The following is a 72,089-nucleotide window of genomic DNA, read 5'->3' on the forward strand; positions in this document are numbered from 1 at the left end:
TCGTTAGTTACGTTGAATAGGCAAATAAAATATTCCAAAATATTCTCTCTTTCACTCTAAATAATTCTCTTTATTCAGCCTATAAGAATGTTATTCAGTACGTACAAAAAACACGTATTTAATACATTCAGTCTCTTTTACTCTCTGAAGTTCGGAAGTCAAATTATAGTACCGGCATTTTGTCATAAATAGTTTATCTCATTGAAATTTGGTTGTCATTGTAATGCGAGAATTATAGTCGAGTGCATCGGATAGCGCGCGAACATCTTCCATATTGGGAATTATATCGCATGTGATTGTGGATAACAAAAATTCAGATTTTCTCCCGTGAATGGAGTGGATGTGTGTGTTTTTTTTTTTATTTCAAAGCATAACAACAACAAATATTACAAACAAAATTCAAATTTCTAGCCTCCAACAATCACTAAGCATTCGGGACAAGTGATTAACTTTGTGTGTGTGTGTTGTTTTTGTATTGATCACAGTGTTAATACCTTCTCTCCCCTTTGCTATCGATCGATTTAATCATTTGTTTTGGTGACGGTCTCTCATTAAAGCAAGTTTATTACAATACCAATTAACGAACGATCGTTTTGCTAGTCAAAAGTTGTTTAAAACGTTCTAAAAATTAAACAAAACCTCTGACTATTGTTTTAATTTTAATTTGTTTTTATGTAGATTGAAAAAAATAAATATTGTACATACGTATATAAGGATTGGTATAAGCGCCATTCAGTAAATAGTTGCAGGGAGCGATTAATAGGCTACAAGGCAAATGTTGTTGTCGCCGTTAAACAAATAATTCTCCATTCATTGATTAATTTAGACAGCTGCCCGTTCATTTATCAGGTAAGCTATATCACACACTGTATAGAAGTTACACTCAAAAAAATTTGTTTTAAGGCCGGTATTTATTTAAGTGTACAACAAAAAACGGTTTGTGTATAGAGTTTAGAGAAACGTAATGCACGCAAATTTTAAACCAGATAATCGCTTTTAAAAATTGTTAATATTTGTTGCATATATTAACTTAATAAATTGTTGACTATTTACAGACCTCTTAAAACTTTTACACACACAATGATTGTAATAAATTGCTGCTATAAGTTGTCAACATCTCTCCAAAATATGCTTTTGACAACCCTGTTTTGAACAAGAATTTTCATTAGAGGTACATACCAGCTTACGAAATTTAATGCTACCGAAAATATCGTTAGCATAAATACACCCTCAAAAAAATCGCTTCTCTAATATATGTTCCAAACATATTTTGCAGGAAGCACATATATTATTGGATACTGCCGAAACATTAATATATTTGTTTTATGTGAACATATTATATGTTTGGAAGCATTTTGAGCCCAAAAATATTATATGCTTGGAAGAATTGTCCCCAAAAAAGATTGTGCTCATTCCCTCACATAATTTTCACTTCCACGAAATTTTTTAGTTCTTGGCACTTTTTTCTGTAATACAAATAATGTTCAATTTTATAAATTTGTTAAATTTTACCTTTCGCCTGGACGGAGAATTGAACCGCGTACCATGCAGTTTGTAAGCGAACACACTATGCACTGGGCTGCGCAGCTATTATAGTCACCAGTAGACAATTATCGTTATAAGTTACATTTATATAGCCCACGAGCACATGCAAACATAACATTATTGAACAGAAACATACATTTGTTTGCAACGTGGAGCAGTGGTTAGCATGTCTGCTTTGAATGCAAATGGTCGTGGGTTCAATCCCTGATCCGACCGAACACCATTTTTTTTTTTTGTTTGTTTTTTAATTTACACATTTGTATTTATACTATATTAAATTTTTATAATGAGACTTCGAAATGTGGGTTATTAAAGATTTACAGTCAGAAACAGTACTTGATATAAACGAAATGGACTGAACTTTTGTATAGAATATTATTTTTTATTGCAAAAATAACAATTTTGTAACAAAAAAAAACTCTAAAAAAAGAAGAACGTGGAGTCGAGTATAAACAAACATAAATAGTTTTTTAATATACACATAAATTTATTTAGGCGTGAACAGTTTCTTACTAGCATTTAACACCATTTTAAATGCATTTAAAACTTATCGTGTTTTGTACTTATTTTCATTTTTACCTTTAAGGCCCGTATTAAGTTGGCATTATCGCTCTAAAATTACCTTGTTTTGCCTTTTACTTTTCTTTAATATTTCATTTTTAAGAAAATAAACTTGTTTTAGCTGCAAAACCCCGAACTTAATGCCCGCTTCCGAATGTCTAAATTAAATAATATTTAGACTTAAACATATCAAATTTTTGGCTTTATCATAAAACAGTTTTCCGAAACCAGCTGCTTGTATAGCTTCACAATTGCTCTCTTTTGATTCTCTCGCTGTGTTATGTTGATATCTTTCGTCAACCCTCCCGGTTTCCATCTCTATTTTGTCTCTATACTCTCTCTCTCTGTCGCTCCCTGAATAAAATATACTCGAAATTTGTAAGTTTATATATGTTTACATTCACACATATTATTTTTATGAAACATTCATGCCCCAACCATAATATATTCTAACATATTAACATATGTGTCCCAAACATTTAGTGTTAGTTTAGGAACATTACATGTTTGCACTTAAATATATTGTGTTTAAAAATTGTGCCCAAAACACATTTTGTTTATATCGGAACATATGAAAAACATGTTTTTCTAACCGTGTAGCAATGCATTTCTTTTGAGATCGAAATTTTTTGCATGAGGTGCATACAGGCCTTTAATCCAAAGATTTTGACATTCCCTTAAAGATTTTGGTAATGATTCCGAGCCAAAGCTGCGGCTTCCATAAAATAAAAATGGCCTTTTGGGAGTTTTACAACTTTAAATCTGGGCTGGATAAAATGATAATTACAATAAAAAATATGTTTACCTGGATCCAACGATTTTAACCTTCACTTAATGATGTTGGTATTGATTCCGAGCCAAATATGCGGCTTCTTTAAAATAAAATTTTTTTAGGTATCTATCTAGCTTTAAATATTTGTTTTATAACTCATATATCGATTGTTCATTCTGTTTTTTTTTTTAATTTCAAATAAAAACTTAAATCTACACCCAAAGAAAAAAAGTTTCGAAAACGTGTACCAAAAACGTTTTTCTTCGAAAATGTCAAACTTTTATCACCAACAAATTTTTTTTGTTACAAAATTTTTATTTCTGCATTAAAAAATTTTTTTTATCCAAAACCACAGTCATTTCGTTTATATCAAGCACTGTTCTTTTCTGACTTTTAGTCTTTAATAAGACACATTTTGAAGTTTCATAGTAAAAATTTAATATAGTAGTATATCGAACATCTTTGCGGAATATTCCGAACATTTGTGGAATATATGTAAAAAAAAACATTTTGGTGTTTGGCCGAAGCAGGGATTGAACCCATGAACATTTGAATACATGCTAACCGTTGATCCACGGTGGCCAATTAAATATATGTTTCTGTGAAATAAAGTTACTTTACATTAGGTCGTTGGCGCCCATGCTTTATAAATATAACTGCTTGACTGTTAGTGTTGCTTGTGCGTTTATGACTATAGCGATAATTGTCTGTTGATGGCAATAATAGCTACGTAGCCCAGTGGATAGTGTGATGGCTTACAAACTATATGGTCCGCGGTTCCATTCTCCGTCCAGACGAAAGGTGAAATTTAAAAACCATTATAAAATCGAAGAATTTCTTCTACATTGTTTGCTTTACTCAAAAATGTGTTATGAACTAAAAAGCCTCGTGGAAATAAGTCAGTAAGGGAATTTGCAATTAGCCAGAAAAGAAATTTTTTTGAGTTAGTCTTTATGAAATTGTTTTTTGTATACTGTAAAAGAATAAACATTTAACACAAAAAAAAACTTTTCATAGCGAAAATCATATGGGAAACGAAATTTTTTGTCTAAAAATTTGTTTGGGAGGGAGGATAGTTATCAGTTATAAAATAAATTTGAATTTATATGAACAGTTGCACAGCTTACAATCTTACAATCAAGTTCATTAAAAATTTTTGAGCTAAATTTTTGGAATATTATTATGTTATAGCAGCTTGACATTGGTTGATTGTGGTTATAAGGTTCAACATTTTTGGCAAAAACTACGACAATAATTAATAAAATTAATTTTTCTGATCTAAAAAAATATTTTTGATTAATTGGCGCTCTATTTGAGTCGAGATGAGTCGATATACCCGGCACCTTCGTCGACTGGCAAAAAAAAATAGTCGGCGGCGACTGAAATCAGCGGTACGACTCGGCGGCTTCATTCTCTGAAAAGAACAGTGCTTGCTACGAACGAAATTGACTGTAATTTTGGAAAACAAATACTTTTTTTAATGCAAATATAAACATTTTGTTACAAAAAAAAATTGTTTGGTGTTAATAGTTTGAAATTTTTGAAGAAACTCACTCTAACAAAAGAACAACGTTTCTGCACACAAAAAATTTTTTTTTCTGATTCAATCACGAAATTAATTGATCCAATTAATTTTTTAATTGAAATGTCTTCAATCACAGAATTGATAGTATCAATTAAAAAATTAATTGACAGTCAATTAAAAAATTAATTGATCCAATTAAATATTTAATTGATACTATTAATTTGTGCACACAAAAAAAAATTTTCTGATTCAATCACCAAATTAATTGATCCAATTAATTTTTTAATTGAAATGTCTTCAATCACGAAAATGATAGTATCAATGACAGTTTTAATTGGGCATAGAAAAAATTCTTGATTAAAGAATTAATTGATTTTTTCAGCAAATTTCAATTAATTTTTTAATTGATTCAATTAAAAATTTAATTGATGTTGATTGCAAAACTCAATTAATTTATTAATTAAAAAAGGTAACTATTTTTAATTACTTTCTGAATTGACTTAGAGTTTTTATTTGGATTAACAAATCATTTGAAATACATTTGTTTGAAATACATTTTTAATTAAAAATTAAAAAAAAATCAGCACTTTTTTTAACTGAATAAGTCTTCCGAATTTGATTAAAAAGTTAATTGTATCAATTAATTTTTTAATTAAAAATTTTAAAATTTTCAATCACTGGCTTAATTAACTTAATGTTTCTATCATGATTAAAAAGTTAATTGTATCAATTAATTTATTAATTGAAAACATTTTCAACTTCAATTAACTTTTTAATTGGAAAAATTTTTGTGATATTTTTTTCTGTGTGTGATTGATTTTTGTTTCAATTAAAAAATTTGTTGAATCAATTAAAATTTTAATTGAATATTTTTTAAAACTCAATTAAGATTTTAATTGGAAAAATTTTCGTGAAATTTTTTTCTGTGTGATACACGCTTTCCAAACATTTTTCTTTGTGTGTATAGGGGGGAACACATTATTAACAATGTCGGATTAAAAGTAAATCGACTATTTCTCAAAAAAAGTCGAAGTTGATTTTTCATATTTTCCAAAATCGACTACTCGTATTTGACACTTAAAGAAAAATCGACTCTGGATTATTGAAGCAAATATGTCTATGGTAACTATGAAAGTTGGAAGTCGAAAATTTGACTATTCCGAATCTACTTTTATAAGGAAAGAGTCTAATAGACGATTTTTTGATTTTAGACTATTAACATGTCAATTCAGGTGATAGGTTTTTATGGGGCGGTCTATAGCCAATTTGTACCAAATTCCATGAAACTATATCAATTATTGATTAGAATAAAAATAAGTTATAATAAAGAGGTATTTTATTGGCCCCATAGTACTTTATGCAAATTTTGAAGTTCATAGCTTTATCTGCAATTCTTTAACTCTTTCATGAGTGAATTTGCAACCAACGTGAGATATCCATAATTTATTGGAATTTCCTGGGATGATTTTTTTGGCAATGCAAATTTCATAGAGCAAATTTAACATCTATAGCAAAGAAAGCCCCACTTAAGCGATTGGTGGGAATTTTGTCAAGATCTCAATTTGTTTTTTTTTTATAAGATAATTTCGAACCAAATTAATTTTAAGACAACTGATGAAATTGTATGAATCATTTTGTTGATACAGCAAAAAATTTTGTTTACCACGGCAGACACATCTAAACGAAACAATCACAATTAAGAATTTAAATAAGATGACAATTGTCATCAATGGCATTGAAATACCAGTCGATGGTGAGACTGTTTTCAGTTGCGTAAATATGTACAATGTTTTTTTGTTAATCCATTCATTTGGATACAATTGTTTGTATTTACATTTATCGAATTGTTTGAAATAAAATATTAATTGGTCTATATTTATATAGAGATCACAATGGGTAATTAATAGATTTATGTTTCGATATATATGACATTTTCCCGACAAATTGTTGGGACATTTTCACAACCATCATATACAATTTTTATTGCAATCATGTTCTTTAGGAGAAACACCAATAGTCGGGAGAATTGCCTTTTGCCATGAGATTGGTCACATCATCTAATGCAAGAATATAGGAAATTATGAATAATTATTTAGGCACCCCTAAAATATTTACTTCATTTGGAAGTTTTTCATCTGAAGTCAAGCTAAAATTAAGTCCAGAGGATAATCATAAATCATTCAAACACCCACAATCTCAACTACGCACAAAATTTTCTAATCAATAGGTCAGACTCAAATGCAACATTGTTGTATTCAATTTTTATCACTTTGTTTTTTTTACGATTATTATTTTCTTTATTTTTCCAGGCGCCTCGTAATAAAAAGCCGTTCAAAACCTGAAGTTATTGAAATATTTCAAGTTCCATTGGAAAAAAATTATACAAATCGGTGTTACTTCAATTAGCTTAGGAATGATTTGGTCTTATCAGGCAGAGGTGTTGATCACTGTGTTGACGGCTTACAATGCAATTACAATTGCCATGGAGAGTAATATAAAGCCCAATATAGTCATAATTATGGCTGATGATATGGTAAGTTCAATGGCAATAAAATAAAATAAATAAAAAAGTATATACAGCAGTAAGTTCGGCCAGTTCGAATCTTATGTACCATACACCATGGATTGCGTACATAGTTCTATACCCTCAAAAAAAATCGCTTCTCTAATATATGTTCCAAACATATTTTGCAGGAAGCGCACATATTATTGGATATTGCCGAAACATTATTATGTTTGTTTTATGTGAGCATATTATATGTTTGGAAGAATTTTGAACCCAAAAATATTATATGTTTGGAAGAATTTTGAACCCAAAAATATTATATGCTTGGAAGAATTTTCTCCCCTCACATAATTTTAGTTCTTGGCACCTTTTTCTGTACTACAAATAATATTGAAGAAATTATTCAATTTTATATTTTTATACCCTTCACCATAGGATGGGGGGTATATTAACTTTGTCATTCCGTTTGTAACACATCGAAATATTGCTCTAAGACTTCATAAAGTATATATATTCTGGGTCGTGGTGAAATTCTGAGTCGATCTAAGCATGTCCATCCGTCCGTCCGTCTGTTGAAATCACGCTAACTTCCGAACGAAACAAGCTATCGACTTGAAACTTGGCACACATAGTTGTTATTTATGTAGGTCGGATGGCATTGCAAATGGGCCATATTGGTCCACTTTAACGTATAGCCCCCATATAAACGGACCCCCAAATTTGGCTTGCGGAGCCTCTAAGAGAAGCAAATTTCATCCGCTCCGGCTGAAATTTGGTACATGGTGTTAGTATGTGGTCTCTAATAACCATGCAAAAAGTGGTCCACATCGGTCCATAATTATATATAGCCCCCATATAAACGGATCAGCAGATTTGACCTCCGGAGCCTCTTGGAAAACCAAAATTCATCTGATTCAGTTCAAATTTGGCACGTGGTGTTAAAAAAAATGGCCTCCAACACCCATGCAAAAATTGGTCGAAATCTGTCCATAATTATATATAGCCCCATATAACCTATCCCCACATTTGACCTCCGGAGCCCCTTGGAAGAGCAAAATTTATCCGATTCGGTTGAAATTTGGTACGTGATGTTAGTATATGGTATCCAACAACCATGCCAAAAGTGGTCCATATCAGTCCATAATCATATATAGCCCCCATATAAACCGATCCCGAGATTTGGTTGAAATTTGGTACATTGTGCTAGTATATAGCCGTTAATAACCATGCCTAACTAGGTCCATATCGGTCTATAGTTATATATATCCCTCAGATAAATCGATCCTCAATCACACAAAAATTGGTCCATATCAAGTTCATAATTGTATAAATATAGCCCCCATATAAGCGATCCCCATATTTCAATTCTGACTCTCTACGTAAAAAGTCCATATCGATTCGTAATTGCTTGTAGACTTACCTATACATACCTTTTTTGTCTAGTATATACCACGTATGGACTAACTCACAATTTAGAAAACAAAGTTAAGAACTTTTAAAATACCACAACCCAAGTAATTCGATTGTTTATGACAGTCTTTCATAGTAGTTTCTACGCAATCCATGGTGGAGGGTACATAAGCTTCGGCCTGGGCGAACTTACGGCCGTATATACTTGTTTAAATTTTACCTTTCGCCTGGACGGAGAATCGAACCGCGAACCATGCAATTTGCATATTTTTGGGAATATGTTTTCGTGGATGGTTTGGGTGCTTTAACATATTATCGAAGTTTTGAGTTCAATACTAAAGCTTTCAACAATTTTTCTTCTCATACCACAGCGCTTTGTATTTGTACCGCCTGAAAATATGCAATGAGATTTTTTTACTCCGCTGGTTACTCCGCTTCACTGTAAGTTTGAAGGATTGATTTTCGATCAAACGGTGATTAAAATTATTGTTAGTTTAGTGAAAAATGGCGCTGCTTCGTATAAACAAATTATAAATTTTTAGTTTGTAATAATTTGTAGTTTAAAATCGTATTTTTTATAAAAAAAGTGTACCTTTTATTGAAAATTACACTCTTTTAAAAATCATCAATGGTAACGTGCCAGTGATAGTTTAACACTGCTCTAGATTCTCGATTTGGACCATACATTGTGAACCGCAGAAAATGGTGACCATTAACTTACAGACGAAAACTCCCTTGGCTTGCGCTTAAACAGCGTTGGTTGATGTTGTTTGACGGTTGCACTTATAGTCCTCATGTAATAAACGATAGTAAATTGCTCGTGCAGATGGAGAGACCATCTACTTACCTCGTAAAACCCAGAACTGGACACCTTTAATAAGCACGGTGTTATAGTCGAGTGGCCAGTTGATGTAACAATCAACTCGAAGGCCTATTCTATAAAAATGTCAGAGAATGGTGTGTTTCACCAATATTCCGAAATTCGGAATCGCAAATCGCAAAATTTTCATTTGACCATATTTTCTTAACCCTGAAACGTATAAACTTAAATCTCTGTAATATTATTTTCTCTAACCCTTAAATGCACAAGGTAAAAAGGAGGTCCTTTGTCATTATAAGAGAGAAGTTCACCACTTTGGTATCACAATGGACTGAATAGTCTAAGTGGGCCTGATACATCGGGCTGCCACCAAACCTAACCTAAACAAAATTTTTATTTACAAATAAACAATTTGATCTTAATAGAAATTAGATAAAAGACATATTTTTACATTACACAGCCTTTTAACCAACTTTACTTTCGTCTCTGGTAAATAATATTTAACTTTTTGATTTTTTTTGTCAAAATTTGATTTTCAATTTTGACTGCAGATTACTCAAAAGTACTACAAACTTTGCGGAAAAGCATATTTTTAGAAATAGCGCTGTGTTTTTTTTTAATGCATCAAACTTGATTTCATACAATTCGGTCAAAACTTTAAGACGTAAGAATTTTTTTCTTGTTGAATCTTAAAAGATACAGTGGGACTTTAAGGGCTAAGGAGAAGTTGAAATTAAAATTGTATTGAAGTCCGATAGTATCTCTATTTTTTCATTGCAACAAAAATAAATTCTAGTAATTTTTGATTCCGAATATCGGGGTTTATTTTTTTCAGGCGAATTTAGTAAAACAGTTACAGATTATCTATAGTATGTTGTCGAAAACTGACTACTGCAAACTGATTGGGTCTAGATCTACACCCAGATAAGCAATTTGATCAACTCCTTGAGCAAAGTGTTATTTTTCAATGGTGAACATGTAGCAATTTTATATTTGGCGAAAAAACAAAATTTTTACTACAAAAATGTTGTTTTTTCAATGGGAGTAAGTTGGTCTATTTTTTTTCCTTTGCAGGGTTTTGATGATGTCAGTTTTCGTGGTTCCAATGAATTTCTAACACCCAATATCGATGCCTTGGCATATAGTGGAGTAATCTTGAATAATCTGTATACCCCATCTATGTGTACACCGTCGAGGGCAGCTTTACTTACTGGAAAATATCCTCTCAATACGGGTATGCAACATTATGTTCTGGTTAATGATCAACCCTGGAGTTTACCAGTAAATGAGACTACAATGGCTGAAATATTCCATGATCATGGCTACTTTACATCCTTGATAGGAAAATGGCATTTGGGTATGTCGAGAAAGGCTTATACACCTACGTTTCGAGGATTTGATCAACATTATGGATATTTGGGATCTTATGTGGATTACTATGATCAGACAATGGATCAAGGAGTAAGTGTGAGAGAAAAATGGATTCAATTCAATTTTATGACGCTATTTTTCCCATAGAATGTAAACTATTCAAGGGGCCATGATTTCCGTGATAATTTGAAACCGGTATGCGATCGAAATGGAACCTATGTCACAGATCTATTGACTGAGGCCGCTGTGAAGCGTATACAGCTACATGATTACCAGCAGAGGCCTCTGTTCATGATACTCAGTCATTTGGCCCCCCATTCAGGCAATGACGATTATCCCTTGCAGGCTCCAGAAGAGGAAATTGCTAAATTTTCCTATATTGAAGATCCAAGGAGAAGAAAATATGCTGCCATGGTTTCCAAATTAGATGAAAGCGTAGGTCTAGTGGTGGAGGCTTTAAGTCGGGCAGGTGTTTTGAATAATACTATATTGCTATTTTTATCGGACAATGGAGGACCCACTACAGGAATGCATTCTAGCACAGCCTCAAATTATCCTCTAAGAGGGGTAAGAAAGAATTTTCGTTTTCATGACCAAAACAAAAATTTATTTTTAATATGAACTTCCTTTTCAGCAAAAAAATTCCCCTTGGGAAGGTGGTATCCGTTCCTCAGCTGCTATATGGTCTACACAATTGGAAAAACTGGGCACAATTTGGAAACAAAAAATCTACATTGCTGATCTATTACCCACTTTGGCAGCTGCAGCCAAAATACATCTTGATCTGGAGGCCCTAAAAATTGATGGCCTTAATCTTTGGCCTTCCCTCAGATATGGTTATGAATCAGTGGAAAGAGAAATTATGCACAATATCGATGATATATTCAAGTATGAGGTCTATGCCAAAGGAAAATGGAAGTTCATTAATGGCACTACAGCCGAAGGCAAATATGATGGTTGGCTAGCATCGCGCCCAGCAAATGATTCGACCCAAATCGACCCCAGATTTGATCACTATGAAGATTTAGTCAAACATTCCAGTGTATGGAAATATTTACACATTATAACTGGTGATAAGCCCATTCAATTGTTGGAACACCGTCAACATTCGGTGGTAAAATGCCTATACGAAAATGCTACAGAAGGTGTAGCCTGCAATCCTTTGGAGGCTCCATGCCTATTCGATTTGGACACTGATCCCTGCGAACAGAATAATCTCTATGAGAAATATAAAAATTCCACTATATTTGCTAATATCCTTGAACGAATTGAATACTTCCGACTTCATGCCCATCCCATAAATAATAAACCTGCCGATTATCGTTGTAATCCGGCAAATTTCAATAATGAATGGACCTGGTGGGAAGATGTTCTTGAGGGAAATGGAGTAACCAAAGTTAAATTTACCTTTAATTTTCCACAATTGTTAATACTATCAAGTATTGTTATAGTCCTTACGAAAATTATGGGTTAACATAAAAACCTTTTACCAAAAATTAGTAATATTAATGAATGTATATTTAACATTTGTAAATAATAAATATTTTAATATTTCAACGAAAAATCAATCAATGAAATTTATAGTTGATGGGATGACCCGAACAATTTTCTTTATATATTTTAAGGAGTCTCGGTTGCCACTCGAGCCAAGAAAATCGACCAAAATTTAAAAAAAAAAAACTATCAAACAAAAAAATCTTTTTTTTTTTAATTTTATTTCTAATGAAAATGTTCTCAAAATTTTATTTCTATAGAATATTTTATCAAAATTTTATATCTATAGAAAATATTGTCAAAATTTTATTTGTATAGAAAAATTTGTCATAATTTTATTCCTATAGAAAGTTTTGTCAAAATGTTATTTGTATAGAAAATTTTGTCAAAATTTATTTCTATAGCAAATTTTGTCAAAATTTTATTTCTGTAGGAAATTTTGTCAAAATTGTAATTCTATAGGAAATTTTATCAAAATTTTAATTCTATAGAAAATTTTGACAAAATTTTATTTTTATCGAAAATATTGTCAAAATTTTATTTCTATAGAAAATTTTTTTTTTCAAAATTTTACTTTTAAAGAAAATTTGTCAAAATTTTATTTCTATAGAAAATGTTGTCAAAATTTTATTTTTATAGAAAATATTGTCAAAAGTTTATTTTTATAGAAAATATTGTCAAAAGTTTATTTTTATAGAAAATATTGTCAAAATTTTATTACTATAGAAAATTTTGTCAAAATTTTATTTCTATAGAAAATTTTGTAAAAATTTTATTTCTATAGAAAAATTTGTCAATATTTTACTTCTAAATAAAATTTTGTCAAAAATTTATTTTTATAGAAAAATTTGTAAAAAAAATATTTTTATTGAAAATTTTAATTCTATAGATAATTTTGTCAAAATTTTATTTCTATAGAAAATTTTAACAAAATTTTATTTCTGTAAAACAGTTTGTCAAAATTTTATTTCTATAGAAAATTTTATCAAAACTTTATTACTATGAAAAATTTTGTCAAAATTTTATTTTTATCGAAAATATTGTCAAAATTTTATTTCTATAGAAAATGTTATGTCAAAATTTTACTTTTAAAGAAAATTTTGTCAAAATTTTACTTTTAAAGAAAATTTTGTCAAAATTTTATTTCTATAGAAAATGTTGTCAAAATTTTATTTCTATAGAAAATTTTGCCAAAATTTTAATTCTATAGATAATTTTGTAAAAATTTTATTTCTATAGAAAATTTTGTTAAATTTTATTGCTATAGAAAATTTTAACAAGATTTTATTTCTGTAGAACAGTTTGTCAAAATTTTATTTCTATAGAAAATTTTGTCAAAAAATTATTTTTATAGAAAAATTTGTAAAAAAAATATTTTTATTGAAAAATTTGTAAAAATTTTAATTCTATAGATAATTTTGTCAAAATTTTATTTCTATAGAAAATTTTGTCAAAATTTTATTGCTATAGAAAATTTTAACAAAATTTTATTTCTGTAGAACAGTTTGTAAAAATTTTATTTCTATAGAAAATTTTATCAAAACTTTATTTCTATAGAAAATTTTATCAAAACTTTATTACTATAAAAAATTTGTCAAAATTTTATTTCCATAGAAAATCTTTTCAAAATGTTATTTTTATAAAAAATTTTGTCAAAATTTTATTTCCATAAAAAATCTTTTCAAAATTTTATTTGTATAAAAAATTTTGTCAAAATTTTATTGCTATAGAAAATTTTATCAAGATTTTATTTCTGTAGAACAGTTTGTCAAAATTTTATTTCTATAGAAAATTTTATCAAAACTTTATTTCTATAAAAAATTTGTTAAAATTTTATTTCCATAGAAAATCTTTTCAAAATGTTATTTTTATAAAAATTTTTGTCAAAATTTTATTTCCATAAAAAATCTTTTCATAATTTTATTTCTATAAAAAATTTTCAAAATTTTATTTCTATAGAAAATTTTACCAAAATTTTATTTCTGTAGAACAGTTTGTCAAAATTTTATTTCTATAGAACATTTTATCAAAATTTTATGTCTATAGAAAATTTTATCAAAATTTTATTTCAATAGAAAATTTTGTAAAAAATTTTATTTCTATAGAAAATTTGTGAGTACCTCTTAGTTGGAGAGGAATATTTTGGAAAATCTACCAAAACGTCAGGAATTCTACCAATCACTAAATAGTAAAAAATCTACCATTTGTGGTAAAATTCTACCAACTGTGGCAATCGTAAGTGAGAATGTCGTGGACTCAGAAATAGAGGTGTGCACGTGACACGAAATTGTCGTGACTCACGAAAATTTTCGTGATCCACGCGTGAGTGGTGAGTCACGCTCATGGCAATGGCGTGAGTGTGCGTGAACGTGATTAACAAACCAAAATGTCGTGCGTGAGCGTGAGTCACGAAAATATTATCTTCGTGAGTGTGCGTGAGTAAAGATTTACGCTCACGAAAATAATCCTGCTCACCAACATAAAACGCTTAAGAGTTAAATTCATTTACAATTTTAGTGACACCTGGGATGTTAAGAGTGTAATAACGCTCTCGATTTTAATAATGCTCATGTTTTCAGACGCGTCGCTAAGGTAAATTACTCAAAAAATTGTTCGTGAGTCACGATATTTTTCGTGAGTCACGGTATTTTTCGTGAGTCACGACATTTTCGTGCGTGAGTGTGCGTGAATACAAATTTTCTTTTCGTGAGTGTGCGTGAGCGTGAGTCCTACCAAACAATATCGTGCGTGAGTGTGCGTGAGTAAGATTTTTCCGTCGTGAGTGTGCGTGAGCGTGAGTAAAATATTACTCACGTGCACACCTCTACTCAGAAATTAAATCACTACCCCAATACCTGCAACACTGATCTGAACGGTATCAATTATTACACATTCATCAAGGTTGGTGGAAGAGAATGTTATGGGATGAGAATCGGGTGGACTCACAAATTAAATTACAATTGCAAGAGGATATTACTGTTCTGCAGACGAAAGTCCTATTCTTAATATCTTTTAATTGCATTTTCACCAGTACAGCCGCCGCTTTTCGTAAGCTTCATTCTGTGCGTTTTAATTTGTTTCCAATCCCATTCTATTGGTTTATATCAATCTAACATCAATTTATTGTATCAAGACTAAATATTACAGATTTAAAGCATACTGTTAGGCTCCCACAAAATGTACATTGTGTTTTATACAGTACGATTACGTACTGTATAAACGTTGAAAGCTCAAGTCAAATTGTATACAGTACGAGGACTGTATAAGCCTCTATAAATCAACTCTAATTGTATTACAAGCATGACTGTAAACAAAGATGTAACATCAAATATCCTATGATAGGTGGTACAGAGTAATGCGCCGTGCAGAATATAAGTTTACCCGGACGACAGTGGTCATGTCGAACATATCCCATATATTGGCCACACTATAAATTAAGTCCGAAGGCATAATCGATACTGCTGCATGTTTATGGGATCGATAATGCGCCTTGCAGACTACAAGTTTATCCAGACGACAGTGGTCGTGTCGAACATATCCCATATATTGGCCACATTATAAGTTAAGTCCGAAGGCATAATCGATACTGCTTCATGTTTATGGGATCGATAACACAATTACCGATTATTTAGTCATCAACGAATTGTCGTATCGATTGGACACATTGTAAGATTCTTTACAAACACAGACATTCCGTCCAGAGAATGAAGCCGCCGAGTCGCGCCGCCGATTTTAGCCGTCGCCGACCCGTTTTTAGCAGTCGACGCCGCCGCCGAATATGTCGACTCATCTCGACTCAAATTTAGCCGCCAATTAATCTAAAATATTGATTTATATCAGAAAAATTTAATAATATTTGTTATAGTTTTTGCCTAAATTTTGAACTTTCCACTTTTGATGATTAGTATCAAGTTGCTATAATAGTTTTACAAAATTTTAGCTCAAAAAATTCGAATGAAATGTAAATTTGATTGTAAGATTGGTTGTACAACTAATCTCATTACAATTCGGAATGCGCTTTACAGACTATCAGTTATTCCGGACGACAGTGCTCGTGTCGAACATATCCCATATATTGTGCACATTATAAGTTAAGTCCGAAGGAGTAATCGATACTGCTGCATGTTTATGGGATCGATAACACATTTACCGATTATTTAGTCATCGCCGACAAGTCGTATCGATCCGACACACTGTAAGATTCTTTACAAACACCGACATTCCGTCCGGAATAACTGATAGTCTGTAAAGCGCAGAAAACTTCAAATTGATAATTTTGCGCCGCCGAAGAGACAATTTTTTATCGGCTTAGCCGTCAAGCCGCCGCCGCCGGAGGCAAAAATGTAGTGTTAGCCGCCGCCAACAAAAATGGGTCGGCTTCATTCTCTGATTCCGTCCGAAAAAAACTTATAATCTGTAAGACGCATAATGCATAACGCATACTCCATTCATCCATCATCATTACTTAAAGTTGCTTGTTGCAACCATACTTTTAGGCTTGAAAATTCATTTTGTTGTTTATACAGTACTTTCACCATATCCGGTGTAATCTATTGCCGCATAATTTTTTGGATATGTATGTTACTAGAGGTGTGCGCGTGACACGAAATTTTCTGACACGCGTGAATCACGTGAGTCGTGAACAAAATCCAAAGCAACTCTCGTGAATGTGCGTGAATGGGACTAAAATGAATATGTCGTGCGTGAGTAATAAAATCGGTTCATGAGTGTGCGTGAATAAAATTTCTGAAAAATCACGGGCACGAAAAAATCAATATTTAATTCATACTCGTATGTAAATTGAAATTAATTTAGCTCTCGAACTATATTCTATTTTTGAATTTTGTTACATTTGCTGATTTCCGTTTGGAAAATGTCGTGAGTCTCGTGAATTTGTTGTGAATCACGTGAATTGTTGTGAATCGTGTGTGAGTGTGAGTCTTTAAAAGTAGTTCGTGCGTGAGTACTGGTTTTCATGTCGTGAATGTGCATGAGTGGGATTTGCTAAACATTTTGCTTCGTGAATGCGCGTTAGTGTGAGTGAAATTTCAGTTACGCGCAAACCTCTAATATGTACTAAGCTTTATTACAGCCATTTCTTTCTAAATAAAACCATATTTCGGAATTGAAACCCTCTATGTTATAGAAATAAAATTTTGACAAACTTTTCTATAGAAATAAAATATTGACAAAATTTTCTTAAGAAATAAAATTTTGACAAAATTTTCTGTAGAAATAAAATTTTGACAAAATTGTTTATAGAAATAAAATTTTGACAAAATTTTCGATAGAAATAAAATTTTGAAAAATTTTCCGATAGAAATAAAATTTTGAAAATTTTTTTTTAGAAATAAAATTTTGACGAAAATTTGACAAACATTCTTTTCCTCTGTTGGTTAAGCTACACTTGTAGTTTACTCAATGTATGGTTTTAAGCTGCAATAAAAAACAACAACAATGCTTAAAGAACAAAACCAACAATAACAAAACAAAACAAAATTTTTTTTAGAAATAAAAATTTGACAAATTTTTCAATAGATATAAAAATTTGACAAATTTTTCAATAGAAATAAATTTTTGATTTTCTATAGAAATAAAATGTTGACAACATTTTCTATAGAAATAAAATTTTTCTACACAAATAAAATTTTGACAAAATTTTCTATAGACATAAAATTTTGACAAAATTTTCGATAGAAATAAAATTTTAACAAAATTTTTTTATAGAAATAAAATTTTGACACATTTTTCAATAGAAATAAAATTTTGACAAAATTTTCTGTAGAAATAAAATTTTGACAAAATTTTCTATAGAAATAAAATTTTGACATTTTCTATAGAAATAAAATATTGACAAAATTTTTTATGGAAACAAAATTTTCTTAAGAAATAAAATTTTGACAAAATTTTCTATAGAAATAAAATATTGACAAAATTTTCTATGGAAACAAAATTTTCTTAGGAAATAAAATTTTGACAAAATTTTCTGTAGAAATAAAATTTTGACAAAATTTTCTATAGAAATAAAATTTTGACAAAATTTTCGATAGAAATAAAATTTTGAAAAGTTTTTTTAAATAAATAAAATTTTGACAAAAATTTTTTTAGAAATAAAAATTTGACAAATTTTTCAATAGAAATAAAATTTTGACAAAATTTTCTATAGAAATACATTGTGACAAGTTTTTCTACAGAATTAAAATTTTGACAAAATTTTCTATAATGAACAATTTTGACAACATTTTCTTTAGAAAAAAAAATTGACAAAATTTTCTATAGAAATAAAATTTTGACAAAAGTTTCTATAGAAATAAAATTTTGATAAAGTTTTCTATAGAAATAAAATTTTGACACAATATTCTACAGAAATAAAATTTTGTTAAAATTTTCTATAGCAATAAAATGTTGACAAAATTTTCTATAGAAATAAAATTTTTTACAAAATTTTCTATTGAAATAAAATTTTGACAAAATTTTCTATAGAAATAAAATTTTGACAAAATTTTCTATAGAAATAAAATTTTGACAAAATTTTCTATAGAAATAAAATTATGACAACATTTTCTATAGAAATAAAATTTTGACAAATTTTTCAATAGAAATAAAATTTTGACAAAATTTTCTTTAGAAATAACATTGTGTCAAATTTTTCTATAGAAATAAAATTTTGACAAAATTTTCTATAGAAATAAAATTTTGACAAAATCTACTATAGAAATAAAATTTTGACAAAATTTTCGATAGAAATAAAATTTTGACAAAATTTTCGATAGAAATAAAATTTTGACAAAATTTAAATAAATAAAAGGAAACTTTTGTAATTTTCTTTTTTGTTTTATTATTTTGTAGGCATTCAAACTACAAACAAGTGTTCATTATAGAATACAATTAAATTTAATAAATTCTATTTTGTACATTAACTAGGAATACTTCTACGTATGAATTGGTTTTAAAATCGTTTTCTTTAAAACTCTGGACAGACCCATAATACTTATATGAAACAAAAACTTAACCACAATCAAAAATGGTAATTTTCTCCCCCATTACCATGTTATACTTCTCACAGCAGCTGGTAAGGAGCATATAGCATTATGTACAGGTATCGAAAGGAAACCAGCTAAAGCAATACCATATGAATCCGATTGTACAACCATAGCCATGGCAAATTGTCGACGTCCTGGAGGAATCTCCTTTGACATTCTATAGAAGGTATTGACATAAGCACCACCACCCAGTAAACCTTCCCATAGAACAATGGCAAAGGTTATCCATATACTGGGTGTATAGAAATAGATGACTTCGGTCAGGAAGTAAGCAACATTGATAAACTGGAAGACAGACATTAACCAAATCTTATCGAGTTGGAAGATATTAACCGATGATCGGGATATAAAAACACCAATTTGATAGTCCACATTGAGCCATCTGTATTGCGAAGCTTGGTCCAATACAGAATTCTCGAAGAACACCAATTCAAACTGAAAAAAGAATAAAATGAATGATGAGAGATTATAAACTAAAATTAATTATTATTCCAATTAAATTCTAATACTTTTTAAAATATTCTCCATAAAAATTCATTTTTTTTAATCAAATAAAATTATTAGGTTGTCTAATTTTTGATTACTTTTTGTTTTGGTTAAAAACTTAATTGAATCAATTTCCATTTTAAAATAAATATTTTTCAAATTCAATAAATGCTTTAATTGAAACAAATTGGTGATATTTTTATTATTTGTTGGTAAAAAATCTATGGAAAATTCTTACGAATATTTTTCTCCAATTTGATATCGCAAACTTACCAAACCTTGATTGATGAAATACTCAAAGAAATAGACCAAAGCCAAAGGGACCATGTATTTCACCAATTGCTTAATGTAAGAGAACTTCTCTTTGAAACCTTCCAGGGGTTTATCATCAACAATGAGTTCTTCAGTTGAATCGACATGGGTAACAGGTAAAACCGTTACAGGTCTTCTCAATAAAATCCAAAATGATAAGGCCTCAATAAAGGGAAATATTAACATGATAAGCATTGTATCTCTGGGACTGACACCTAAAGATCTCAGAGTAGCATAAGATAAGGAACCAATGACACCGGCACCACCAGTACCAGAAGACCATGTAGAAACCACATTTCTAGAAATAAATAAATAAGAAACAACAAATCCATAAAAAAATTAAACATTTTTCTAAAAAGTGTTTCACTCGTACTTATTGAAGTTTGATGAATAGGCCAAAAATGTGGTCTCACCAATGCCCGAACTAGCTGAAGTAATTATTACACCCAATAAAGCCATCCATTCAGCATTGGCAAAACCCACTAATAGAAATCCAGCTGCCGAGAATGCCACCGCTAAACCAATGCGTATACTGAAAAGGGAAAAGGAAACTAAGTATATGCCATTACCTTTTCGCTTCATAGGTAAGGTCTCTCAAACTTACTGCACCCAAAATGGAAAAAATGGCATTATAATCTTAACAAATAATGAAGGCAAAATATCTGCCAATAGAATAGCACCCGTTGATACAATATGACAACTGCGACCCGAACCTCCAGTTTCGGTTTCATCTGATGGCTTATCCTATTTAAAAAATCTCTTCTTAATGATGTTTCTATACAAATTTTTCATTTCATTACTGACATCATGAAATTGTCCTATAATGTCATGAGCAGCACTTAACATCACAACATAGCCATAATTATTGCACAATCCCAAAATCCAATAAGAGGTAAGGTCGCGCCATAGGCCTTTATCTTTGCGTACAGCATGGGAATCGTTGGGTTGGGCCACAGCCAAATCAGTAGATGTGGAAGCCATTATAATGAGGTAGTTCTGAAAATATCCGATGGAAAAAGAAAAAAGGTTGAGAATCACATTTGGATGCAGATATTAGTGAACATAAAACCTAACGGGTTATATACACGAGAGAGAAGTTCACCACTATGGTCTCACAATGGACTGAATAGCCTAACTGAGCCTGAAATATCGGGCTGCCACTATACCTAACATAACCTATACACACGGTTGCTACTCGGGCAAAAAAAAATCAACCAAAACTTGGAGAAAATTTTACCAAAAACCTATCAAACAAAAAAAATTTATTTTGCAAAATTTTATTTCTATAGAATATTTTGCGAATATTTTATTTATATAGAAAATTTTATCAAATTTTATTTTTATAGAAAATGTTATCAAAATTTTATTTCTATAGAAAATTTTGTTAAAATTTTATTTCCATAGAAAATTTTATCAATACTTTATTTTTATAGAAAATTTTATCACAATTCTATTTCTATACAAAATTTTTTCAAAGTTTTATTTCTATTGAAAATTTTTTCAAAATTTTATTTCTATAGAAAATTTTGTCAAAATTTTATTTCCATAGAAAATTTTGTCAATATTTTATTTCCATAGTAAATTTTGTCAATATTTTGGTTCTACAGAAAATTTTGTCAAAATGTTATTTCTATAGAAAAATTTGTCAAAATTTTATTTTTATAGAAAAGTTTTTCTAAATTTTATTTCTATAGAAAATTTTGTCAAAATTTTATTTCTATAAAAAATTTTGTCAAAATTTTATTTCTATAAAAAATTTTGTCAAAATTTTATTTCCATAGATAATTTTCTCGAAATTTTATTTCTATAGAAAATTTTGTCAAAATTTTATTTATATAAAAAAAATTTGTCAAAATTTTATTTCTATAGAAAATTTTCTCAAAAGTTTATTTCTGTAAAAAATTTTGTCAAAATTCTATTTCTATGGAAAATTTTATCAACATTTTATTTCCATATAAAATTTTATTAAAATTTTATTTCTATAGAAAATTTTGTCAAAATTTTATTTATATAGAAAAATTTGTCAAAATGTTATTTCTATAGAAAATTTTCTCAAAAGTTTATTTCTGTAAAAAATTTTGTCACATTTTTATTTCTATATAAAATTTTGTCTAAATTTTATTTCTATAGATAATTTTATCGAAATTTTATTTCTATAGAAAATTTTGTCAAAATTTTATTTATATAGAAAAATTTGTCAAAATTTTATTTCTATAGAAAAATTTGTCAAAATTTTATTTACATAGAAAAATTTGTCAAAATTTTATTTCTATAGAAAAATTTGTCAAAAGTTTATTTCTGTAAAAAATTTTGTCAAATTTTTATATCTATAGAAAATTTGGTCAAAATTTTATTTCTATCGAAAATTTTGTCAAAATTTTATTTCTATAAAAAATTTTGTCAAAATTTTATTTCTATAGATAATTTTCTCGAAATTTTATTTCTATAGAAAATTTTGTCAAAATTTTATTTATATAAAAAAAATTTGTCAAAATTTTATTTCTATAGAAAATTTTCTCAAAAGTTTATTTCTGTAAAAAATTTTGTCAAAATTCTATTTCTATGGAAAATTTTATCAACATTTTATTTCCATAGAAAATTTTATTAAAATTTTATTTCTATAGAAAATTTTCTCAAAAGTTTATTTCTGTAAAAAATTTTGTCAAATTTTTATTTCTATATAAAATTTTGTCTAAATTTTATTTCTATAGATAATTTTATCGAAATTTTATTTCTATAGATAATTTTATCGAAATTTTATTTCTATAGAAAATTTTGTCAAAATTTTATTTATATAGAAAAATTTGTCAAAATTTTATTTCTGTAAAAAATTTTGTCAAATTTTTATATCTATAGAAAATTTGATCAAAATTTTATTTCTATAGAAAATTTTGTCAAAATTTTATTTGTGTAGAAAAATTTTATTTCTATAGATTTTTTTTTTTAAATTTTATTTCTACAGAAAATTTTGTAAATATTTTATTTCTATAGAAAATTTTGTCAAAATTCTATTTCTATGGAAAATTTTGTCAACATTTTATTTCCATAGAAAATGCTTTATTTTTATAGAAAATACAATACTTTATTTTTAGAGAAAATTTTATCACAATTTTATTTCTATACAAAATTTATTCAAATTTTTTTCAAAGTTTTATTTCTATAGACATTTTTTTTTTAAATTTTATTTGTACAGAAAATTTTGTCAAAATTTGATTTTCATAGAAAATTTTGTCAATATTTTATTTCCATAGAAAAGTTTTTCAATATTTTGTTGCTACAGAAAATTTTGTTAAAATTTTATTTTATAGAAAAATTTGTCAAAATTTTATTTCTATAACAAATTTTGTCAAAATTTTATTTCTATAAAAAGCTTTGTCAAAATTTTATTTCTATAGAAAATTTTGTCAACATTTTATTCCTATTTTATTTCTACAGAAAATGTTGTCCAAATTTTATTTCTATTGGCTAAACTAAAAATATAGCAACAGAGGGAAAGTATGCTTGTCAAATTTATTTGGACCAAGCCCTCTGCAAGATGGTTGGATGGACAGCTGTTTCGGATTTACCACATTCCTCATCAGCATCCTCTACTTTATCATATTATCAGAATAAATTCAAGTAATTCACTAAACCCAAAGAGAACTACACTTGAAACTCCCGATAAAATTTTTTTTAATAGTCGGCTATTGCCTAAACAAATGTGCAAGCATATCTCTTTTCCTTTACCAAAGTCAAATCATCGATTTGAGTGCAGTTGGCTGAGTTTGGTTTTGAGCGTACTTCCTCTCTCCACATTCGTTTTGTTTGTTATGGTTGGTTTACTCTTCAATCATTATTGTTGTTTTTGATTTCAGCTTAAAACCATGCATTAACTAAACTACTTATTTCTATAGAAAAATTTTTTCACAATTTTATTTCTATAGAAGATTTTGTCAAAATTTTATTTCTATAGAAATTTTTTTCAAAATTTAATTTCTATAGAAGATTTCGTCAATATTTTAATTCTATAGACATTTTTTTTTTTAAATTTAATTTCTATAAAAAATTTTATCAAAATTTTATTTCTATAGAATTTTTTTTCAAAATTTTATTTCTATAGATTTTTTTTTTCAAAATTTTATTTCTATAGAAAATTTTGTCCAAATTTTATTTATATAGAAAATGTTGTCCAAATTTTATTTTTATAGAAATTTTTGTCAAAAATTAATTTCTGTAGAAAATTTTGTCCAAATTTTATTTCTATAGAAAATTTTGTTCAAATTTTATTTCTATTGAAAATTTTGTCAAAATTTTATATCTATAGAAATTTTGTCAAAATTGCATTCCTATTGAAAATTGAAAATTTTGGCAATAGTTTATTTCTATTGAAAATAATTTGGCTAACGTTTAAAAACCTAAACATTTTACGAATTATTATTCCCTAGAAGTGCATAAATAATACCGCAAACACTGACTACAGGATTTAGCTGACTTTTTTCTATGAGTGTACTGATTAGTTTAAAAATACTACCGATAGGTTATACATAGCTTTCAACTCTAGATGATTATATCAATATGATGCATAGTCTAATTAAATCTTTCCCATTCGAACCTACACCCAGTTGTTTTTATACCCTCCACCATAATATGGGGATATAAAAACTTTGTCATTCCGTTTGTAACACATCGAAATATTGCTCTAAGACCCCATAAAGTATATATATTCTGAAATTCTGAGTCGATCTGAGCATGTCCGTCCGTCCGTCTGTTGAATCACGCTAACTTCCGAACGAAACAAGCTATCACAAGAAGTTGTTATTGATGTAGGTCGGATGTTATTGCAAATGGGCCATATCGATCCACTTTTACGTATAGCCCCCATATAAACCGATCCCCAAATTTAGCTTGCGAATCCTCTAAGAGAAGCAAATTTCATCCGATCCGGCTGAAATTTGGTACATGGTGCTTGTATATGGTCTCTAACAACCATGCATAAATAGGTTCACATCGGTTCATAATTATATATAGGCCCCATATAAACCGATCCCACGATTTGGCTTGCGGAGCCTCTAAGAGAAGCAAATTTCATCCGATCCGGCTGAAATTTGGTACATGGTGTAAGTATATGGTCTCAAACAACTATGCAAGAATTTGTTCACATCGGTCAATAATTATATATATAGCCCCCATATCGACCGATCCCCCGATTTGGCTTGCGGAGCGTCTAAGAGAAGCAAATTTCATCCGACCCGGCTGAATTTTGGTACAAGGTGTAAGTATATGGTCTCAAACAACTATGCAAAAATTGGTCCACATTGGTCCATAATTATATATAGCCCCCATATAAACCGATCACCAGATTTGACATCCGGAGCCTCTTGGAAGACCAAAATTCATCTGATTCAGTTGAAATTTGGAACGTGGTGTTAATATATGGCCTCAAACACCCATGAAAAAATTGGTCGAAATCGGTCAATAATTATATATAGCCCCCATATAAACCAATCCCCAGATTTGAACTCCGGAGCCCCTTAGAAGAGCAAAATCCTCCGATTCGGTTGAAATTTGGTACGTGATGTTAGTATATGGTATCCAACAACCATGCAGGAATTGGTTCATATCAGTCCATAATTATCTATAGCCCCATATAAACCGATCCCCAGATTTGACCTCCGTGGTGGTAGTAGATGATATTTAACAACCATGCCAAAAGTGGTCCATATCAGTCCATAATCATATATAGCCCCCATATAAACCGATCCCGAGATTTGCTCTTGGAGGAGCAAATTTCATCCGAGTCAGTTGAAATTTGGTACATTGTGCTAGTATATGGTCGATAACAACCATGCCTAACTAGGTCCATATCGGTCTATAGTTATATATAGCCCTCAGATAAATCGATCCCCAATCACACAAAAATTGGTCCATATCAAGTTCATAATTATATATAGCTCCCATATAAGCGACCCCCATAATTCAATTCTGGCTCTCTAGGTACCGTGCAAAAGTCCATATCGTCCCAGCAAAAAAAATTGGAAGTTGTTCCACAAACATTTCTTTTAAATCCCATCCCAGAATCCCCCATCGAGTTTTTTCAACTTCCTATGCAGTCCTTTTGGACAACTTCACAAACATTTCTTCTAAAGCGCATCGTGGGATCCCCCAATAATTTTTTTCCACTTCCGATGCAGTCCTTTTGGACAAGTGCACAAACACTTCTTCTAAAGCACATCTTGGGATCCCCCAATGATTTTTTTCTACTTCCGATGCAGTCATTGTGGACAAGTATTAGAAAGAACGCAATCAGGTTATTTTAAGTGCAAATTTTGTACAATTAAATTTTACAAAAAATAGAAAACTTATAAAAAAAAACTTAAAAAAATAGAAATTAATAAAAAAGTAAAAAAATAATAAAAAAAAATTTCATCCCCGCTGGGATTTGAACCTGTGCCGTTTGACTTTTTCGCTTCCATGGAAGTTCTTTTGAGAAGGTTTTGCAAATTACGAGAATTTTTAATTTTTTTGTTGTTTTTTAATGGAAAAAATATATTTATACGAAAATATATGCCGAAAATAAAAAATAAAAACGATGCATGTCATAAAAAAATATTTTTTTAGAAAAATATTTATTAACAAAAATTGCCGCTGATGAGATTTGAACCTGCGTTTCTTATTTTTTCGTTCATACTAATAAAGAACATCTCAAGAAGCAATTATAATGTTATTCCTTGGTGTCGTATTGCGATCAGATCACAACATTTGAATTGACCTTTCGACGCTTTATGTTCAATGGCGTTGGTGGCTGAGTGTGCTAAGGCGTTCTTTTATGGTGCCAGCAAACCCAGGTTCAACCCCTGGCCGGAGCGAACAAATTTTTCAAATTGTAAAAATTAGATAATAGGAAAATAATTGTGTAATAAAACATATGGATGAAAAAAAAATTAAATTGGTTGAAAAAAAAAAAAATTTGCTTTTTAAATTTCTTCATTCAAATTAACTTCCAGGGCACAACTTCTAAAGCAATGCCAAGGATCCAAAAAGGGAGTACATCCGTCCTATGACAAGCCCATGTAAAATTCATTGGAGATGATCCAAGTTTGCACTACTTCCGGATCACAGATTGGGGATCCAAACTACTTTTTTGGAAGCTCTTTTTTTGCTGGGGTATGGATTAACTCACAATTTAGAAACTGATGTTAACCCTAGGATAGGCGATAAGCAATCGATCACTAAGCGCTCGAAGTCAAATTTGGTCTGGCCAGACCAAGTAGTCTGTCCTACGGTTAAGAAGTTTTAAGATACCACAACCCAAATAATTCGATTGTGGATGACAGTCTTTCGTAGAAGTTTCTACGCAATCCATGGTGGAGGGTACATAAGGTTCGGCCTGGCCGAACTTACGGCCGTATATACTTGTTTTTTGTTTTAATATCAATTACTAATTATTCAAATGCAACTTCTTGTTTTTTTATTAAACACTATTAAATGTAATTGATTATTTACAATTGTTTACTGACATTTCTCTTGAACTCATTAAAAATTCACAAAAAAATACCAATATTCATTTCAAAATAGAAATGACCTTCAATGCTATATTTTTATAATACGAATTTTAAATTCCGAAATATAAAATAAAAAAGATAATCTTTTGTCTAAATAACATACGTTTTGTTTTTGTGTTACGCTTGACATTCATGACGAGCATTTTTACCAAAACTTTGCCAATGCAAAGTGAAACGAAAACAAAAAACAGAAATATTTGTTTAACGAATAAACTGCAAGTAGAAAAACAATAAAAGAGGCAAAACAAAAAAAAATAAATAAAATAAAAAACAAACAAAAAATTCCCAGAGAAAAATAAAACACTTAAAAGCAAATGACATTTCCCGCTAGATAAAATCGAACCAAATGAATTAAAAAAAATACTACAACCTGTTGCAATAGCTGATATCTCATTGATCGGAAGTTATCAAAGACCCATGCTAATCTTTTTTGAATATAGTGAGGACAGTTTTGATTTAATTCCGATATTTGTGTAAAAACAAAAAAATAGACAAAGGTCGATGATGTGGGTGGTTAGGCGTTCAGAATTTATAATTATGTGGAATAGTATTTCTGTTTGAAAGTCTAAATGCTAAAATAGGTGGCACGAGTGTACTTTTTAAAAGCCATTATGAATTTTAATTAATTTCGATTCACCATTGTAAAAAGTAGTTTCAAGTAGCATGCTGTTCATATTTCAAGGCCTTGTATAGAAAGGGTAGCTTACACGAAGTGTTACTATTTTATTTACTTTTATTGGTATCGTGGGGATATTTATGGTCCACCTGATAGAATCAGTTTTTTTCACACACATTTTTGGCTGCTTGTCTGATTTTTTTCACTTCCTGACAACCATTTCCCCCTGTTGATTTGCTATTAGATTAAAATTGTGTTAATTAAATGCTAATAGCATTACATTTAAAATGTTTGTATTAATGTGTGAAATGTTTTTTTTTTTGTTTATTTTCTATTGTCTAATTCCACTATGCCTTTTTGATGGGGGGAATGATTGGAAAATGATAGATCAGCTTTACATGGGCTATGGGATGAAATGATGTTCGCCGACACAAAAAAAGGTCATACATTTATAGAAATAAAATCTTGACAAAATTTTCTTTAGAAATAAAATTTTGACAAAATTTGTTTTGGAAATAAAATTTTATAAATATAAAATTTTTTATAAAAATGCTTTATTTTTGTCAAAATTATTTCTATAGAAAATTTTGTCAAAATTTTATTTCTGAAGAAAATTTTGTCGAAATTTTATTTCTATACAAACTTTTGTCAAAATTTTATTTCTATAGAAAATTTTGTCAAAATTCTATTTCTATAAAAAATGTTATCAAAATTTTATTTGTATAGAAAATTTTGTCAACATTTTATTTATATACGAATTTTTTTTCAAAAATTTATTTCTATAGAAAACCAACCATCTTGCAGTCTATAGGGCTTTGCCCAAATAAATTTGACAAACATTCTTTTCCTCTGTTGGTTAAGCTACTCTTGTAGTTTAGTCAATGTATGGTTTTAAGCTGAAATAAAAAACGACAACTTTGTCAAAATTTTATTTCTATAGAAAATTTTGTCAAAATTATTTCTATAGAAGATTTTGTCAAAATTTTATTTCTAAAGAAAATTTTGTCGAAATTTTATTTCTAACGAAAATTTTGTCGAAATTTTATTTCTATACAAACTTTTGTCAAATTTTTATTTCTATAGAAAATTTTGTCAATATTTAATTTTAATCGAAATTTTGTCAAAACTTTATTTCTATATAAAATTTTGTCAAAATTATTTCTATAGAAAAATTTGTCAACAGTTTTATTCTATAGAATTTTTTTAATTTTATTTCTATAAAAAATGTTGTCAACATTTTATTGCTATAGAAATTTTGTCAAAATTTAATTTCTAGGAAAATTTTGTCAAAATTTTATTTCTGTAGAAAATTTTGTCAAAATGTTATTTATGTAGAAAATTTTGTCAAAATTTTATTTCTATAGAAAATTTTATCAACATTTTATTTCTATAGAAAATTTTATTAAAATTTAATTTCAAGGAAAATTTTGTCAAAATTTTATTTCTGTAGAAAATTTTGTCAAAATGTTATTTATGTAGAAAATTTTGTTAAAATTTTATTTCTATAGAAAATTTTATCAACATTTTATTTTTATAGAAAATTTTGTCAAAATTTTATTTCTATAAAAAATTTTGTCTACTTTTTATACCCTTCACCACTACTGTGGTACAGGGTATAATAAGTTTGAGCATTTGTATGTAACGCCAAGAAATAGTGGTCATAGACCCATCTTTTAGTATACCGATCGGCTTAGAATTAAATTTTGAGTCGATTTAGCGATGTCCGTCTGTCTGTCTGTCTGTCCGTCCGTCTGTCTGTATATGTAATTTTGTGCACAAAGTACAGCTCGCAATTTAAGTCCTATCGTCCTCAAATTTGGCATAGGGCCGTTTCTTGGGACAGAGACAATCGCTATTGGTTTTGGAAAAAATCGGTTCAGATTTAGATATAGCTGCCATATATATTTATCCCCGATTTGGTCATAGTTAGCGTGTTTATCAACCGATTTTCTTGAAATGCCGTACATCCAAATATTTTATGAATCTCGAAAATCTTGCAAAATATCAGCCAAATCGGTTCAGATTTAGATATAGCTCCCATATATATCTTTCGTCCGATTTAGACTCATATGACCACAGAGGCCAAAGTTTACTACCGATCTTCGTGAATTTTTGCACAGAGAATATAATTGACCTTCTACCAATGCTTGGTAAATTTGATTGAAATCGGTTCAAATTTAGATATAGCTACCATATATATCTTTCGTCCGATTTGAACTTATATGACCACAGAGTTTTGCCGTGATTTGCTTCAAATTTTGCACAAGGGGTACGTTTAATAGTATCGTTAAGTGTGTTAAATTTTGTTAAAATCGGTTCAAATTTAGATATAGCTCCTATATATATCTTTCGTCCGATTTGAACTTATATGGCCACAAAAGCCAGAGTTTTGCCGTGATTTGCTTCAAATTTTGCACAAGCGGTACTTTTAACGATACTATTGTATGTGCCAAATATGGTCAAAATCGATTCAGATTTAGATATAGCTCCCATATATATCTTTCGTCCGATTTGAACTTATATGGCCTCAAAATCCAGGGTTTTGCCGTGATTTGCTTCAAATTTCGCACAAGGAGTACGTTTAGTAGTATCGGTAATTGTACCAACTTTGGTTTAAATCGGTTCAGATTTAGATGTGGCTCCCATATATATATCTTCCGTCCGATTTGCACTCATATGACCAGGGGGCCAAAGTTATACTCCCATTTACGTGAAATTTCGCATAGATAGCAGAATTATTATTCTAACTATACATGTCAAATTTAGTCAAAATCGGTTCAGATTATATATAGCTCCCATATATACGTACACCAGAGTTGGGGAAATATGGTAGACTGTGTCACATTTTAGACCCATTTGCAATGGAAGTTTCCTATAATTAACTGGATAGCGTTAGCCGATTTAAATTTTAATTCTAAAGATTTTGTAGAAGTAAAAAAATTGTCTCCTTTAAATATACAGCTTCCAGCAAATGTGAAGTAGTTGAGATGTAACACAAATTTTGGCCTACATAGGGGTGAAGGGTATAATATAGTCGGCCCCGCCCGACTTTAGACTTTACTTACTTGTTTTTTCTATAAAAAATTTTTTCAACATTTTATTTATATAGAAAATTTTGTCAACATTTTATTTATATAGAAAATTTTGTCAAAATTTTATTTCAATATAATCTTTGTCAAATTTTATTTCTATAGAAAATTTTGTCAAAATTTTATTTCTATAAAAAATTTTGTCAAAATGCTATTTCTATATAGAAAATAGAAAATTTTATCAAAATTTTATTTCTATAGAAAATTTTGTCAACATTCTTTTTTTTATATAGAAAATTTTGTGAACATTTTATTTGTATAGAACATTTTGTCAAAATTTTATCTCAATATAATCTTTGTCAAAATTTTATTTCTATAGAAAATTTTGACAAAATTTTCTTTCTATAGACAATTTTGTCAAAATTTTATTTCTATAAAAAATTTTGTCAAAATGTTATTTCTAAATAAAATTGTGTCAAAATTATTTCTTTAGAAAAATTTGCCAACAGTTTATTTCGATAGAAATGTTTTTTAAATTTTATTTCTATAGAAAATTTTCTCAAAAATTTCTTTCAAAATTAATTTTTATAGAATTTTTTTTCAACATTTTATTTCTATAGAACATTTTATAAAAACTTTATTTCTAAAGAAAATTTTGACAAAATTTTCTTTCTATAGACAATTTTGTCAAAATTTTATTTCTATAAAAAATTTTGTCAAAATGCTGTTTCTATAGAAAATTTTATTAAAATGTTATTTCTAAAGAAAATTGTGTCAAAATTATTTCTTTAGAAAAATTTGTCAAACATTTTATTCCTACAGAAAAATATGTCAACAGTTTATTTCCATAGAAATGTTTTTTTAAATTTTATTTCTATAGAAAATTTTCTCAAAAATTTCTTTCAAAATTTTATTTCTATAGAATTTTTTTCAACATTTTATTTCTATAGAACATTTTATAAAAACTTTATTTCTAAAGAAAATTTGTGAAATGCCCCGCAGTTGTGAAATAGCTCGAGTTAGCTGAACTTGCACTAACAGAGCTTCAAAACAATGGTGATGATTTATATAAAGGGTGATTCTTTTGAGGTTAGGATTTTCATGCATTAGTATTTGACAGATCACGTGGGATTTCAGACATGGTGTCAAAGAGAAAGATGCTCAGTATGCTTTGACATTTCATCATGAATAGACTTACTAACGAGCAACGCTTGCAAATCATTGAATTTTATTACCAAAATCAGTGTTCGGTTCGAAATGTGTTTCGCGCTTTACGTCCGATTTATGGTCTACATAATCGACCAAGTGAGCAAACAATTAATGCGATTGTGACCAAGTTTCGCACTCAGTTTACTTTATTGGACATTAAACCAACCACACGAATGCGTACAGTGCGTACAGAAGAGAATATTGCGTCTGTTTCTGAGAGTGTTGCTGAAGACCGTGAAATGTCGATGAATGAAATGTCGCAGCAATTGGGTTTGTGTTATTCGACCACATGGAAGATTATACGCAAAGATCTTGGTGTAAAACCGTATAAAATACAGCTCGTGCAAGAACTGAAGCCGAACGATCTGCCACAACGTCGAATTTTCAGTGAATGGGCCCTAGAAAAGTTGGCAGAAAATCCGCTTTTTTATCGACAAATTTTGTTCAGCGATGAGGCTCATTTCTGGTTGAATGGCTACGTAAATAAGCAAAATTGCCGCATTTGGAGTGAAGAGCAACCAGAAGCCGTTCAAGAACTGCCCATGCATCCCGAAAAATGCACTGTTTGGTGTGGTTTGTACGCTGGTGGAATCATTGGACCGTATTTTTTCAAAGATGCTGTTGGACGCAACGTTACGGTGAATGGCGATCGCTATCGTTCGATGCTAACAAACTTTTTGTTGCCAAAAATGGAAGAACTGAACTTGGTTGACATGTGGTTTCAACAAGATGGCGCTACATGCCACACAGCTCGTGATTCTATGGCCATTTTGAGGGAAAACTTCGGAGAACAATTCATCTCAAGAAATGGACCGGTAAGTTGGCCACCAAGATCATGCGATTTGACGCCTTTAGACTATTTTTTGTGGGGCTACGTCAAGTCTAAAGTCTACAGAAATAAGCCAGCAACTATTCCAGCTTTGGAAGACAACATTTCCGAAGAAATTCGGGCTATTCCGGCCGAAATGCTCGAAAAAGTTGCCCAAAATTGGACTTTCTGAATGGACCACCTAAGACGCAGCCGCGGTCAACATTTAAATGAAATTATCTTCAAAAAGTAAATGTCATGGACCAATCTAACGTTTCAAATAAAGAACCAATGAGATTTTGCAAATTTTATGCGTTTTTTTTAAAAAAAAGTTATCAAGCTCTTAACAAATCACCCTTTATATTTTGTTTTAGTTCATTTGTAAAATTTCTTTTCATTTGTAAAATTTCTTAAGAACTTTTCCCCAGATCAATGAAATTTTCATTATTCCAAATATGTTTGAAAGCTCAATTTTCAAACATTATAAGAATGAACTACAATATGGTCAATATGATAACACAGGGGAACAAAATTGAACTTTTTTGTGTTGATTTGAAATTTATAGCAAATTTTTAGTAATTTGAGGCCGCTTGGTTTTTTTCTATCAGCTCGACTTTTCAAGATATACCGTTATGTTCAAAATTAAGGCACTTCCGCTACATATTTTGGAATAACTTGAAAACGGTTCATTATATTGAATTAAAAACAAAATGTGAAACTCCCAAACAATATTCTCTTTAAGCTGTGCTTACAATGTTTTTCAATTTTCCAAGTAGTTTTAGAGATATTGTCATTTGGATCATACTCCTCTTATCCCATCGCTGTTACTAAACCAGGAATATCTGGACAATAAACAAATCCATCGTCTTCGGAAAAAACCAAGTACAGATTTGGATCCAGTACAGAACCAAGTACAGATTTGGATCCAGTTCTTAATCAACAGAACCATTGTTCCCTTGTGTAATGATTTGGCACCAATAATTTTAGTTAAAAATCCAATAATTTCAATATATTGTCGTTATTTTAACAACGCATTATGGAAATCCCAAACAATGGAATAAAATTTAGTGCAAGTTTCGGTAGTTCATTTATCCAATAAAACATGTTGCTTTTATTCTGTGAGGTTGCAGAGTTTGTTATTTTTTTATTAAGTCAACTTTTGTATACCCTAAATCACAATGGTCAAAGTGATTAATAATTTGTACGTTCTCAATTAAATACTTAATTCATATAACTTTTTAATTTATATTAAATAATGCTCCAATTAAAATTATAACTAAGGTATTAGCAGTTTTCAATAAAAAAAAACATTGTTGGATAAATTTATTAATTAAAAATTAACCGAAATAAAAATTTTACCATTCCCAGTTATGATTCCATTAAATCTTTCAGTATATTTTTAACTAATTTTATTATATTATAGCTGTCTCTGCATCATTTGCTCAAATTGTTTCGCTTTTATATGGCAAAACTGTAGTGATATTCTTTTATTAATTTATTTGTTACTTCATTACAATTACAAAGTACAATCGTAATCGTATTAATGCGGGTACTAGACACTAATGGTTATCGAGCTCAAATACATATTTAGTGGATGATAATCTTTTATATAGACACAACAAATCATATGTACTTGATGAATAAGGCCTGACAAGTTAGATAATACATGCTGAAAAAATTAAATCTTTCTATGAAGATAATTCACTACACAGAAAAAAGTATCAACAAAGATTTTCAAATTAAAATTTCAATTGAAATTTAAAATAAAAACATTAATTAAATTGTATCAAGTAATATTTTAATTTATGTTGGTGATTGATACTATAATTTCCGTGATTGAAGACATTTCAAGTAAAAAATTAATTGGATCAATTAACTTCGTGATTGAAGATAAAACATATTTTTTTCTGTGTACAGTTGACTCGGAATATTACCACCCAGCAATTACCACCCAGAATTAATAAAATGGTACAAATTATTTAAATTTTGTCAACAAAAAATTCTAAATCCATTCTAGAAAAATTGCAAATTTTTAAAAATACTACAGGTCAAACGTTTTAGACAAGCATTAGGAATGCATTAAAAATCATAAAAAGTTATAAAAATTATTTATTTGGCCAAATATCACACAATTTTATAATTCACGTCCAAAACATTGATGTCGGACCACAGAAGTGATGCAAATTCAGTGCAACGACTGTTGAAATGGTGGACATCCGTCCTATGATAAGTCCATGTTAAATTTATCGCTTCTGCGCCAATTTTGCACCACTTCCGGATCCAAAAAGAACTTTTTCACCACTTTTTTGGCAACGCTTTTTTTGCTGGGCAAGTGCAAACTTGTATGTCTGTCGAAATGAAAAGACAGCTACATTAATTGTCAGCTTATTATATTGTTCACAAACCACCAAAAGCATTTGTGCCTAAGTTTATCTAAGAATGAACTTATGAGTGATGAAGTTCAAGCCTAATAGTGTGATTTTCTTATAATTGGCTGGAAAATGATAATAGGCTATTATTGACGGGATCACACACCTCAATGTGAATAAAGTGTTTGTGTTTCGAACTATAAATAAATAAATAAATAAATCGTTATATTGATACTGCATCCATAGAAGGAATATGATCACCTCCTTCTCTGCGTATGGCAGCGTTGCCAAATGGCATTAAAGGCTCAAATTCAATATAGTAGCAATCATGTAGTTAAAGATATGAAAATAACCCTTTAAAGAATGCTTTCAATGCTTTGAAAAAATATCTCAAGTGAAAGCATCAAAAAAAAAAGTAAAAAATATCATCGTAATAAAGTTACGCTCGCTCTGAAATGAAGATTTTACCTAAAAAATTTCACAACTGAACATTTTTAATACTTCCAAAATTTTCAAATTTATTTAACCGAGTATAACCCACAGACAGGGAGCCACCGTGGTGCAATGGTTAGCATGCCCGCCTTGCATACACAAGGTCGTGGGTTCGATTCCTGCTACGACCGAACACCAAAAAGTTTTTCAGCGGTGGATTATCCCACCTCAGTAATGCTGGTGACATTTCTGAGGGTTTCAAAGCTTCTCTAAGTGGTTTCACTGGAATGTGGAACGCCGTTCGGACTCGGCTATAAAAAGGAGGTCCCTTGTCATTGAGCTTAACATGGAATCGGGCAGCACTCAGTGATAAGAGAGAAGTTCACCACTGTGGTATCACAATGGACTGAATAGTCTAAGTGAGCCTGATACATCGGGCTGCCACATAACCTAACCTAACCTATAACCCACAGACGTACCCACAAGACCGTCACAAACCAATTTCCAGATTTGGCACTTCGGGATTCAGAGATGCTACAGTAAAAGTCCAAACCATAGCTAACATTTATTATATATCTTAGACATCGGCCCAAAATTTATCATAGGTTCCGTATTGACCAAGAAGAACTATGAATTCGGCTTTTTGAGGCACTAAAATCAACTTCTCTGATTTGCCCATCTAAATCTCCTTGGCCCATTCCCTAGGTTAAATTAAGTTAGTTATAGTGGCAATTCCCTTAAAGGGTGATACGGTCAAAATTTGGTCAAGGGAAAACGCGTGTAAATCGGTGAAATCGTTTATTAAAAAAATCAAATTAAATTTCTTTTTCAAGTTCAATTAGTATAAAATTCAGGAAAAATATTCAGTTAGGCTTTCGCTTTTCCAAATCCGAATTGCCGGGCCTCACACTTGACACCTGCCATCAGATTTTGTACAGCCACCTTGTCCACCTTCTTCGCCGCAGAAAGCCAGTTTGCCTTGAACTGCTGCTCGTCCTTAGCAGTTTTTTTTTGGTCTTCTTTAGGTTCCGCTTGACAATAGCCCAGTATTTCTCAATTGGGCGGTGCTCTGGCGTGTTGGGAGGGTTCTTGTCCTTGGGAACCACCTGCACGTTGTTGGCGGCGTACCACTCCATGGCCTTTTTACCGTAATGGCAAGATGCCAAATCCGGCCAAAACAGTACGGAACAACCGTGTTTCTTCAGGAAAGGCTGCAGACGTTTATTCAAACACTCTTTCACGTAAATTTCTTGGCTGACAGTCCCGGAAGCTATGAAAATGCTGCTTTTGAAGCCACAGGTACAGATGGCTTGCCAAACCAGATATTTCTTTGCGAACTTTGACAGTTTTATGTGCTTGAAAATATCTGCTACCTTTCCCTTCCTTTTGCCGTATAAAACTCCTGTCCCGGAAGCTGCTTGTAGTCGGCTTTGACGTAGGTTTCCTTATATATCTTAGACCACTTTTAGGTATAGCCCCATATATAAACCGATCCCCAGATTTGGCTTGCGGAGCCTCTTGGAGGTGCAAATTTCATCCGATCCGTTTAAAATGTGTTATATGTATATGCCCTCCCTCAACCTTGCAAAAATTGATTCATATCGTTCCATAATTATATATAGCCCCCAAGCCATGATTTGATTTCCAGAGCATCGTGGAAGTGCAAATTTCATCCGTTCGAGTACGAATGGATAATGATACTTGATGTCAATGTATGGTCTCTAACCATCATGCAAAAATTGGTGCAAATCGGTTCATACGAGTATGTATATATAGCCACCATATAAATCGCCAGATTTTACCTCTTGGGACTCCTGGAAAAGCAAACTTAATCCAATCCGGTTGAAATTTAGCACATGATGTCAGTATATGCTTTCCACTGCTCATGCAAAAATTGGTCCATATCGGTTCATAATAATATATAGCGCCCATATAAACTAACCCCCAAATTTGACTTCTGGAGCTTTATGGAGGAACAAATTTCATCCTCTAATTACACTGAAAAAACAGTGAACCCACCAGAAGAAAACTTTTGATTAAAAAATTTTGAATATTTTTAGAACAGTATTATAAGCGCAGGCATCACGCCGATATCACAAAAATTAGTAAATATTTTTCGACAAATTCAAGAAAATTTATTAGACATAAATAATTTTTTTCATGTTTTAAAGAAAATTTTGTAATTTGAAGAAAAAAATTTTAGTTCAAAATTGCAAGAATGTCTTTAGTGACATACGAAGTTCATGATGGACGCTTTTGTTGTAAAATTTACAAATTTGAAGAAATAATGAACTACGAATTTAGTAAATCTCTTTGCTTAATTTATGTATACTTTTTCCCATCTTTTAGTTCATTTAACTAACGTACGCAAAAAATTATTAGAGTAAATGAAACTTTCTCCAAATATAATAATTTCATGAATTAAAATATAGTTAAATTGGCTTTAATGAAATAGAGAGTTCACTTTTTTTTTTGAGTGTACAGTTCGAAAATTGGTTCATATAGGTTCATAATTGTTTATAAACTCCTAAATATCAACCGATCAAGAACTGAATTGGCTTACACTCACAAAACAGTGAACCCTCCAGGAAAAAACTTTTTGGATAATTTTAGAAAATTTTAACTAAACTCTATTACGCAGATGTCACACCGCTTTCACAAAAATAAGTAAATATTTAACGACAAATTCAAGAAAAATTATAAGACATATATTTTTTGGTTCACTTGTAAAAGAAAATTTTCTAGTGTGAAGGAAAAAATTGGAGTTGAAAATTGCAAAAATTTCTTTAGTGCTATACGAAATTCAAGATGGGTGCATTATTGCTAAAATTTACAAATTTTTAAGAAATTCTAAACTATTTTGTGGGAGACATGAATTTCGAAAATCTTTATGCTTCATTTGTGTATAATTTTCCCCCTTTTTAAGTTAATTTAACTAACATACGCAAAAAATTATTAAAGCCTGGAAAACTTTCTCAAAACATAATAATTCCATGAACTACAATAGATTTAAATTGGCTTTAGTGAAATATATGTTAGGGTTCACTTTAAATGTAGAAGTAGAAGTTTCTAAGCAATCCACGGTGGAGGGTATATATGATTAGGCCTGGACGAACTTACGACCATAGATGCTTGTATCTACCTTTTGTTCTTCAACCTCCCTAAAGTATAGCTCACCATTTTGTCGACCTTGCCATGAGCTAGATGAAATCGTGTTTTATAGAGAAACAATTGTCTTTAGGACAATTTATTACATCCATTGTGGATAATTCGGTCAGGTCTAATCTCCACCATGGTGAGATCCACATTGAGAGCTATAACGGACCTACAAAATTTGTCTTTAGGACAATTTCTTGAATACCATCCATTCCGTTGGGCCAGGTCTTTATTTCTGTGGCATTTGTTTATTTATGCTATATCGCTTATATAACAAAAATGGTCTTCTTATGTCATAAATCGAGTTTAGTCTTTTCTCACTTCTTTATTATTGAATTTGCAAATCTGTGCTTATTAAAAACGCCATTTATCAATTATAATTTTCATATACGAAAATTGTGTTGGCGTTAAAATTTTACGTACAATCTTTTTTTTTTATTTTCTTTTATTTATAATTACCACTTAAAAAAATGACATCACAATAACGTAAATTTAAACTGAAGAGGTGGCAAACAAGTTAAAAACTAAATAGTTATAAGACACACTTTAGTCAATGTAATCTTTAACTTTTTAAAATAAATTATAAAGATATCGTTTATTGTTGGTTGACTATAAAATCACAAATTTCATTATTAAATTAAATTATGTATTAATTTATTTTTTTTAATATCATTTTTTTTTATTTTAATATATATTTATAAATATATATGTTTTCATTTTAATTTCAATTTAATTCTAGACTTTCACAAAACTTATGTATAATATAGCGATGATTATGATCCCCTTTGTTTTTTGCCCTGATTCATTTCTTTTAACGTGTCATTCATATTCATTAGTATTATCTGTAATCACTCACGTTTTTGTTTTTTTTTTTTTTTTTGTTATTCTATATCGTTATTAATATTTGGTGTTATCACGAGACTTTTGTATTTAAAAAAAAATCTTGTAAACGTTTTCCAAGTACAACGAAAATATCGTTACTTTATCCGCGTTCGAAATACTCAAAATAATCTATCATCCGCCGCAATATGACACTTCAAAGCGAGTCACAAATTGTAACTAAAATAGCCAATGCAAAATGTGGGACATCGTATACGAACATAGACGGTAATCTGTTCACAAGCAGTATGTTTTACACAATGATCGTTAAAGCAACAAGTGCATCAATCTCTTATATTTCGAAAGTGAGAGAGAGAGCAAGTTAGCTAGAGAGGAGAATGAAAACAGTTACGCATTTTCACAGAGATGCCACATTTTCATTTTATATGCAAGCACAAAAAAACCGGGGAACAGAACATTTAACCTTCATTATCTACTTCCTGTGACAATTACTATAAATTTATGTACCAGAGATAAAAGTAATAATGATATGAATTTATATTTTCAAAATAACACTGATGGGAAGGTATCGTAAAACTTCCTAACACCGTCTTCTAAATTGCAAGGAAGTCCATACGTGGTATATATTAAACTAAAAAAAGGCCGATTAATTACTTATATAATTAAGTTTGACAAAATTTTTTATAGAAATAAAATTTTGACAAAAGTTTCTATAGAAATAAAATTTTGACAAAATAAAATTTTGACAACATTTTCTATAGAAGTAAAATTTGGACAAAAGTTTCTATAGAAATAAAATTTTGACAAAGTTTTTTATAGAAATAAAGTTTTGTCAAAATTTTATATAGAACAAAAATTTTGACAAAATTTTCTATAGAACAAAAATTTTGACAAAATTTTCTATAGAAATAAAATTTTGACCAAATGTTCTATAGAAATAAAATTTTGGTAGATTTTTTTTTTGGCTCGAGTGGACCGATATGGACCAATTTTTGTGTGATTGGGGATCGACTATATATAACTATAGACCGATATGGACCAATTTTGCCATGATTATTAGCGGCCATATACTAACACCACGTTCCAAATTTCAACCGGATCGGATGAATTTTGCTTCTCCAAGAGGCTCCGGAGATCAAATCTGGGGAACGGTTTATATGGGTGCTATAATGGACCGATATGGACCAATTTTTGCATGGTTGTTAGAGACCATATAATAACAACACGTACCAAATTTCAACCGGATCGGATGAATTTTGCTCCTCCAAAAGGCTCCGGAGGGCAAATCTGGGGATCGGTTTTTATGGGTGCTATATATAATAATGGACCGATGTGGACCAATTTTTGAATGTTTGTTAAAGACCATATACTACCACTATGTACCAAATTTCAGCCGGATCGGATAAAATTTGCTTCTCTTAGAGGCTCCGCAAGCCAAATCTGGGAATCGGTTTATATGGGGGCTATATATAATTATGGACCGATATGGACCAATTCTTCCACGGTTGTTAGGGACTAACACCACGTTCCAAATTTCAACCGGATCGGATGAATTTTGCTTCTCCAAGAGGCTCCGGGCATCAAATCTGGGGAACGGTTTATATGGGTGCTATATATAATTATGGACCGATATGGACCAATTTTCGCATGGTTGTTAGAGACCATATAATAACAACACGCACCAAATTTTAACTGGATCGGATGAATGTTGCTCCTCCAAGAGTCTCCGCAAGCCATATCTGAGCGTCGGTTTATATGACGGACATGCTTAGATCGACTCAGAATTTCACCACGACCCAGAATATATATACTTTATGGGGTCTTAAAGCAATATTTCGATATGTTACAAACGGAATGACAAACTTAATATACCCCCCATCCTATGATAGAGGGTATAAGATGCTAAACTAAAAAAAATCATTATGGAGTGGTTTTTCCAAAAAATGAATGGGCTGTTATTAAAAATTGATATTTCACGAAAGGTAAAAAATTGTATGATTCGACCTGTTCAAACATTTTCAACTACCTAGCACCCTGTAATATTTTCTTCTTTAAGGGCATTACTTTTTGTATTTTTTACCTGTAATAGTTATAATGACCTATAAGAAGATTAAAGGATTAAACGTACAAAAATGGCATTGTAGGAATATCGTTACATTCATTGCTTAATTTGGCCATAAACTGATCGACATAGGCCTTTATGCCCTATTACCGGCAATAAGCATAATTTTAAAGTTGGTGCATCACAAAAATGAATTTCGGATAAGTAAAATATGCAAAAACCAACTGCGTCTCGAGTTATAAACAGTGGATGCACCTAAACTGTACACTGGGGTAGAAGAAAGCCTAATACTACGCCTAAGGAAGATCATATAATCAAAAGATCTATGCAACAATTCAATCAAATATCATCTACGAATAAAGAAGTCAAAAAATAAATTCAACTGGGTATATCTACCATAACGGTAACGAGATAGAGCATTATAAGTAGGAGTGCAATTATACAAGAATGTCAAAAAGCACCGATTTCAAAGAAAACTAGGTTAGCGCGCCTTCAATTTTCACAAAAATACCTTAAATGGCCTCAGGGGCAGTGGATATGTGCTATGTTATATTTACGTACGACTCAAAATTTAACTTGCATGGATCGGATGGTCGAAATTTAGCACGAAGGCTGCAAAGAAAGCCTTAATCCAAGAAATATAAAAAGTTACGTCAATAATGGTGGGGACAATATTAGGGTCTAGGGGTATTTTTCTGGACAAGTTATTGGCCCGATTTATAGAGTCGAGGGTGTTATGATGTCGGAAGTCTACACAAAACACTTTGTTCCATGTGACATTGCCGTAAGCATTCCGGGAAATCACGTCTGCATGGATTCTTCAGCGCGATCATGACCTCTAGTTCACGTGTAACGTGGTAAAACAATAGATTTCCGATGAAAAATTGCGGGTGCTTGTTCAGTCGCCTATAGTAAAAGTCATAAAAAAGCTTTGGAAATGTAGAGAAAATAAGCAAGAATAAAAAGACGTATAACTGCTTTAGAACCATCCAGCAATAAATATGGTATATTGAGATTGTCTCTCTCTCACCTTGTACACTGGAAAAAAGCATGTCCGGTTCCAAAGATGTTGTCTTTACTTTAACAATTTTCGTATTGATTCCGAGCCAAAAAAAAAGAATACAAGTAAGGATACTTTTAAGACACAATTCTCTTTTAAATTTGGGTTTTGTGTACTTGCTTTTAGAAAGCAAATTTTAATTATTCGATTTTTTTTCAGCTTTTTTTCTTCATATATCATCAAAGTCCTTTAAAAACGAGTTAAAGACATCTTTATTTTCCAAATTCAGACTCGACTTCCAGTAGAATTTATGCTATGTTTCAAGTAGAAAACGTTTTTAAAATAAAGTGTTGAAAATCATGTCCTACATTTCAACGATTTTTTGATTTGTAGTGAAGATGCAAAAATACAACAAATTTAAACACAATTTCATTAATTTTAAAGAATTTTACTGAATTTTTAAAGTCAAGTTGACCTTACCCCAAAAAATTTTTCTTTCATGTTATAATACCCATTTATAAGTCAAATCACTTAATTATATGGACAACACGACTTCATTGAAAAGTTTATCGACTTTTGGCTAAGCAACATTTGAATTCGCATTTTAACGACATCAAATCGTTGGCCTCACGACAATATTTTGTTCAGTATAAGGCATTGAAATATTAATATTGTATCTGAGACCCTATACACACAGAGAAGGAATATGATCACTTTTTAGAATTTTATGTTTGGCGAGAAAAATATTTTTGTGGCAAAAATGTTGTCTTTCGGGTATAGCCTCCATATACACCTACCTCCAAACTCCATATACACCTACCTCCAGACTTCCGGGCACGGTTGCCACAGAAGATTTCTACCAAAATGGTAGATTTTTAAACCAATTTTTAAAATTTTGACAACATTTTCTATAGAAATAAAATTTTGCCAAATTCTCTATAGAAATAAAATGTAAAAATTTTTCCATAGAAATAATATTTTGACAAAATTTTCTATAGAAATAAAATTTTGATAAAATTTTCCATAGAAATAAAATTTTGAAAAAAATTGCTATCGAAATAAAATTTTCTAAACAAGTATATACGGCCGTAAGTTCGTCCAGGCCGAATCTTATGTACCCTCCACCATGGAATGCGTAGAAACTTCTACTAAAGACGGGTCAACCACAATTACTTGCGTTGCGGTTGCCAATGGCCGCAAAAACTTCTTAATATCATCTTCCAAAAAACTTCTTAATATCATCTTCCAAATTATAAGTTAGTCCATGCTGGATATATAGTAGACAAAAGAAAGGTCGATTAAATACGTATATATTCAGGTCTTGACCGGTATATGTAGGGAAGAAATAATTACGAACCGATATGAACTTTTGTGCGGTAATTATAGAGCCAGAATTGAAATATAGGGGTCGCTTTATATGGGGGCTATATACAATTATGAACACGAGTCTACCAAAAATGGCAGATGTTTTACTGTTTGGTAGATTGGTAAAATTCTTGATGTTTTGGAATATTTTGCAAAATATTCCTTTTCAACTATGAAATGCTTCATAAATTTTCTATAGAAATAACATTTTGACAAAATTTTTTACAGATATAAAATTCTGACAAAATTTTCTATAGAAATAAAATTTTGACAAAATTTTCTATAGAAATAAATTGTTGACAAAATTTTGTGTAGAAATTATACTTAAACAAAATTTCGTAAAGACATAAAATGTTGACAAATTTTCTATAGAAATAAAATTTTGATAAAATTTTCTATAGAAATATAAAATTTTGACAAAATTTTGCATGGTTGTTAGATACCATATACTAACATCATGTACCAAATTTCAGCCGGATAGGATGAATTTTGCTCTTTCAAGAGGCTCCGGAGTTCAAATCTGGGGATCGGTTTATATGGGGCCTATATATAATTATGGATCGATATGGACCAATTTTTGCAGGGTTGGTAGTGTCCGCATAATTACACCTCGTACCAAATTTTAACCGGATCGGAAGAATTTTGCTCCGAAGGTCAAACCTGGGGATCGGTCTATATGGGGTCTATATATAATTATGGGCCGATGTGGACCAATTTTTGCTTGGTTGTTAGAGGCCATATATCAACACCATGTACCAAATTTCAGCCAGATCGGATGAAATATGATTCTCTTAGAGGATCCGCAAGCCAAATCTGGGTTCCGTTTATATGGGGGCTATACGTAAAAGTGAACCGATATGGCCCATTTGCATCAATAACAACTACTTGTGCCAAGTTTCAAGTCGATCGCGTGTTTCGTTCGGAAGTTAGCGTGATTTCAACAGACGGACGGGCATCGCTGGATCGACTCAGAATTTCACCACGACCCAGAATATATACATAGAGCAATATTTCGATGTGTTACAAACGGGATGACAAAGTTAATATACCACCATCCTATGGTGGAGGGTATAACAAATATTTATTTATGGTCTTTTGGTGCAGACATATTTGAACTATATTGTGATGCCACAGTATAGTTCGATTATAAAGAACTTTCTTCCTATAGCCCACGTTTACGAATGAGGTGACACACTTTTTTCGAAATTCCATTAATTGGGAATTTCAATCGTTCCAACAGCTTCTCTCTCAGATTAACTCAACCCTTACTAGCAGTCAATTGAGTTACCTGTCCGTCTATAGCTACCTACCTTCTTTTCGTTGTTACCAAAAATGTGAAACAATTTTACTTTCATATTCATGCCATCGCAAAGATACGTACTTTTCGAATTTCAAATATGAGTGATGATTTTCGAGGTAATTGCCTTTTGGTCTTTTGTTTTGTGTTTAGGGTTTGTTTGATGGTCAAGACCGGTTTTTTGGTAACAGAAATGAGTAGGTAAACAAAACATGCGTATTTACAAGTTCGGTTTGATAAGGTTCATTTAACTTTTGACCAGATAATGAATTCCAAATGTATTTGAGCAACAACAACATTGGTCTGTTTGTGTATCAGGAATACTGATCTTAAATCCTACATTGTTTTTGTGACATAAATCACATATTAGTTCTAAGGTCTGGAAGGGGCAGACCTATGATTGGCAGATTTTTTGACAAATCAATTTTGTTCCTTTTATTTCCATAGATAATTTTTACAAAATTGTATTTCTATATAAAATGTTGACAAAATATCTACAGAAATAAAATTTTGACCAAACTTTTTATAGAAATAAAATTTTGACAAAATTTTCTATAGAAATAAAGTTTTGACAAAAGAAATAATATTTCGACAAAATTTCCTATAGAAATAAAATTTTTGCAAAATTTTCCATAGAACTGAAATTTTGTAAAAATTTTCCATAGAACAATACAACTTTGTAAAAATTTACTATAGAAATAAGATTTTGTCAAAATTTTTTTCCTCTAGAAAATTTTTCAAAATGTTCAAAATTTTATTTCTATAGAAAATTTTTTCAAAATTTTACTTCTATAGAAAATATTGTCAAAATTTTATTTCTATAGAAATTTTGATAACATTTTCTGGAGAAATAAAATTTTGACAAAATTTTCTGTAGAAATAAAATTCTGCCAACATTTTATTACAATAGAAAATGTTGTCAAAATTTTATTCTATGGAAAATTTTGACAAAAATTTATTTCTACATTATTAAAATTTTGCCGAAATAAAATGTTGACTAAATCTCATTTCTATAGAAAATTTTTACAAAATTGTATTTCTATGGTAAATTTTTACAAAATTTCAGTTCTATGGAAAATTTTGACAAAATTTTCTATAGAATTGACAAAATTTTATTTCTACAGAAAATTTTGTCAAAATTTTATTTCTATAGAAAAGTTTGACAAACTCGTTTAAAGAAATAAAATTTTGATAAAATTTTCTATACAAATAAAATTTTGACAAATTTGTATACAAGTAAATTTTTGACAAATTTTCTATCAAAATAAAATTTGAACAGAATTTTCTATCAAAAAATTTACCAAAATTTACAATAATAATAAAATTTTGACAATATTTTCTATAGATATAAAACTTTGACAAAAAGTTTTTGTAGAAATATAATTTTGGCAATATTTTCTGTAGAAATATAATTTTTGCAAAATTTTCCATAGAAATGAAATTTTGTCAAAATTTTCCATAGAAATGAAAATTTTGACAAAATTTTCTATAGAAATAAAATTATGACAAAATTGTCTAAAGATATAAAAAACATTTATTTAGTTAGACAAAATTTTCTATAGAAATAAAATTTTGTAAAAATTTTCTATAGAAATAAAATTTTGTAAAAATTTTCCATAGAAATAAAATATTGACAACATTTTCTATAGAAATAAAATTTTGACAAAATTTTCTATAGAAATAAAATTTTGTAAACATTTTCCATAGAACTGAAATTTTGTAAAAATTTTCCATAGAAATAAAATTTTGTAAATATTTTCTAAAAACATTAAATTTTGACAATGTTTTCTATAGATATAAAGCTTTGATAAAAAGTTCTACAGAAATAAAATGTTGACAATATATTCTGTAGAAATATAATTTTGGCAAAATTTTTCATAGAAATGAAATTTTGTCAAAATTTTCCATATAAATGAAAATTTGTCACAATTTGACGACAAATGTTATTTCTATACAAAATTTTGACAAAATTTTCTATAGAAGTAAAATTTTGACAAAATATTCCATAGAAATAAAATTTTGACAAAATTGTCTAAAGATGTAAAAAACATTTATTTAGTTTGACAAAATTTTCTATAGTAATAAAATTTTGACAAAATTTTCTATAGAAATAAAATTTTGACAACATTTTCTATAGAAATAAAATGTTGACAAAATTTGCTATAGAAATAAAATTTTGACAAAATTTTCTATAGAAACAAAATTTTGGCAAAATTTTCTATAGAAATATAATTTTGTAAAATTTTTTCATAGAAATAAAATTTTGACACTATTTTTTATGGAAATCAAATTTTGACAAAATATTCTATAGAAATAAAATTTAGACAAAATATTCTATAGACAGGACATATCCTACCACTTTTATGTGTAGCTTCCCATATAAACCGAACTGCAAATTTGACAAAATTTTCTATAGACAAAAGAAATAATATTTCGACAAAATTTCCTATAGAAATAAAATTTTTGCAAAATTTTCCATAGAACTGAAATTTTGTAAAAATTTTCCATAGAACAATACAACTTTGTAAAAATTTACTATAGAAATAAGATTTTGTCAAAATTTTTTTCCTCTAGAAAATTTTTCAAAATGTTCAAAATTTTATTTCTATAGAAAATTTTTTCAAAATTTTACTTCTATAGAAAATATTGTCAAAATTTTATTTCTATAGAAATTTTGATAACATTTTCTGGAGAAATAAAATTTTGACAAAATTTTCTGTAGAAATAAAATTCTGCCAACATTTTATTACAATAGAAAATGTTGTCAAAATTTTATTCTATGGAAAATTTTGACAAAAATTTATTTCTACATTATTAAAATTTTGCCGAAATAAAATGTTGACTAAATCTCATTTCTATAGAAAATTTTTACAAAATTGTATTTCTATGGTAAATTTTTACAAAATTTCAGTTCTATGGAAAATTTTGACAAAATTTTCTATAGAATTGACAAAATTTTATTTCTACAGAAAATTTTGTCAAAATTTTATTTCTATAGAAAAGTTTGACAAACTCGTTTAAAGAAATAAAATTTTGATAAAATTTTCTATACAAATAAAATTTTGACAAATTTGTATACAAGTAAATTTTTGACAAATTTTCTATCAAAATAAAATTTGAACAGAATTTTCTATCAAAAAATTTACCAAAATTTACAATAATAATAAAATTTTGACAATGTTTTCTATAGATATAAAACTTTGACAAAAAGTTTTTGTAGAAATATAATTTTGGCAATATTTTCTGTAGAAATATAATTTTTGCAAAATTTTCCATAGAAATGAAATTTTGTCAAAATTCTCCATAGAAATGAAAATTTTGACAAAATTTTCTATAGAAATAAAATTATGACAAAATTGTCTAAAGATATAAAAAACATTTATTTAGTTAGACAAAATTTTCTATAGAAATAAAATTTTGTAAAAATTTTCTATAGAAATAAAATTTTGTAAAAATTTTCCATAGAAATAAAATATTGACAACATTTTCTATAGAAATAAAATTTTGACAAAATTTTCTATAGAAATAAAATTTTGTAAACATTTTCCATAGAACTGAAATTTTGTAAAAATTTTCCATAGAAATAAAATTTTGTAAATATTTTCTAAAAACATTAAATTTTGACAATGTTTTCTATAGATATAAAGCTTTGATAAAAAGTTCTACAGAAATAAAATGTTGACAATATATTCTGTAGAAATATAATTTTGGCAAAATTTTTCATAGAAATGAAATTTTGTCAAAATTTTCCATATAAATGAAAATTTGTCACAATTTGACGACAAATGTTATTTCTATACAAAATTTTGACAAAATTTTCTATAGAAGTAAAATTTTGACAAAATATTCCATAGAAATAAAATTTTGACAAAATTGTCTAAAGATGTAAAAAACATTTATTTAGTTTGACAAAATTTTCTATAGTAATAAAATTTTGACAAAATTTTCTATAGAAATAAAATTTTGACAACATTTTCTATAGAAATAAAATGTTGACAAAATTTGCTATAGAAATAAAATTTTGACAAAATTTTCTATAGAAACAAAATTTTGGCAAAATTTTCTATAGAAATATAATTTTGTAAAATTTTTTCATAGAAATAAAATTTTGACACTATTTTTTATGGAAATCAAATTTTGACAAAATATTCTATAGAAATAAAATTTAGACAAAATATTCTATAGACAGGACATATCCTACCACTTTTATGTGTAGCTTCCCATATAAACCGAACTGCAAATTTGACAAAATTTTCTATAGATATAAAATTTTGACAAAATTTTCTATAGAAGTAAAATGTTGACAAAATTTTCTATAGAAATAAAATTTTGACAAAATTTTCTATAGCAATAAAATTTTGACAAAATTGTCTAAAGTTACAAAAAACATTTATTTAGTTTGACAAATTTTTCTATAGAAATAAAATTTTGACAAAATTTTCTATAGAAATAAAATTTTAACAAAATTTTCTATAGAAATAAAATTTTGACAAAATTTTCTATAGAAATAAAATTTTGTCAAAATTTTCCATAGAACTGAAATTTTGTAAAAATTTTCCATAGAAATAAAATTTTGTAACAATTTTCTATAAAAATAAAATGTTGAAAAAGTTTTCTATAGATATAAAGCTTTGACAAGAAGTTCTACAGAAATAAAATGTTGACAATATTTTCTGTAGAAATATAATTTTGGCAAAATTTTTGATAGAAATTAAATTTTGTCAAAATTTTCCATAGAAATGAAAATTTGTCAAAATTTGACGACAAATGTTATTTCTATACAAAATTTTGACAAAATTTTCTATAGAAGTAAAATTTTGACAAAATTTTCTATGGAGGTAAAATTTTGGCAAAATTTGCTATAGAAATAAAATTTTGACAAAATTGTCTAAAGATATAAAAACATTTATTTAGTTTGATAAAATTTTCTATAGAAATAAAATTTTGACAAAATTTTCTATAGAAATAAAATTTTGACAAAATTATGTAGAGAAATAAAAAAATTTATTTATTTTGACAAAATTTTCAATAGAAATAAAATTTTGACAAAATTTTCAATAGAAATAAAATTTTGACAAAATTTTCTATAGAAATAAAATTTTGACAAAATTTTCTATAGAAATAAAATGTTGACAAAATTTTCTATAGAAATACAATTTTGTAAAATTTTTTTATAGAAATAAAATTTTGATAATATTTGCTATAAGAATAAAATTTAGACAAAATATTCTATAGACAGGTCATATCGGACCACTTTTATGTGTAGCTCCCCATATAAACCGAACTGCAAATTTGACTTCCGGACCCTATTAGTTGTTAGTTAATTTTGACAAAAGTTTCTATAGAAATAAAACTTTCACAAAATGTTCTATAGAAATAAAATTTTGAAAATATTTTCAATGGAAATAAAACTTTTGACAAAATATTTGATAATAAAATTTATAAATCGATCTGCAAATTTTTATATAGGCCCCAAATAAACCGATCCCCAGATTTGACTTCGGGAGTTTCAACCAATACGGCTTTAAAGAGGGCAAATATTCATTGATATTTCTGCAGTGTATTCTCAGATTTCATATAAACGTAAATCATTCAACGAAACTAAATTTACAGAAATTACTCGTATGGTTATCATTGCATTGTTATGACAACCAATTGTTTCTGGGAACTTTCCAATTGCATTCCCATTGAATTCTTTGTCAATTATTGCATAGTCTTCCTTGGGGATAGAAAAAAATTCCAGTTGTATTCCCCTCCATTTCGTTGAAAAAATCATAACGGTCAAGCCCCTATCTGGAATATAAGGAGGCGTGTAGGCATAAAGTGGGGATTCTGATGTTCCTTCATCAATGACATGGATTTTATTTAAAATCAATTCACAATTCATTGAACCCAATTAGACAACGAACATGACGGACGTCTGCAGTGGTACCACAGCGAAAAAATAAAAAGGTTGGGTGTATAGAGATATATTAAAAATTATATAGATATATTAAAAAGTTTATTTCTGAATGTTAAACAAGTATATACGGCCGTAAGTTCGGCCAGGCCGAATCTTATGTACCCTCCACCATGGATTGCGTCGAAACTTCTACGAAAGACTGTCATCCACAAATTTCAACTCACATGGTTGTTAAATATCATATACTACCACCACATAGCAAATTTCAACCAGATCAGATGAATTTTGCTTCTCCAAAAGGCACCGGAGGTCAAATCGGTTTATATGGGAGCTATATATAATTATGAACTGATAGGAACCAATTCCTGCATGGTTGTTGGATACCATATACTAACATCACGTACCAAATTTCAACCGAATGGGAAGAATTTTGCTCTTCCAAGGTGCTCCGGAGGTCAAATCTGGGGATCGGTTTATATGGGGCCTATATATAATTATGGACCGATATCGACCAATTTTTGCATGGGTGTTTGAGGCCATATATTAACATCACGTACCAAATTTCAACTGAATCAGATGCATTTTGGTCTTCCAAGAGGCTCCGGAGTTCAAATCTGGTGATCGGTTTATATGGGGGCTATATATAATTATGGACCGATATAGACCAATTTTTGCATGGTCATTAGAGACCATATATTAACATCATGTACCAAATTTCAACTGAATCAGATGAAATTTGGTCTTCCAAGAGGCTCAGGAGTTCAAATCTGGTGATCGGTTTATATGGGGGCTATATATAATTATGGACCGATATAGACCAATTTTTGCATGGTTGTTAGAGACCATATACTAACTATATATAATTATGGACCGATATCGACCAATTTTTGCATGGGTGTTTGAGGCCATATATTAACATCACGTACCAAATTTCAACTCAATCAGATGAATTTTGGTCTTCCAAGAGGCTCCGGAGTTCAAATCTGGTGATCGGTTTATATGGGGGCTATATATAATTATGGACCGATATGTACCAATTTTTGCATGGGCGTTTGAGGCCATATATTAACATCATGTACCAAATTTCAACTGAATCAGATGAAATTTGGTCTTCCAAGAGGCTCCGGAGTTCAAATCTGGTGATCGGTTTATATGGGGGCTATATATAATTATGGACCGATGTGGACCAATTTTTGCATGGTTGTTGGATACCATATACTAACATCACGTACCAAATTTCAACCGAATGGGAAGAATTTTGCTCTTCCAAGGTGCTCCGAAGGTCAAATCTGGGGATCGGTTTATATGGGGCCTATATATAATTATGGACCGATATCGACCAATTTTTGCATGGGTGTTTGAGGCCATATATTAACATCATGTACCAAATTTCAACTGAATCAGATGAATTTTGGTCTTCCAAGAGGCTCCGGAGTTCAAATCTGGTGATCGGTTTATATGGGGGCTATATATAATTATGGACCGATATAGACCAATTTTTGCATGGTTGTTAGAGACCATATACTAACTATATATAATTATGGACCGATATCGACCAATTTTTGCATGGGTGTTTGAGGCCATATATTAATATCATGTACCAAATTTCAACTGAATCAGATGAATTTTGGTCTTCCAAGAGGCACCGGAGTTCAAATCTGGTGATCGGTTTATATGGGGGCTATATATAATTATGGACCGATGTGGACCAATTTTTGCATGGTTATTAGAGACCATATACTAACACCATATACCAAATTTCAGCCGGATCGGATGAAATTTGCTTCTCTTAGAGGCATCGCAAGCCAAATTTTTGGGTCCGTTTATATGGGGGCTATACGTAAAAGTGGACCGATAAGGCCCATTTGCAATACCATCCGACCTACATCAATAACAACTACTTGTGCCAAATTTCAAGTGGATAGCTTGTTTCGTTCGGAAGTTAGCGTGATTTCAACAGACGGACGGACGGACATGCTCAGATCGACTCAGAATTTCACCACGACCCAAAATATATATACTTTATGGGGTCTTAGAGCAATATTTCGATGTGTTACAAACGGAATGACAAAGTTAAAGTTCCTATGGTGGAGGGTATAGAAATTAAACAAATAATTGAATTGACCCATGTGTGGCCTGTTTTAATTGAGTTTCCCTCTTCAGTACTACGTTTGAGATCTAAGGGTTGGTTATTGAGTTTATCATAGTTTTAACCCTCTAATGCCCAATTTAATAAGGAAGCTTTTTGTAAAACACACCTTAAGACACCAAAAATAGGCAAAATAAAAACAAATCTTATTTGAAACTATTCAAGAGGCTTTGCAGCATATGCTGAATTTTCACCGGTATAAATGTGTCGTTAACATTGAAAATTTATTCAGTTGGCAAAAAAATTGGGGCATTAGAGGTTTAAGTGATTGCTAGACATCCTTATCAGACAACTCTTTTCACTGACAAACCATCTGATCTGGTAAAACACACTAACATTCCTTTCCAATTTGCGATAATACGTTAAACAGCGAGCCCACTTAAACCATTAGCTCTATAAATCTTAAATGTGTTATTTGGATTTATTATGGGGATAAGATTAAAACCAAAACTTTGAAGTGTTTCGCATATTCAACTAAAAAAACAGTTTATAACACCATTTTCATAAACAGAAGGGCTGGGCTCTAGACCACACCGCCATATGGAAGAACCATTGCCATCCGTGTTAAGCCTAACCTACAATTCTTGAATTTTTAACCCTTTTTTATATCCAGCACCATAGAATGGTGAGGGGGGTATATTAAGTTTGTCATTCCGTTTGTAACACATCGAAATATCGATTTACGACTATATAAAGTATATATATTCTTGATCAGGGAGAAATTCTAAGACGATATAAGCATGTCCGTCTGTCTGTCTGTTGTAATAACGCTACAGTCTTCAATAATGGCGCTATCATCCTGAAATTTGGCACAGATTCGACTTTTGTCTGCACGCAGGCCAAGTTCAAAGATGGGCTATATCTACACACAGGCCAAGTTCGTAGATGGATTATATCGGCCCAGATTTTGATATAGCTCCCATATAAACCGATCCCCCGATTTGAGGTCTTGGGCTTCTAGACACCGTATTTTCTATTCGATTTACCTGAAATTAAAAATCTAGAGGTATGCCGAACATGGTGTGTATCGGTCCAAGGTTTAGTTTAGTTTCCATATAGCCCTATCTCCCGATTTGACTTCTTGAGCATCTAGACATCCGAACTTTTATCCGATCTGCCTATAATTCAAAATCGAGAGGTATTTTGGGTTCATAAATAAGTGTGCCAAAATGGGTGTATATCTTGGTCTTTAAGACACCACAATTTTTATCCGATTTACCTGAAATTTAAGATCTGAAGATATTTTGGGTCTACGCATAAGTACGCCGATTATGGTGGTCTTGGTCTTTAAGACACCACAATTTTTATCCGATTTACCTGAAATTTAAGATCTGAAGATATTTTGGGTCTACGCATAAGTACGCCGATTATGGTGTGTATCGATTCATGTTGTCGTAGTTACCTCATATGACCTCTTAAGTGTGTAGACATCCCAATTTTTATGCGATTTTCCGGAAATTCAAAATTTAGATTTATTTTCGATCCGTAAATAGGTGTAGCGATTATCGGTATTGTGGATCGGTCCATGTTTTTGTATAGCTCCCATGCGTTAAGTCTCCCGATTTATATGCTGGTACACTGAAAAAAATATTGTCGTGAGGTCAAAGATTTCATGTCTTTAAAATACGAATACAAATTTTGCATAGAAGACACATTTCTCTAAAATAAAGTTATTTTCTTTGTCTAAAAGTCGATAAACTTTTCAATGAAGTCGTATTGTCCTTATAATTAAGTGATTTGACTTAAAAATGGGTATCTTAACATGAAAGAAAAATTTTTTAGGCTAAGGCCAACTTGACTTTAATAATTCAGAAAAATTCTTTAAATTTAATGAAATTGTCTTTAAATTTGTTGTCTTTTTGCATCTTGACTACAAAGCAAAAAATCGTTCAATTATAGGACATGTTTTTCAAAACTTTATGTTAAAGAAGTTTTTTACTTCAAACATAGCATAATTTCTACTGGAAGTCGAGTCCTAATTTGGAAAATAAAGTTGCCGTTAACTCGTTTTTAAAGGACTTTGATAGCATATGAAGAAAAAAAAGCTGAGAAAGCGAAAAATTAAAATTTGCTTCCTAGAAGCAAGCACACAAAACCTAAATTTAAAAGAGCATTGTGTCTTAAAAGTATCCTTACTTGTATTCTCCGCTTCTTTGGCTCGGAATCAATACCAAATTTTTTAAAGTAAAGACAAAATCTTTGGAACCGAGTATGCTTTTTTTTTCAGTGTATATACGTTTGCTTGGCAGAGTATCTGTCATCAAATCCACCTGAAACAATTATATTTTTTGATTCATGGTGGTGGGTATTTAAGATTCGGCCCGGTCGAACTTAAGTCCGTATATACTTGTTTATTATATGGAAAATGGAGTGAATAGTCCAAGTGAGCCTAAACTTAATTGGGATGCCACTTTAACCTAACATTATTATCCTTTTACACCATTGAACATTTTATTTTTTTGTGACAATAGTCATTAGATTTCAAGTAAAATTGCATCTACGCCCTGACCTAAGCCAACATGCAATATTTTTGTTATGTGTAGTGATTATATCCATATTTTTTAAATTTAACCCATATCCATTAGTAACGAAGAACCATATTTATATCGTATTTTCAACAGTTTGAATTATTCATGGGAATAATCTCTTTTCCCTTACAATCCATTATAAATAATTTACATATATTTCACAAATTTTGCACCCCCTAACAAAATGGCAAAACCTCCAAAATGACCCTTTGGCTATCAGAAATCAGCGTAATTACATTCATACAAATTCGCTAAGGAAGGATTGCATTGCTTTCGAGGGTTTTGTGTGTGTTACCCAATATGGTACAGCACATTTCCATAGAAATCACAAACCAGAATAATGGTCATCGCATTAACTACTTTACAGAAGGTAAAAAATATGTAACAATTTAAAGTATCAGGAAACGAAAAAAAAAATCTCTTAGCGTTTTTGTAAAGGGTGATTCTTTTGAGGTTAGGATTTTCATGCATTAGTATTTGACAGATCACGTGGGATTTCAGACATGGTGTCAAAGAGAAAGATGCTCAGTATGCTTTGACATTTCATCATGAATAGACTTACTAACGAGCCACAACGTCGAATTTTCAGTGAATGGGCCCTAGAAAAGTTGGCAGAAAATCCGCTTTTTTATCGACAAATTTTGTTCAGCGATGAGGCTCATTTCTGGTTGAATGGCTACGTAAATAAGCAAAATTGCCGCATTTGGAGTGAAGAGCAACCAGAAGCCGTTCAAGAACTGCCCATGCATCCCGAAAAATGCACTGTTTGGTGTGGTTTGTACGCTGGTGGAATCATTGGACCGTATTTTTTCAAAGATGCTGTTGGACGCAACGTTACGGTGAATGGCGATCGCTATCGTTCGATGCTAACAAACTTTTTGTTGCCAAAAATGGAAGAACTGAACTTGGTTGACATGTGGTTTCAACAAGATGGCGCTACATGCCACACAGCTCGCGATTCTATGGCCATTTTGAGGGAAAACTTCGGAGAACAATTCATCTCAAGAAATGGACCGGTAAGTTGGCCACCAAGATCATGCGATTTGACGCCTTTAGACTATTTTTTGTGGGGCTACGTCAAGTCTAAAGTCTACAGAAATAAGCCAGCAACTATTCCAGCTTTGGAAGACAACATTTCCGAAGAAATTCGGGCTATTCCGGCCGAAATGCTCGAAAAAGTTGCCCAAAATTGGACTTTCCGAATGGACCACCTAAGACGCAGCCGCGGTCAACATTTAAATGAAATTATCTTCAAAAAGTAAATGTCATGGACCAATCTAACGTTTCAAATAAAGAACCGATGAGATTTTGCAAATTTTATGCGTTTTTTTAAAAAAAAAAAGTTATCAAGCTCTTAACAAATCACCCTTTACAACGGAATCTCAAAGGTTTCCCAACATTGTTTTTTTAATGTATAAAAATATTACAAAAATATTGCATATTTTTAGGAGAATAAATCTACAAGTAGAGACGGTTCAAATTTGGCCTGGACAAAACTGTATACGAAAATTATATAAAATTACTTAGAATGGGATTATGAAGAACAAATAAATACCCACCACCATGAATCAAATATAACAAATCTTCCTTGTATCGGGTTACTTGAAAATATGTATAATTTTAGGTGGATTTGATGACTATACTTTCCCAAGCACATAACAGGTTGGCTGATAAGTCCCCGGTCTGACACATAGATGGCGTCGCTAGTATTAAATTCATATTATTTTTATATAGTACCAACCTTCAAATGATTCGTGTCAAAATTTGACGTCTGTAAGTCAATTAGTTTGTGAGATAGAGCGTCTTTTGTTAATCAACTTTTGTTATTGTAAAAAAAAATGGAAAAAAAGGTATTTCGTATTTTGATAAAATACTGTTTTCTGAAGGGAAAAAATACGGTGGAAGCAAAAACTTGGCTTGATAATGAGTTTCTGGACTCGGTCCCAGGGAAATCAACAATAATTGATTGGTATGCAAAATTCAAGCGTGGTGAAATGAGCACGGAGGACGGTGAACGCAGTGGACGCCCGAAAGAGGTGGTTACCGACGAAAACATCAAAAAAATCCACAAAATGATTTTGAATGACCGTAAAATGAAGTTGATCGAGATAGCAGAGGCCTTAAAGATATCAAAGGAACGTGTTGGTCATATCATTCATCAATATTTGGATATGTGGAAGCTCTGTGCAAAATGGGTGTCGCGCGAGCTCACATTTGACCAAAAACAAGAACGTGTTGATGATTCTGAGCGGTGTTTGCAGCTGTTAACTCGTAATACACCCGAGTTTTTCCGTCGATATTTGACAATAGATAAAACATGGCTCCATCACTACACTCCTGAGTGCAATCGGCAGTCGGCAGAGTGGACAGCGACCGGTGAACCGTCTCCGAAGCGTGGAAAGACTCAAAAGTCCGCTGGCAAAGTAATGGCCTCTGTTTTTTGGGATGCGCTTGGAATAATTTTTATCGATTATCTTGAGCAGGGAAAAACCATCAACAGTGACTATTATATGGCGTTATTGGAGCGTTTGAAGGTCGAAATCGCGGCAAGACGCCCCCATATGAAGAAGAAATAAGTGTTGTTCCACCAAGACAACGCACCGTACCACAAGTCATTGAGAACGATGGCAAAAATGCATGAATTGGGCTTCGAATTGCTTCCCCACCCACCGTATTATCCAGATATGGCCCCCAGCGACTTTTTCTTGTTCTCAGACCTCAAAAGGATGCTCGCAGGGAAAAAATTTGGCTGAAATGAAGAGGTGATCGCCGAAACTGAGGCCTATGTTGAGGCAAAACCGAAGGAGTACTACCAAAATGGTATCAAAAAATTGGAAGGTCGTTATAATCGTTGTATCGCTCTTGAACTATGTTGAATAATAAAAACAAATTTTGACAACAAATTGTGTTTTTCTTTGTTAGACCGGGGACTTATCAGCCAACCTGTTACATATACCAAAACATGGACCGATGCACACCCATATTCAGCACTTCTATTTATGGATCGCACTCCTATCTACGAATTCCAGGCAAATCGGATACAAATTGGACGCTCAAGAAATAAAATCGGTATATCGAGCTATATTGGGACTATATTACAACATGGACCGATTCAAAACATATTCGGCACACTTATGTGTGGACCTAAAGTACATCTAGATTTCTAATTTCAGGCGTATCAGATATATTGGCATGTCTAAACTCTCAAGATATCAAATCGGAAGATGGGGCTATATCACAACATGGACCATATTCGCACACTTATGTGTGGGGACCTAACATACCTCTAGATTTCCCATTTAAAGCAAATCGGATAAAAATTGTGGTATCCAGAACACGGTTGCCACTAGTGCTAAAAGTAATCTACCAAAATTTGAAAAAAATTCTACCATAAATCTACAAAATCAAAATTTTATTTATTTTCTACAGAAAATTTTGTCAAAATTTTATTTCTATAGAACATATTCCCCAAATTTTATTTCTATAGAAAATTTTGTCAACATTTTATTTCTATAGAAAATGTTGGCAAAGCTTTATTTCCACAGAAAAATTTGTCAAAAGAGATGTTTGTACAAAGATTTATTTCGGCAAAAGCCTACCATTGGAAACCTTTTTTCGGAAGGTTCAAGTGTGGTTCACTTTAGTTTTGGTGAACCACCCAAATTTATTCTGATAATTAGTTGATAATTTTGCTGCAAGTAGAGGATGCTGATGAGGAATGTGGTAATTCCAAAACGTACGTCCATCCAATCATCTTGCAGTCTATATGGCTTTGCCGAAATAAATTTGACAAACATTCTTTTCCCCCGTTGGTTAAGCTACTCTTGTAGTTTAGTCAACACAATGGTTCTAAAGCTGAGATCAACACAACAAATATGATTGAAGTACAAACCAACAATAAAAAACAACACACGAATGAAGTAAGAGGAAGCACGCTCAAAATAAACCCAGCCAACTGCACTCAAATCGATGATTTGATGGTGGCAAAGGAAAAGACAAATGTTTGTATGAATTTATTTCGGCATAAGCCGGCTATCATAAACATTTTTTCGGAAGGTTCAAGTGTGGTTCACTTTGGGTTTAGTGAACTGCCTGAATTAATTCTGATAATTGGTTGATAGTTTTGCTGCAAGTAGAGGATGCTGATGAGGAATGTGGTAATTCCGAAATGTGCGTCCATCCAACCATCTTGCAGTCCATAGGGCTTTGCCCAAATAAATTTGACAAACATTCTATTCCTCCGTTGGTTAAGCTACTCTTGTAGTTTAGTCATCACAATGGTTTTAAAGCTGAGATAAACACAACAAATAAATTTTTTTTTCTATAGAAAATTTTTGTCAAAATTGTATTTCTATAGAAAATTTTATCAAAATTGTATTTCTATAGACAATTTTGTCAAAATGTTATTTCTATAGAAAACTTTACCAAAATTTTATTTAAATAGAAAATTTTGCCAACATTTTATTTCTATAGAAAACTTTACCAAAATTTTGTCAAAATTTTATTTCTGTAGAAAAAGTTGCCAAAATTTTATTTCTGTAGAAAATTTTGCCAAAATTTTATTTCTATAGAAAATTTTATTAAACTTTTATTTCTATAGAAAATTTTGTAAAAATTTTATTACTATAAAAAATTTTTGTCAACATTTTATTTCTATAGAACATTTTCCCCAAATTTTATTTTTTATATATTTATTTTATATATTTATTTTTGTCAACATTTTATTTCTATAGATAATTTTATCAAAATTTTATTTCTATAGAAATTTTTATCAAAATTTTATTTCTATAGATAATTTTATCAAAATTTTATTTCTATAGAAAAATTTGCCAAAATTTTATTTCTATAGAAAATTTTGCCAAAATTGTATTTCTATAGAAAATTTTGCCAAAATTTTATTTCTGTAGAAAATTTTGCCAAAATTTTATTTCTATAGAAAATTTTGCCAAAATTGTATTTCTATAGAAAATTTTGTCAAAATTTTATTTCTGTAGAAAATTTTGCCAAAATTTTATTTCTGTAGAAAATGTTGCCAACATTTTATTTCTATAGAAAATTTTGCCAAAATTTTATTTCTATAGAAAATTTGTGTCAAAATTTTATTTCTATAGACAATTTTGTCAAAATTTTATTTCTATAGACAATTTTGTCAAAATTTTATTTCTATAGAAAATTTTATTAAAATTTTATTTCCATAGACAATTTTGTCCAAATTTTTTTTCTATAGAAAACTTTACCAAAATTTTATTTATATAGAAAATTTTGCCAAAATGTTATTTCTACCGAAAATTTTTGGCAAAATTTTATTTCTGTAGAAAAGTTTGCCAAAATTTTATTTCTATAGAAAATTTTATCAAACTTTTATTTCTATAGACAATTTTGTAAAAAAATTTATTTCTATAGAAAATTTTTTAAAAATTTTATTTCTGCAGAAAATTTTATAAAAACTTTATTTCTATACAAAATTTTGTCAAAATTTTATTTCTACAGAAAATATTGTCAAAATTATATTTCTATAAGATTTGGTGAAATACCTCTTAGCTGGAAAGGAATGTTTTGCAAAATCTAACAAAACATCAAGAATTGTACCAATCTGCCAAACAGTAAAAAATCTACCAGTTTTGGTAAAACTGTGGCAACCGTGATCAGAAGCCAAAGAAGTCAAATCGGGAGATCGGGTTATAAGGGGGCTATACCGAAACATGAACCGATACACACCATCTTCGGCACACCTTTTTATGGACCCAAGTACCTCTAGATTTCCAATCTAAGGCAAATCGATAAAACATTGCTCAAGACCCCAAATCGGTCCCGATGTGTTACAAGCGGAATGACAAACTTATTACATCCCCATTACCTTTCTACAGTTTTTTGTACCACACCAGTGGTCATATACAAAGTGTACTACAAAGATGTTCATAATTTTATAGGCTACATTTCTTCCCTTGAATGTTTGGTAAAATTTTCAATAGTTCAGGAGCTGTAGTCGAAAACCCGAAAAAAATCGATGATAAACGTGGTAATTTTTTCGACATTTTTGTGGTTTTGAGCATGAAGATGGAAATTTAACGTCTTAATATATTTAGAATTTTGGCCGAGTCAAGAGCTACAACATTGCTGAATACCTCAAAAATGAATTCACAACACTTTTCGAGCTATGGTCATAGGAAAATTGCAAAAAGTGCTCAAATTCGAATTTGGCGACAAAACTTTAGAGGCTCATAAAAGACGAACGGCAAACAATCTAGCAAAATCCAGACATAAATTTTCTTCTCTCATCGAGTACTTTCCGCTGGGATAAGTGATTTTTTTGTTTGGATTTTTTTGTGTTGCACTGTGTTATTTAAATTTTACTAGAAATGCGTTCATCGTGAACTTCGGATGGCACTAAAGGCATTCTTACAATTTTGAACTCCAATATTTTCCTTCAAACTACAAAATTTTAATTAACAAATGAAAAAAAATTATTATGTGTAATAAATTTTCTTGAATTTTTTGAAAAATATTTACTTATTTTTGTGATATTGGCGTGATGTCAGCGTTTTTAATACGGTTTAGTTAAATTTTTCTAAAAATCATAATAAGTTTTGTAAGGAAAAACCCAAAATTTTTCTTCCTGGTGGGTTCACTGCTTTTTCAGGGTGTAGCCTTATCTTTGACCATAATGCCCTCATTTATTAACCGATATTACTCAAATTTGGCACAAGGTAATCTTCTATAGTATCAACCAAGCGTGCAAACTATCATCCAAATCGGTCTAGATTTATATATCGCTCTCATATATATCTATGTATTACCGGATTTTCAAAAAGTTGGCCTTTTAACCTTATTATACCCTCCACCATAGAATCGGGGTATATTAACTTTGTCATTCCGTTTGAAACACATCGAAATATTGCTCTAAGACCCCATAAAGTATAAATATTCTGGGTCGTGGTGAAATTCTTAGTCGATCTGAGCATGTCCGTCCGTCCGTCTGTTGAAATCACGTTAACGTCCGAACGAAACAAGTTATCGACTTGAAATTTGGCACAAGTAGTTCCTATTGATGTAGGTCGGATTGTGTTGGAAATGGGCCATATCGGTCCACTTTTACGTATAGCCCCCATATAAACGGACCCCCAAATTTGGCTTGCGAATCCTCTAAGAGAAGCACATTTCATCCGATCCGGCTGAAATTTGGTACATGATGTTAGTATATGGTCTTGAACAACCATGCAAAAATTGGTCCACATCGGTCCATAATTATATATAGCCCCAATATAAACCGATCCCCCGATTTAGCTTGCGGAGCCTCTAAGAGAAGCAAATTTCATCCGATCCGGCTGAAATTTGGTACATGGTGTTAGTATATGGTCTCTAAGAACCATCCAAAAATTGGTCCACATCGGTTCATAATTATATATAGCCCCCATATAAACCGATCCCCCGATTTGGCTTAAGGAGCCTCTAAGAGAAGCAAATTTTATCCGATCCGGCTGAAATTTGGTACATGGTGTTAGTATATGGTCTCTAATAACCATGCAAAAATTGGTCCATATCGGTCCATAATTATATATAGCCCCTATATAAACCGATCCCCCGATTTGGCTTAAGGAGCCTCTAAGAGAAGCAAATTTTATCCGACCCTGAAATTTGGTACATGGTGTTAGTATATGGTCTCTAATGACCATGCAAAAATTGGTTCACATCGGTCCATAATTATATATAGCCCCTATATAAACCGATCACCATATTTGACCTCCGGAGCCTCCTGGAAGACCAAAATTCATCTGATTCAGTTGAAATTTAGTACGTGGTGTTAATATATGGCCTCAAATACCCATGCAAAAATTGGTCGAAATCGGTCCCTAATTATATATAGGCCCCATATAAACCGATCCCCAGATTTGACGCCCGTAGCCCCTTGGAAGAGCAAAATTCATCCGATTCGGTTGAAATTTGGTACGTGATGTTAGTATATGGTATCCAACAACCATGCAGGAATTGGTTCATATCAGTCCATAATTATATATAGCTCCCATATAAACCGATCCCCAGATTTAACCTCCGGTGCCTTTTGGAGAAGCATATTTCATCCGATCTGGTTGAAATTTGGTACGTGGTGGTAGTATATGATATTTAACAACCATGCCAAAAGTGGTCCATATCAGTCAATAATCAAATATAGCCCCCATATAAACCGATCCCGAGATTTGGTTTTGGAGCCTCTTGGAGGAGCAAATTTCATCCGAGTCAATTGAAATTTGGTACATTGTGCTAGTATATGGCCGTTAACAACCATGCCTAACTAGGTCCATATCGGTCTATAGTTATATATAGCCCTCAGATAAATCGATCCCCAATCACACAAAAATTGGTCCATATCAAGTTCATAATTGTATATAGCCCTTATATAAGCGACCCCCATATTTCAATTCTGGCTCTCTACGCATCGTGCAAACAGTCCATATCGATTCGTAATTATTTGTAGACTTACCTATACATAACTCTGATATATACCACGTATGGACTAACTCACAATTTAGAAAACGATGTTAATTAGTTTTAAGATACCACAACCCAAGTAATTCGATTGTGGATGACAGTCTTTCGTAGAAGTTTCTACGCAATCCATGGTGGAGGGCAGGGCTGTGGAGCCGGAGTCGGAGTCGGAGTCTGAAGATTTTGCTGGAGTCGGAGTCGTAAAAATTTTGCTCGACTCCGACTCCGACTAAACCAAATTTTTTAAAACACTTTTTATTTTTGTAACTAAGCAAGTTTTTACGCAAATTAGTTTCCATTGCGTTATTCATTCGATCAATGTGCAGCATGATTGTAAATGAAAATCAACTTCCAATTACGTCTATCTTTTTATGTTTCCTAGAATGTTAGACTAGCAGATAGGCTGGATCGATCCATTTTAATGCCCACATCAATTTATTTGAAATATTTCGAACAATCGAAATTATTTTTTTTTAATTTTATTTTAAGGCCATAAACATATGTGAAATATTGACAGAAAATTTTTTCAAAGTTGTTTTTTATAGAAAATTTTGTCAAAATGTTATTTCTATAAAAAGTTTTGTCAAAATTTTATTTCTATAGCAAATTTTGTCAAAATTTTATTTCTATAGAAAATTTATTCAAAATTTTATTACTAGAAATATTTTTTTCTATAGAAAATTTAGTCAAAATTTTATTTCTATAGAATATTTTGCAAAATTTTATTTCTATAGAAAATTTTGCAAAATTTTGTTTGTTACACAAAAATTTTTCACAATTTTATTTCTATTGATAATTTTATTTCTATAAAAATTTAAGTCAAAATTTTATTTCTATAGAAAATTTTGCCAAAATTTTATAGTAGTAGATTTTTTTTATTAGAAAATTTGGTCAAAATTTTATTTCTATAGAAAATTTTGTCAAAATTTTATTTCTATAGAAAATTTAGTCAAAATTTTGTTTCTGTAGAATATTTTGCAGAATTGTATTTACTACACAAAAGTTTTTCTAAAATTGTATTTTTATTGATAATTTTTTCAAAATTTTATTTCTAAAAGAACAAATTGTCAAATTTTATTTCTATAGCAAATTTTCTCAACATTTTTTTCTTACTGATGCTCACTGATACTCACTGCTATAAAAAATGTATTCAAAATTTTATTACTATAGAAATATTTTTTTCTATATAAAATTTAGTCAAAATTTTATTTCTATAGAAAATTTAGTCAAAATTTTGGTTTCTATAGAATATTTAGCAAAATTTTATTTCAAAGAAAATTTTGCAAACTTTTATTTGCTACACAATTTTTTTTTTAAATTGTATTTCTATTGATATTTTTTTCAAACTTTTATTTCTATAAAAAATTTTGCCAAATTTTATTTCTATAAAAATTTTATTCAAAATTTTATTTCTATATATTTGGACAAAATTTGATGTCCATAGAAAATTTTGCCAAAATTTTATTTCTATAGAAAATTTAGTCAAAATTTTGTTTCTGTAGAAAATTTTGCAAAATTTTATTTCTATATAAAATTTTGCAAAATATTTTAGTTACTAGACAAAAATTTTTTCCAAAATTGTATGCTCAATGATACTCACTACTAAGTCGAAAACTTGTAGAAATGACTCAAATTTTCAAATTTTTCAATGAATGAATCATAAATGCATTTTTGCGAAATTGTCTAAACAATTATAAATATTTCCCAAATATTGCCCGAGATTTTATAGAAGTCTGATTTGAGATTTTATCAAAATGTAGATCTAAATACAAAGTTGTGCAGAGTATATTATAATCGGCACGCCCGACTTTAGACTTTCCTTGCATTTTTATTTTTTGTTAAAATTGTGTTTTTTTTAAATTTGTGTGTATAACGTTAGATTTAAATTTTAAGTACATAGATTTTGTAGAAGTATATACAATTTTGTCTAAATCGATTCAGATTCAAATTCAGGCATATGGGAATATAAACTTTTATATAGCTCGCAACAAATTTAAAGGATTTGAGATAGTATCAATAATTTTGGTCCACAAATACATATACTGTTGGTATCTTCGCATCTGTTATATAATTATTTTATTTATTAAACATTGCCCTAAATTTGAAATATAGAGTTCAATTGGCATCTAGTATGAAATTAAGACCCTTTTTTTGCACACATAAATAAATACGTATCGTATCGATCCACTTACGGTACCCCCACAATAGAACTACAAATTAGTGGTATTAAAATGAGATTTAGTTATATTACCCGGAGTCGACTCCGGAGTCGGAGTCGGAGTCGAGCTGATGAAAAATGCTGGAGTCGGAGTCGAGCAAAATTGACTCGACTCCACAGCCCTGGTGGAGGGTACATAAGATTCGGCCTGGCCGAACTTACGGTCGTATGTACTTGTTATTGACTATAATGCTCTCATTTATTAACCGATTTTACTCAAATTTGGCACAAGGTAATTTTCTCTAATATCAACTTTAATCGCAAAATATTATCCAAATCGATTCAAATTTCATATATATGTATTGACCAACTTCACATTAAAAAAAATTAATTGACCCAATTAATTTTTTAATTGAAATGTCTTCAATCACAGAAATGATAGTATCGATTAAAAAATTAATTGAGGGTCAATTAAAAAATTAATAGATCCAATTAAAAAATTAATTGATACTATTAATTTTTATAATTGATTTTTGTTTCAATTAAAAAATTTGTTGAATCAATTAAATTTTTAATTGAATATTTTTTAAAACTCAATTCAAATTTTAATTTCAAAAATTTTCGTGAAATTTTTTTCTGTGTTTGCTAAATTTGGCCATAATTTATCTTCCAAACCTATATCAATGATTCCCCACAAATGCTTAAGTTAACTAATTCAGTAGGGGTGGTTTAGGGTATGATATAGTCGGCCTCACCCGACTTTCTATTTTAATTACGTGTAAAGTCCAAAATGATAGTTTCTCAGTCATGCGGAGGACTCTCTGCTATTTTATCTTTTATACCATTTGGGAATTTTTCCTCTCAATGCTAGTGCCATAATATCTGGCATGCCCTTTGACATTGTTACAATGAAGAGCTGATACGTTTCTTAGTCCTATTTCGAATATATTCAATTTTTTTTTGCTCGAGTGTGTTTCATAAATGACTAAAAAGGACTATTTGATTTCAGTAACTGATATTGTATTCGTCTTAATAGGATAATCAACATCAATTTAGATGTCAACTTAGCTTGTCATCACACAATAGGCTGTCGAAAGCTCGATAATGTAAAATAAATATTGGACTTTTTTCAGCAGCCAATCATATATGATAGAATGATAAATGGATAAATGGAAAATTAACCGCTATATATAGAAGGGTTTTACAGGCATCTCCCATAGTTTTCTTTGTGTTATTAAAGTTACAACACTAAGGTCGAAGTTCCAAGTATAGAAAAGGGCCCGAAATATTCCACAGATATGGTGAACATAGCCCTGTTCAATTTTATTCTATACAATTTTTTGGAAAATCATATAAAATGGGCAATAATTTTCAATTGCTGGAAAGTGAATTGTAAGTTTTAATCAAACGATTTCAGTCTCTTATCTAAAGGGTGGTTAAAATTTCAAGGGCCGATGTTGATTTTGAATAAAACACAAACTATTTAGGAAATTATTGTAATTTTATTTTATTATGATATATTGGTATTACGCAATTATGTATGGAACAAAATATCGGCCAAATGGGCGCCGCGACCTCGGTGGCACACCTCCATCCGATGGTCCAAATTTTCGATGACGCTGAGGCATAATGGAGGTTCTATGCCAAAAATGTGCCGAATTATCTCATCCTTCAGCTCTTGAATTGTTGCTGGCTTATCGACGTACACCTTTTCCAACGGTGTCAAATCACATGATCTTGGCGGCCAATTGACATCGCCATTACGTGAGATAACACGGCCATTGAATTTGAAGAGCCATTGTTTCGTTAGCTGTGTGGCAAGTGGCACCATCCTGCTGAAACCACATATGGTCCACATCCATATCTTCCAATTCGGGCCATAAAAAGTTCGTTATCATCTCACGATAGCGAACACCATTCACAGTAACTGCCTGACCGGACTCATTTTGGAAAAAATACGGCCCGATGATGCCGCCAGCCCATAAACCGCACCAATCAGTCACTCTTTGTGGGTGCATTGGTTTTTCGACAATCACTCTTGGATTTTCATTCGCCCAAATGCGTTTGTCACACATCGAAATATAGCTCTAAGACCCCATAAAGTATATATATTCTGGGTCGTGGTGAAATTCTGAGTCGATCTAAGCATGTCGGTCCGTCCGTCCATCCGTCAACAATCGCCATGAAACTTGGCATAGGTAGTTGTTATTGTTATAGGTCGGATGGTATTGCAAATGGGCCATATTGGACCACTTTTACGTCTAGCACCCATAAAAACGGATCCCAGATTTGGCTTGCGGAGCCTCCTAGAGAAGCAAATTTCATCCGATCCGGTTGAAATTGGGTACGTGGTGTTAATATATGGTATCTAACAACCATGCAAACATTGGTCCATAATTATATATAGCCCCCATATAAACCGATCCCCAGATTTGACCTCCGGAGCCTCTTGTAGGAGCAAATTTCATCCGATCCGGTTGAAATTTGGTACTTTGTGTACGTATATAATCTCTAATAACCATGCAAAAATTGGTCCATATCGGTCCAAAATTATATATAGTCCTTATATACATCGATCCCCAGATTTGGTTTTGGAGTCTCTTGGAGGAGCAAATTTCATCCGATTCAGCTGAAATTTTGTATTTTGTAACAACCATGCAAATATTAGTTTATATCGATCCATAATTATATATAGCCCCATATAAACCGGTCCCCAGATTTAACCTCAGAAGCTTCGCGGAGGAGGAAAATTCATCCGATTCGGTTGAAATTTTGTACATTGTGCTAGTATATGACCTATATATATAGTTATATATAGTCCCAGATAAACGGCCCCCATATAAGGCGACCCCCATATTTCAGTTCTTGCTCTCTAATTACCGCGCAAAAGTTCATATCGGTTCGTAATTATTTGTAGACTTCGTTATATATACCGGTCAAGAACTGAATTATACAAGTATTAAATCTGCCTTTTTTTGCCTAATATACACCACGTATGGACTAACTTACAATTTAGAATACGATGTTAAGGAGTTTTAAGATACCTTGACATCGGTAAGTATGACCACAACCCAAGTAATTAGATTGTGGATGGCAGTCTTTAGTAGAAGTTTCCATAGTAGAGGATACATAAGATTCGGCCTGGCCGAACTTACGGCCTTATAAACTTGTTCCAATTAAAGTCTTAATTGAATTTTAAAAAATATTTAATTAAAAATGTAATTGATTCAATAAATTTTTTAAATGAAACCAAAATCAATCACATACCTTAATAGAATCAATTAATTTTTTAATTGGATCAATTAATTCTTTAATTGACTTTCAATTACTATCATTTCTGTGATTGAAGACATTTCAATTGAAAATGAATTGGATCAATTAATTTGATGATTGAAGACAAAAAATATTTATTTTTTTTTTTGTGAAGGTTATGAATCACTCCATGTCTTCTCCAAGTATTGGATATGATTCTGACATTATTTGCAACTTATTGAAGGATGATCTTTTTTTTGAAATATTTGTTTTCAGCACAAATCAAATTGACTGAAATCTTTATGGATCATAATATTTATGTAAAACTATGGGATATAAATCATGTCACGGAGCAAGATGGAATGGAGGACCAATTTTTGGGCTACACACATCCTCATGTGGGAATCTTTTTCGATATCAATTGCTTGAAATCCGAAGAAATTTTAAATAAGGTAAGCTACATATAAATATGAATCGAATTCTAAGTTTAAATAATTGGGACACCTAGAAAATATTGTATCATCTTAAAATCGGCCAGATTTTGCACTTTTCCCATTATGTTTTGAATATACCAAATATATACCATATTTCCAATTCTATATACTATAATACATTTTCCCTATGTCTTTTATTTAGGCGAGTAAAGAAAAATTGTTCACAGAACACTTTCATTGGTTGATTTATGATGGTTATTCAGATATGGAGAAATTTCGTTATAATTTTCAAAATTTCAATATGGCTGTAGATGCCGATCTAACCTATTCGTTTCCCAATCCAAAGAAATTAAATACAAAAATGCATTCATTTTACCAAACGTATGATGTCTATAATAATGGTTACAATTGGGGAGGAACACTAAATATGACTGCTGATCAAGAAATAGCTTGCACTCAGAAGAAATGTCAGCGTAACTTATATCTATCCACCTTATACCAGAAGCGAAAATATGAGAATCGTTGGCATTTGAGAGATATTACATTGAGAGTATCAACTGTGGTAAGTTAGCATTTGAATTTGATCAGAATTGAGATTTGAGCACAGTATCAATTGTTTTGGGAACAATAACTGATTTTGGGCAACCTTACCGAAATTAATTTTGGAGTTACGACCTCGATTGAATTTACCACACCATCTATGATATTCAGTGTTGCCAGAAGTAGGGGGAATTCCCTAGATATCTGTTTTTTTTCTAATATTGAGCGTCTTGTAGGGACGTAGGGGCACAATGTAGGGACTTTTTCACTCAACATATTTTTTAATAATTTTTACAGTTTGGTGGCTCTAAAGGAGGAAATTAGAAGCTGACAACGGTTACCACCAAGATTGATAAAGTTGACACTTTTGTGTTTTTTTTTGATACATTTCGACTGCCAAAAGCACCGTGGCACGACCGCGAGCCATTTGGTACTTTTTCATCACAATTACTCTATATAGAGTTATTCTGCCCTAAATGTGAACGTTTCTCAGATATCAACTCAACTCTAAAAGTTATAAATAGCGGTCATTGAAGAAAAAAATATTTTTCAAAATGAGGATATTTTAGTTTTTCTTACAGGATCTCAATATTTTTAACCCTTTCACTACCGATGTCCACTTAGAAGGACATTCGAAAAAGACACCAAATTCTATTTTGCAACTTAGTTTCGATTTATTTCTCGGTGTTATTTTAAAGTAGGGGCTTTAATATAAATAAGTTATAAATATTTTCTGTATTGGTGAGCACTAAAATAAATTTTTATAAACTTTTTAAACAATAAACGAAAAATACGAAAATTTGAGACAATTTTTCTACTGTATATTTCTAGTAAATGGAAATTTATACAAAAACTATAGCTGATACTTTTACGGGTTCTTTTTTGTACTTTTTCTCACACTGTGAAAGATATTATAGGCCAAATAGTGCTTATTTTCGTAAGGCCATTTGGTCTCAATTCAAGAATCAAGTTTTCAGAACAAGCTCATATAGCTCTTGAAGTAGTTGAGGTAAGTTCTCAAAATGACATTTTTTGTTCTACATGCTGTTAGTACAAGTAAAAACAGAAAAAAA

At 30.5% G+C, this 72,089-nt stretch overlaps 3 protein-coding genes across 6 annotated transcripts in view; 2 read left to right on the forward strand and 1 right to left on the reverse strand.

Annotated features, from left to right (window-relative positions):
* The first annotated feature begins 200 nt into the window (after window positions 1-200).
* On the forward strand, window positions 201-12,074 carry LOC142233832 (arylsulfatase B). 4 transcript variants are annotated; one of them, XM_075304883.1, is made up of 6 exons: window positions 201-342; window positions 679-849; window positions 6,713-6,936; window positions 10,214-10,600; window positions 10,658-11,077; window positions 11,145-12,074. In XM_075304883.1, the coding sequence occupies exons 3-6, from the start codon at window positions 6,817-6,819 to the stop codon at window positions 11,982-11,984; spliced, it is 1,767 nt and encodes a 588-aa protein (XP_075160998.1). In that variant the 5' UTR covers window positions 201-342; window positions 679-849; window positions 6,713-6,816; the 3' UTR covers window positions 11,985-12,074. The 4 variants fall into 4 exon arrangements, with proteins under 4 accessions (XP_075160998.1, XP_075160995.1, XP_075160996.1 ...); XM_075304880.1 differs by lacking the exon at window positions 6,713-6,936 and having other exon boundaries at window positions 209-346; XM_075304881.1 differs by lacking the exon at window positions 6,713-6,936 and having other exon boundaries at window positions 209-339; window positions 678-849.
* A 6,743-nt stretch (window positions 12,075-18,817) lies between these two features.
* Window positions 18,818-40,072, reverse strand: Cln3 (CLN3 lysosomal/endosomal transmembrane protein, battenin). The gene is made up of 6 exons (XM_075305595.1): window positions 39,862-40,072; window positions 20,650-20,841; window positions 20,450-20,589; window positions 20,219-20,377; window positions 19,807-20,143; window positions 18,818-19,482 (listed from the first exon to the last, which is right to left on the reverse strand). The coding sequence occupies exons 2-6, from the start codon at window positions 20,824-20,826 to the stop codon at window positions 19,048-19,050; spliced, it is 1,248 nt and encodes a 415-aa protein (XP_075161710.1). The 5' UTR covers window positions 20,827-20,841; window positions 39,862-40,072; the 3' UTR covers window positions 18,818-19,047.
* Window positions 40,073-68,042: 27,970 nt separating this feature from the next.
* Window positions 68,043-72,089, forward strand: part of LOC142233983 (ionotropic receptor 75a-like) — an 18,992-nt gene continuing 14,945 nt past the window's right edge. Inside the window, exons 1-3 of the mRNA XM_075305044.1 lie at window positions 68,043-68,182; window positions 70,319-70,494; window positions 70,679-71,038. Coding sequence (XP_075161159.1) covers window positions 68,089-68,182; window positions 70,319-70,494; window positions 70,679-71,038 — 630 coding nt within the window. The 5' untranslated portion in view covers window positions 68,043-68,088. The remainder of the gene's footprint in view (window positions 68,183-70,318; window positions 70,495-70,678; window positions 71,039-72,089) is intronic.

Source organism: Haematobia irritans, chromosome 4 (assembly GCF_050003625.1).
Source record: "Haematobia irritans isolate KBUSLIRL chromosome 4, ASM5000362v1, whole genome shotgun sequence".
Taxonomy (NCBI): Eukaryota; Metazoa; Arthropoda; class Insecta; order Diptera; family Muscidae; genus Haematobia; species Haematobia irritans.

Bases quoted from the DNA above. Each gene is read 5' to 3' on its own strand.
- LOC142233832 (XM_075304880.1), top strand. The intron at 10,601-10,657 runs GTAAGTGTGAGA...TTTTTCCCATAG, and splicing joins ATCAGACAATGGATCAAGGA to AATGTAAACTATTCAAGGGG. The intron at 11,078-11,144 runs GTAAGAAAGAAT...CTTCCTTTTCAG, and splicing joins CAAATTATCCTCTAAGAGGG to CAAAAAAATTCCCCTTGGGA.
- Cln3 (XM_075305595.1), bottom strand. From the start codon at position 20,826: ATGGCTTCCACATCTACTGATTTGGCTGTGGCCCAACCCAACGATTCC. The intron at 20,590-20,649 runs GTCAGTAATGAA...TTTTTTAAATAG, and splicing joins TTATAGGACAATTTCATGAT to GATAAGCCATCAGATGAAAC. The intron at 20,378-20,449 runs GTAAGTTTGAGA...TTCCCTTTTCAG, and splicing joins TTTTTTCCATTTTGGGTGCA to TATACGCATTGGTTTAGCGG.